This window comes from Epargyreus clarus, unplaced genomic scaffold (genome assembly GCF_041222505.1).
Source record: "Epargyreus clarus isolate Ecla_fem2 unplaced genomic scaffold, WU_Ecla_fem_2.2 ptg000033l, whole genome shotgun sequence".
Classification (NCBI taxonomy): domain Eukaryota; kingdom Metazoa; phylum Arthropoda; class Insecta; order Lepidoptera; family Hesperiidae; genus Epargyreus; species Epargyreus clarus.
Window position 1 is genome coordinate 3,762,365 of NW_027332238.1, and position 72,089 is coordinate 3,834,453.

The following is a 72,089-nucleotide window of genomic DNA, read 5'->3' on the forward strand; positions in this document are numbered from 1 at the left end:
AAAAATGTTTGTTTTGTCAAGGATTCAAAAAAATAACTTACAAATAAGCCGTTTGTGGCTTCCTTCAATTTCAAGGCGGCGAGGTATTTTTACTAATCTATGACTGTGCCACAACTTTCATACAAACATATGATTTGGAGGGAAATTCAAAGTTCCACTTCCGTACGACGACGACGACGACGACTATATCGATACTAGTTGCTGCCCGCGGCTTCGCCCGCATTTTAAAGAAAATAATATAACATACTAACGTACATAAAACTGTGAATTCGTACCTTCAACTTTGCTAAAGATCATCACTTGATCAAATGCATAGTTTACGATTCAATCCTTACTAATATCGATTAAAATAATCGATGTTTTGGGTCCAAAAGATCGATTCTCTGATTAATCGATCTTAGATCGCCATCTCTAGTTCCCGTGGGATTTCCGGGATAAAAACTATCCTATGTCCTTTCTCGGGTCTCACACTATCTTTGTACAAAATTTCATGAAAATCGGTTCAGTGGTTTAGGCGTGAAGAAGAGACAACCAGACAGACAGACAGAGTTACTTTCGGATTTATAATATTAAGTAAGGATTACACTTTATTCCGTTCTAATATGGAAGTCACTTCAGCTTTTTAATAACTTGCCATACAAGTAAATCTTGCTACATTTTTTAAATGAGATTTTGATATATTACGTATTGGCAACAACAAAGTGTAAACATATTGCACCTAATAAAGTTATTAGTATCGTAATTAATTTCATAAATTCCACTTACCGGAATTCCGTTAAAAGGAATATACTTAAATACTTATTTATGACATTTGCTTCATTGTTTTATCACTTATCATTATAGAATATTGACCATAGTCTGACGTTTATACGTAACATATCGCCGTATTTAGGTTTCTTAAATTTATATAATATAGTTTTCTTTATATAATATAGAAGTAGCAGACTAGCATGCCAATGGTAAGTGGCTACTGCCGCCCATGGACATCTATAATCAACCCCAGATAGAATTATATTCCTACCCGAGGTCGGCCACAGATGCACCGCTACCCCTGAAGACTAAGCTGGAACGCCTCGGACAAAATGGGAGACATTAACACTATAACACAGCAGCACTACACTGCTGTTATAAGACAGAAATAGGGGTGGCGGTGCTGCCCGGAGTCGAACCAAAAAGAGTTTTGCCACCTTAAATAAGAATAAGTACGGTATGTTTAGTATAATCAATGATATTTTAAACTTAATTATAAACAAAATAAGAGCTTGTTTTCAAATTTAATAAACTCATAACGATTTCTCGAACTGTTTTTGGCGGATTAAATAAAGAAATATCGATATTATTTCGTAAATGTTAAGTGCACATGAAACAAACAACCATATGATTTAACTTTGAATTGTTTAGGTGCGTGGTGTACCAACTTTTTTGATGAAATAACTGATTTTCAACTTTATTCTTACAATGTAAAGCACACTTTGATAGTGTCCAAGTGTAAGTGGAAACAGGATTTCATTCCCATATGATTTTTGTGTGACATTCCTTTTGAAGATACGATAAGTAATTTCAGTTTTATTTCGAAGGAATAAAGGTGATTTTTGTTTACATATGGTAGATCCAGTTAGGCTCCGGCGGGTTGCCCGGCGTGGCCAGTGTATAAATTCAAAAAGTTACCAAATTTTTCGAAAATAAGTTTATTAACTTAATTGTGGCCTTATCTAATGTCTCGAAACAACGCGATAACAGTATATAAAATATTGCATACTCCTAAAATTTATTGCAATATTGAGCAAAATTTCAGGGAAACGAAGAAAGTTTTGAATTTTATCAAAATTTTTGGTAAAAATTTCAGTTTAACTATTAAAGGATTAGTTCGTGTAAGATTTTATATTATCATAAATTACCGTTTAAAAACTAAAAACCACGCTAAAAGGGCTTAGTAAAAATCGTTAATTCTGATTAGGATAACAGGACAAAATTATTAAAATCATGTATTGTCATCGGTTCTTGATAATTGTTCAAAATTTTAAATTAATCGGACCTTTCAAAGTGGGTAAAAATCGAGTTCAAAGATTCCGTTACATATATACATACAGGTCAAGAAAAGCGTAGTAAAATATAATTTAGATTTAAGTTTATTCTGTTCAACAAATACTTTAAACGACTATAATTAATATGTCTAGACTTCGAATATAGAAAATTTTAGGCTTAAAACAGAATTTTGCGTTCTAAAAAACAAAAAAAAAATGTTATAATGGTTGTATTATTCGTGTTTTACTTCTGCCATCTCTTAACATAAATTAGTAAAGATTACTCACTCCTAACAAGAAAGTGTACCCAGTTTTGACAATTGAAATAGTTGCGTAAAAAAGTTTTGCCACCTCTCCGTGCTAAAATGTCCCTAAAACATTTGAAATAATTATTTATTTATTATCTAAATTATGCAGTATTAGTTATTTATTCGTAAATTTTCTCTAAATATGTTTTTATTTTTCAAGAATTAAAAAAAAAGAACTTACTAATAAGCCGTTTGTGGCTTCATTCAATTTCAAGGCGGCGAAGTATCTTTACTAATCTATGTCTGTTAACTTATAAAATAGCTAATATAGTCGGGTTGTGTCAAATAAACCTTACCGCGTAAGAAACAAAACAATATAATTAACCGTACTAATCTTGTTGAATAACATTTCACTTACTTTTGAGTCAAAAACACGTTATATGAATCTTATCGCTAAAGAAATAAAACATATTTCGTTTTAACGCCATAAAACGCAATGCAAACGCCATCTGTATGAAACAAAAGAGTAAAAACAGTAGAATTTCAATGTTTAGTTTCATTGTTTCGTGGATTAAGTAATATTTATGATGTGTCTGGGTGAAATGGGTGCAAAATCCGTATTTTTTAAAAGCTGGCCAACTAGAGTTAGGAATTGTTGAATTTTATTTGCTTTTCTTGGGATGCTGTTTTGTTTGAAACGGGTATAGCTTTGTTTGATCGCATGGCGTCTTATCATTGTTTTGAAAGGTAAACATCTGTGTATCAGGTACGCTACCTTATATATGCCGTTAGTTTCTAACTAATACTAGATAATAATGTCCAGATGCACAGATTAGTAAAGATACTTCGCCGCCTTGAAATCGAATGAAGCCACAAACGGCTTATTAGTAAGTTCTTTTTTTGAATTCTTGACAAATAAAAACATTTTTAGTGAAAATTTACGAATAAATAACTAATACTGCGTAATTTACATAATAAATAAAACGTGGCAAAACTTTATTACGCAACTATTTTAATTATCAAAACTGGGTACATTTTCTTGTTAGGAGTGAGTAATTTTTACTAATCTAATATTAAAAATTGCTGAACGGAATATGACGGAGTATCCACTCCGATATAGAATTATGTTCATAATCAAGTTTACATTTCAAAAACACTTTTGTGTTGTATTGTTTAAGTAGGTTCTTCATAAAGATTACTCACTCCTAACAAGAAATGTAACCAGTTTAGTCTATTTAAGTGTTTGAAAAATATTAAAAAAATGTAGTTTTTAGACCATTTACGAATGAAACCATATTTCTCACCACTTAACTGTACATGTCGGCATTGTTCCGCGTAAATTACGCCATGATAGCCATTAAACGGCTGACACATTGTCAGCCATTTAAGGCATTTATTGGCTTCCTTCAATTACAAGGCGGTGAGATATGTATACATATCTATGGTAAATATTCAACTTTAGAGTAGCAATAGATCAGAAATGCAGAAAAAGAAAAAAATAATCGAAATGTTAGTAGGCAGAAATTTCGATTTTTAGCACAACATTAGTTTATCACAGAATACAAGTACGCACTTCACAATGTTGTCACAATTTTATTAATATTACTTTTTTCATAAACCATTTCATTTTTTTCATTTTATTGTTCTAAATATAAAGTTAATGCAATTAATAACACATACATATTTTTTTACATTTTTGTAGCATAATATTAATTTTAAATAACATCTAGTATAACACTTAGGTGTTTTGGCAGACTGTTGTAACTTCTAAGCGATCTGTAACCTATGAAATGTGGTATTTTTCAACCAAAATTAATCATAATGCTAGAAAAAATAAAATTACCAATTTAGTAGAAAGTTTCTACGTTTGCAACCCTAACTCACCCCGCCCTCCTTCGGGCGAGGGAAGTAGGATACGGGGGGATCTATCATCATTCAGAATTCAGTCAGTGTCGTACTCCCGTCCGAGAGAGACGGTTTGCACGGACAAACTTAACGTAAATAAAATTATTATAATAAAAAACAGCTGTGTAAGACTGGAAATAAATAAAATGGACTTGTTTTAGTATTATTTGTGTTAAAGAGTTAGTGTTTTGATTTAACATGTGGGGCGAAAGCAGCCAAGACTGTGAAGTGAACTGCCAATGCTCGGGGTAAGTTTTTTTTAATTCGTAAATTGAATAATGTTTTTTATTACGTTATGCCAATGTTTACGAAATAAAAAAATGTATGCCAAAATGCTGGCATTTTACTCCTAAAATGTGTTAAAACTTGTTTAAATACCAGAGGAAAAATATTTTAAAAATTATTTGAAAATAGAAAACAAATGAATGAAATATTTAACCGACAAAATTCTGTTAAAATATATTTTTTAAATATGACCGTTGCGTAGTGATGTCATTCATAGATTTTTATGTGTTGCAATTTTACGGAATTCTATTTCCCAAATTCCTAATACTTAAATATTTTTCTTATACCTTTTGTTATAAATATTTATTATTGAAAATACATATTTATTTAATCATTCAAAGTATTGTCAAATTTAAATTATAGTAACCGTTGCTATGTGCTTTAACTACTAAATACTTTTTCGAAAATATTTCGTATTTCTTGTACATACGTTTTAAATTGGTGATTAACTTTGTTTAATTCTTGTGTTTGTATTAAAATCATAAATCTTAATAGAAGTTATAACACTTCACATGCTATCGATCGATAACTATATAACGTATTTATTACTAATTTCTTATTAATTAATTAATTCAATTATTACTTTAGGTGTGGCTTCCAGTTATTTTTCAACAAATGTCTTCAAACGTCTCTAAAATCAAAATTAAATATATCCCATGTGCAGCACACGTTTTTGTGATTTATGGTTATTTTAAACCTTTGTTTCAATTCTAAGTAAGAGCAAACGTTAAAGAATTAAGTGTGAATTAAATTTAAACGCCGGAAAACCAAAAGTACGGAAATATGGCAAATGTAGATATATATAACCATAAATATAAGCTCCACCACTGCGAAAACTCTTATCAATTTTTGCTTAAACTATTCATGTTCAAAAATTATTCAATTCCCAGATTAATTTAAGTTAATTTTAAATCTAGGCACTTCTGTTCTTTAATTCTAATTTGCAGGTTTTGACGTTATTATTTTTTACTTAACATAGACCTGCCTACTTGCCTGAAAACGATTAAATCTACATATAAATCAAATGGAAAATCATGGAATTTCAACCTCTTAAAGGTACAAAAGTCATCATTTTCTGTGTTAAACTTTAAAAGGTACAGAATTCACCATTTTTCTGTTTTAAAATAACCTATAATTTTTAAATTTGGTACACATGGGTCTGGTATCAATAACCTACAAAACCTCGTTAAAATGCCATAAATTAATGTCACACGGCACCTAATGTGAATTCTTTCGCTAGCAAGTCCCTTACTCTAATAATAAGTTTAACAAAAAAACTCTTTCTTATACGCATTACGTCATGTAACCTTGAAGTGGTGTAGTCTGTTCACCTCAGGCTTAGCTATGGATAAGTAGGAAATTAAAATTAACTTTAAAACTTAACACTAAAGTGGAAGCTACCTCCTTGCCAGTCGTACGATAGGTTCTTTCGGTAACTCCTTCAAAATAACTTTTAATCATGATTTCCCCTTTTTTAGAGCCTAAAATATGTTAAGCAATGTTAAATCTTCTTAAGTTATGAAAATAGCAGTGTTAAGCGCTACGATCGTAAGTTTAAAGGCAGATACTGCAACACGAGGCCTTCCAACTTAGTCCTTGATATAAAGTACTCATTGAAGTACCTAATGTCAATATAAAATCCTAGTATTGACTATTAAAGATGTTCATACAACTGACTGACCACCAGACGGGTTACACACTAGTCAACGCCTGCAAATTCCTACAAACCTACTTCAGGTTTATGAAGAGATTAAGATTAAATATCAGCATAGTGTGCAATCATCCTAAGACGTTTTGCGCGCGAAAGTTTTCTATTTCGTTGAATGAAAGTGAGAGGCGACGGTTGGATATTTAAATGCTTCATTCGTAGTTCGTGGTATTACTAGCTGTGTTTCTTTAATAAGATGGCGCCTCTTCTAACACACACATTGCTAGTGATTTACTAAGATGATAAATATGTTAAAAATGTCGTAATCTGGGCGATCTTAGCACATAAAAACCATATGTATCCTTGCACGCTGATTCCCGAAACTGCTTAACAGATTTCAATGAAATATTGTCTATGTATTGTTCGTTCTAGCTTACTTCTAGGATACTTTTGAAACCGATAGGTGGCGCTGTTTAGATATAAAACCGTTTTGTGGTAGGATAACCTGTACCCGAGGCTAATGAGGTACATAGTACCACATACAGTACATAGACGTTAAGTCACATTCTCTTAAATATATCCATCCTGGCATAGTATTGCAGCGAAACAAATGTATATTTTCTACAGTACATCCCATTTATAACAAATTTTATGCATGTTTAAGATAATTTGAACACGCTTATCAATGAAAGAACGTTATGACGTAGACGAGTGGTTGAGGAACCGGAGCCATGTTTATATATCTAACCCCCTCACTCCTACGCGCTGTGACAGAGATAGACGATCGTCCGGCGGGAAACGTAGTGATGTCAGCATCTATAATAATTTGGAGCACGTTTCAGGCAACGGGTTAAAAAGCCGTTGACGTTTACTAAGAAGGCTTTAAAATAACGATTTCTTGTATGCGATATATGGATACGAGAGCGCAAAGATAATAATTGTCATTGTTCTTGATAATTGTTCAAAAATTTTAATTAATCTGATCGTTCAAAGTGGGTGAACATCGAGTTCAAAGATTCCGTTACATACCTAAAGCATACAGGTAAAGCCATAGATTAGTAAAGATACTTCGCCGCCTTGAAATTGAATGATGCCACAAACGGCTTATTATAGTAAGTTCTGTTTTTGAATTCTTGACAAGTAAAAGTCATTTTATGAGAAAATTTACGAATAAATAACTAATACTGCGTAATTTATATAATAAATAAATAAATAAATAATTATTTCAAATATTTTAGGGACATTTTAGCACGGAGACGTGGCAAAACTTTTTTACGCAACAATTTCAATTCTCAAAACTGGGTACATTTTCTTGTTAGGAGTGAGTAATCTTTACTAATCTATGGGTTAAGCTAATAAAAGCATAGTAGAAATTACCCCACCCAGATTTAGAGGAAAGTAAGGCGGTCATTACATATGTGACTAACTTAGTCCTTACGTGGCAACATGTGATCGGCTTCAGGTAGAACCTGTTCTATAGTTAGTTACAGGTGTGATTTGTAGTGACCACTTAGCTTCAGATGGACTGCATACGTCTGCTTCCTCAATCCTTTAAAAATGTCTAATAAATGTATATCTGACCGGGAATTGAACTCGTAACTTGCGTGACGGATAAGTATGTTAATTAGAATATGCAAAAGCGATATAGCCACTGTAGGTATCTTAAAAACATATTAGTATAACGGTAATGAAATAACAAAGAAATTTCAATAGATTTCAAATTACAACTTAGCGATGACTATAAAATTATAATTTATATCTATATATTTTGAAAATATTTTTTGTGTAAAACAAAGTGTTATACTTGATTTATTTGGCCTTACTAGCCTTTAACCACAGCTTCCTTTTATTAAACCACAAGATCTTTTCGAATTAGTAATAATATGGAGTTATTTTTAGACCTTCAATATGCCTCAATTTCACTTGAGCTTAAATTGAGATTGAATAAAATAAATATAACCCAACACAACACAAAGATAACCCAAATCATAAAAAAAAATAGTTTTAATCCCCTTGAAATAGTGCAAATTTAACGAAACTAGCAACACAGTACGAATTGGATATAATTTTATGAATGAAATTTGCAATTCTATGCCACAGACGCATAAATAACGACAATATCAATAAACATGCAAAGCAAACTGAATCTTATGTAATCTTATTCATATGTAATACTGTTCATATTCCCTTGTATCGATTTTACGTTGTGACAATTCATTCTAAATTTACATTTTATTATGTTGTTTCTTTATGAATCATTCTAGAATTCGATATTTGAAAATAATAAAATATTCTATTACGTAGAAGTTTATTTTCAGCTGCATTTTTTATAAAACTATTCGGCTAGTATCCGAAATGATGCAAATTTACACAATTATGGAATTTCTTTAGCCGCTTCTCCATTGCGAAACACCTTCCGAAGCGGTGGTAGATTGTTGACGTTCAAAAAGCGTTCTATATGAATCAATTTTGAATAGTTGATATCTTATATATAAAATTCTCGTGTCACAATGTTAGTTACCGTACTCCTCCGAAACGGCTTTACCGATTTTCACCAAATGTTATATGCCTATTCAGTAGGTCTGAGAATCGGCTGCTATCTATTTTCATACCCCTATTTGATAAGAGTTGTTCACCCTTAACATTTTTTTATTTATATGGCAACACAACGTTTGCCGGGTCAGCTAGTAATCTATGAAATGATATTTGAATTTGGAGACACCTTTCTGCCGTATAAGTAGTGTAGCGCTGCTGTGTTCTGGTTTGAAAATAGTTTTAAACTAACATTTTATTGCAAACTTTATCAGAATGCTCGTTATAAATTAATTTGGACAAAGATAAGTGGGTCATTGTGATAAGAGTGTGCTTTTAATTATTTTAAATCGATTTGGGTCAAAACGTATTTTAATCTGCCGGCCGCACCATCGTCACACCTATTTCTGTTATAACAGCAGTGTAGCGCTGCTGTGTTCTGGTTTGAAGTGTGGTAAGAGACATACTTATCCGAGACGTTCCAACTTAGGATTAGCAACGTATCTGTGGCTGACTTTAGGTAGGATTGTAATCTTATCGGAGGTTGATTACAGATGTCTATGGGCGGCATTAGCCACTTACCATCAGATGGACTGCAATATCTTTTACATTTAGCCAAGTCAGACCAAAATCTCTTTATACATTTTTAAAATATTTATTTTCTGTTAAATTCTCTCTTATTTGCCTATTTTCAGCTAAAACACCAGCATCCACATCAGCATATTCTAATTGTCAATAAAAAAGCAAAGCCATTAACCACGTGAAATATAAAAAAGATAAAAGATCATAGACAATATCACTGCGGTTGTCTATACCACTGACAATGGACCCCTATCACTTAACACAGCTAATATTAAAATGTACACTACAGATGTATTATTATGTAATAAAACTTACGGAGATATTCTAAATACGTTATTTATTTTCAACTAGCTGACCCGGCAAACTTTGTACCGCCTCTAAATCCATTTATCAAATATATTTCAAATAAAATATAGCCTATGTTACTCGTGGATAACGTAGCTTACGAATGGTGAAAGAATTTTTAAAATCGGTCCAGTAGTTTTTGAGCCTATTCATTACAATCAAACAAACAAAGTTTTCCTCTTTATAATATTAGTGTAGGTATTCATTATGCTCGTAACTTTTTTTTATCATCCAGGAGTAGCAGACGAGCATACAATCCACCTGATGGTAGGCTACTGCCGCACATGGACATTTGTAATCAACCCCAGATATTAGATATTCCTAATTTCCTACCTGAGGTCGGCCACAGATGCGCTGCTACCCCTGAGGACTAAGCTGGAACGCCTCTGAAAAGTCTGTCTCCCTTACACCCTACAAAACGGAACACAGCGGCGCCTAACACTGCTGTAAATGCGTCGATTTCATAACTTGTTTAAATCTGCTAAATACATAGATAATTAACTTATTATTTTATATTGCGCAGCATCTGAATAAAACGACATAAAATATAAGCTCTAAAAATGCGTGAAATAATGATTTTTTGACGAATTTAAACATATGAGGTGTCGTTGGATTCGCATAGATTAGTGAAGATTACTCACTCCTAACAAGAAAATGTACCCAGTTTTGAGAATTGAAATATTGCGTAAAAAAGTTTTGCCACGTCTCCGTGCTAAAATGTCCCTAAAATATTTGAAATAATTATTTATTTATTATGTAATTTATGCAGTACTAGTTATTTATTCGTAAAATTTCTCTAAAAATGTTTTTGTCAAGAATTCAAAAAAAGAACTTACTAATAAGCCGTTTGTGGCTTCATTCAATTTCAAGGCGGCGAAGTATCTTTACTAATCTGTGTGTTTAATCTATGAAACAGCTTTTATTTTCCTGTTAGCTGCTATAAAACCGACAAAAATTAAAAAAAATCACAAAATTACGTAAAATTTTCGCGTCTTCGACAATAACAACGTAAATTGATCTTAACAATGGAATTCTGATTCTTCACAATTCTCATAGTACTAAAACTTTCTTTATGGTATTTTTACAGTAGTGTTTAGTGAGGAGACGTTACACGTTGACGTTACATTGACGTTATGTAAATAACGCCATATGCGTTATCCCGTTAACGTACGTTATTTACGTTAACGGCGCGTCACGGTTGATGCTTGACCGAGGTATAGGCGGCAGCGGCAAATGATTTAATTTCTAGGATCGTAGATAAAATACAAATTATAATTTTCTATGACTTATTTTTCTGTGACTGGTTTTGTTTAGTTGCAAGTTTAATTGGTACATTATGTAGTTTTTTGAAAAAGAAATGAGACCAGGAATTACATTACTAAAATACGTAATGAGAATTCTAAAATATATTTTAAGTTCTGATCAGGAATTACATTCGTAAAATATAAAATGAGAATTCGTTAAAAATATTTTATATAAACACGATTTTTATTTGCATTAAAAATAAATATCTAAATTTAAATGTCTAAGTAAATGGAAATCTAAAGTCGACATAAATGTCTATCGAGATAGAATGCTATTTAAAAAATATTTTGTAACCTTTCCGAAATCTTTGAAAATTACAATAACAATTTTTCTATTCGGCAAAAGTTATTTAGAATTTATTATTTTTAATTACTATTAATATTTTGGTTCAATAAATTCTAATGCTATTTACATGCCTCTTTGCATCAGGAATATTGCGTAATAAATTATATTATAATTCACATTGTTTTATCATTTTTTTTAATCATCCTTAAAATATTTTTATTGCAACTTCCCGCCAATTCTTACATCATGGGTCTGTTTTAAAACGATACGGTCACGGCACATTGCATATTTAGCATTGACCTTTCAGATTTGTGGCCGTTTATACGTTATTATAAGCAACAATGGACCTTATGATATTAAAATAAAACAAAAAAATATTACGTATTTTTTAACATAAGAAACGAGCAATCTACTTGATGGTAAGTAAAGTCCGCGTAAAACTGTTAGTCCGCTCTGAATATAGAAATAAATTGCGTCGCCATAGCAATTGTATGACTACGCCTCGCAACAACTTCAGAGCGGACTAGCAGTTTGGCGCAGACTATCCCAATAAATCGTTAATTATCATTAACGATAAGAGTTTCCGTAACGTCTAAGCTTTTTTAGAAAATCATTCGAGTCATTTATACGGACTGACTTACACATCGGCGGCCATCGTAGATGATCGGCTTCAGGTAGAAGCTGCTCTATATGGAGTACAGATGTCCATACAGTGACTTACCATCAGGTGGACTGCATTCTCGTTTGCTAATCTTATAAAATCAGCAGCATATACTTTTTTATATAATATAGGAGTAGCAGACGAGCATGCAGTCCACCTGATGGTAAGTGGCTACTGCCGCCCATGGACATCTCTGTGACATGGACCCCAGATAGGATTAGATGTTCCTTCCTGAGGTCGGCCACAGATGCGCCCCTACCCCTGAGGACTAAGCTGGAACGCCTCGGAAAAGTCTGTCTCCCTTACCCTCCAAACAAGAACACAGCAGCGCCTAACACTGCTGTTATTAGGTAGAAATAGATGTGGCGGTGGTGCCGCCGGAGTCGAACCACAAAGGGTTCTACCACCTTCAAAGCAGCAGTTTACGCGGACTATACAATATACCAGTTTGTTCAGTAATTTCTAACTAACAGTTTAGTTAGTTAGTTTTTTGTAACAACTGCCCGTCACATATCAGTAGCTACCCCTACCCACACATCTGTTGAGTTCAATGTACTATCGATCGTACACGAGGGTTCATTGTTATTTCGGGGGTGACTGTATCAAAACTTGGATTAATAGAAACTACTTTTAATTTAGGCTGAGTTAGTTAAATAACTTTAAATTATAGTTACTTAAAATATTGAAGTGGAAAAATGAGTGACCTAAATAGAGTGCATATAAAAATAACAAATTTAAAACAATTATACATTTTATTGTAAACTTAAGGAACGCATTTAAAATAAATAACTTATTTTATTATTAGGATTATTATTTACATGTTTTATTAATATAAATAGTCAGTTTATTGTAAATTTAAATAATGCATTTCTAAATGCCTTTATTTTGTTAACTTAAATAAAACTGAAATGAAAAAAAACAGTATAAAATAGCGACGGTCTAATTTGCTCACTATTAGAAATGTCTAGTATTTTCGACTTCAAAAAAGGAGGAGGTTACTCAATTCGACCGTATATATGTTTTTTTTATGTTTGTTCAGCGATTTTCAACTCTAATAGACATCGAATCCAGAGGTGGGACAATAATTTGGTTACTGTAGCTCGGATATCCTCGTCTATTAGAAAGAGAGATCCGATAGTCTGTCTCATTCACACTGCATTCCATTTTAATTGTATCTCTATGTATGAGAGGCTTATAAGGTCTCTTCTATTTGAGATTCCATACTTTTTTCTATTATAACTAAGGAGTTAATAGTGCAGTTAGAATATATAAATGTTGATAACTCCTTTTTAGGTAATAGGAAGCTGGTTTAGTTCTTTAGTTTTTAGTTTAAATAAATAAAAACGTGTGTTGCGTCAGAAATTTATTTAAGTCACTTTTTATTAAATAAAAGTCGCAAATCAGTATGTTCACCTAATGGTAAGTCGTCATTGGACATCTATAATCAACCTCAGATAGGATTGGAGTTCTATCTGAGGTCAGTGATAGTTTAGCTATCCCTGAGGACTTAAACGTAACTTTAGTTCAATAGTTTTAGTGAAGGTGGTAGAACTTTCGTGGTCTTACTCCGAAGGCACCGTTGTCACATCTATTACTGTTATAACAGCAATGTAGCGCTGCTGTACTCTGGTTTGAAGGGAGAGACATTAGCGTAGATGTTCCAACTTGGTCCTCAGAAATAGCAACGATGTGGCCGACCTTAGGCAGCCTATCTGGGTTTGATTACAGATGTCCATACGGTGACTCACCTTTAAGTTGACTGCATACTCGTTTGCTATTTCTAAACCTTATAACATAGATTAGTAAAGATACTTCGCCGCCTTGAAATTGAATGAAGCCACAAACGGCTTATTAGTAAGTTCTTTTTATTTATTTATTTTATTTAATAAGTTTTTGTACACAAAAAAAAAAGATAACAATACAGAAGAGAAAGAAATGATGTACAAAGGATTGCTTATTCCTAAATGGAATTTCTTCCAGCAACCCTGGGACAGGAATGTGCATGCGAAAAGCAAAATTAGTGTGCAAAAACAGAAAAAAAAAAACATACCAAATAATAATAATACTAATAATTACTAAATGATATATCTAATAAATATAATAATAAATATATAATATAAATAAGTATAATATATATAAATATACAATGTAAACAAATATAATATAAAAATAATAAATATAATAATATTCTTTATGAAAGTGATAGATAATGTTCTCTAACTCTTCTTTTAAATATAGAGATAGTCTTAGAGAGACGAATATTAGGCGGCAGTGAATTCCACAGTCTAACTGCATGAACAGAGAAGGAGTGGGAATAGAGAGAAGTTTTATGGGATGGGTAATTTAACAGAGATTTAAGATGTGACCTGCAGGGTGCCAAAGAAGGCCGTACATATGAAAAACGATGCTGCAGGTACGAAGGAGAGGATGGATTTTTCAAGATATTATAGAGGAGACAGAGAATTCGAGTATTCCTGCGAAATCGGATTGGGAGCCACTTGAGATCCTTGCGGAAATGAGAGACATGATCAAATTTTCGTAGACCAAAAATGAATCTAATACAAAGATTTTGCAAGCGCTCAAGTTTATTTAATGACTCCTCTGTAGCATCCAAATAGCACGCGTCCGCGTAATCTAAAATCGGCTGAATGAGAGTTTGAGATAGAGAAATTTTAGTTCTAAAGGGCAAAAAACCTTGAAGGCATTTAAGCGAGTGCAAAGTATAGTGGACTTTACGGCTCACCTCCCGCACATAAGCATCCCATGATAAGTTTGAGTCCAGAATAATGCCAAGATTCTTCACTGTATTAGAATACGGAATGTGAGTGCCATCAACGACTAATTTTGGTAGTGTTGTTAGATCCAGTTGTTTGCGATAATATTTGCTACCAATAATGATGGCTTGTGTTTTACTTGGATTAATCAAAATTCCAAATTCCTTAGCCCATTCACTAATTCGGAGAAGATCGTCATTCAGTTTACTAATTTCACTAAAGGCGTTGGGCACCGCAAAGTGACGGTATAACTGCAGATCATCTGCATAGAGATGGAAGTTTGAGGATATAATTTTTGTAATGGAGTTAATAAAAATAGAGAAAAGCAACGGAGAGAGAACGCCACCTTGAGGAACGCCCGCAGAGAGATCACACCAGTCCGAGAAATGCCCCCCCTGATGGACCCGCTGCGACCGTCCTCGAAGATAGGAATTAAACCATGTGACGGCAGAAGGTGAGACGTTAATTGAACTGAGAATTCCGGTAAGGATATCGAAGTCCACGGAAGTAAAAGCACTGCTAAAGTCTAACAGAATTAATACAGTTATAGATTTCCTTTCAATCGCCCAGCGAATATCATCTGTGACATTTAGCAGCGCAGTTACGGTGCTATGACCGGGCCGGAAACCAGACTGATAAGGGCTAAGGAGAGAGTTATCAGATAGAAAGGATGAAAGTTGTTTATGGACAATGTGCTCAAGTACTTTAGAAAGAAAAGGCAATATTGAGATGGGACGAAAATCCGACAATGAGTCAGGGTTTGCTATTTTCGGCACAGAGGTGATGTTAGCCAGTTTCCAGGCTGAAGGGAATGTACAGGACGATAAGGAAAAATTCAAAATATGAGAAATCACAGGAAGGATATTTTCAAGGATTAACGAGATCATTTTTGAGCACAAATTGTCATTTCCAACCGCGGCCGAAGTAATCGACTTAATCGATGTTTTAACGTCTTCTTCCGTAGCTACCGTGAGGTTAAATGGCGGACAAGCTGGCTTGGGAGAATTTAATAGAGAGATTAACGTGTTGCTCTTAGTGGCTGGATCCAAACAAGACGGCGATAAAGAGAAATGTTTGTTTAAGCGGTTTAGATCCATGTCACTATCAACAACAGGCGAGCTTTTGCGAATTCCTACTGATTTAAGGAATTTCCAAACCTCAGCGGAACTACGGTTGACAAGTGAGTCGTGGAAGTAGCGTCTCTTAGCATCTCTATCTTTTTTTTTAATTCTTGACAAATAAAATCATTTTTAGAGAAAATTTACGAAAAAATAAGTAATACTGCGTAATTTACATAATAAATAAATAATTATTTCAAATATTTTAGGGACATTTTAACACGGAGACGTGGCAAAACTTTTTTACGCAACTCTCGAAACAATTCAATTCTCAAAACTGGGTACATTTTCTTGTTAGGAGTGAGTAATCTTTACTAATATATGACCGCAATGGCTCTATCATAATCTAAATAAAACTAACTTCGAAAGTTCATTTTCACGCCATTGTGATAATTGATCGATATAAAATCAATAAAATATACTATTCGGCAATATATTCCTTATTTCTGATAGAATTAGTACAATTTTTGATTGAACATATTTCGCAATAAATTTCCCCCCAAACGCAGGTGACGTCACCCTAATGGCGTCCCCGCCTTTTTATTGCAAACAATAGACTTTATTGCCACAGATAAAACAAAATCGGCAATAAATTTTGTTTTATCTGTGAAAATTCTATAGCTAAATTAGAGTTGATACAATTTTAATCTGTAATTGGTTTTGTTATCGAATGTTGTATCGATTTTTGGTTATATTTGCTTTTAATTGTTTTTTGTTTGTTTGGAAAAAGGTTGATTTCGATTTTTTTTATTTATGAGAATTGAATTTTAATCATTTTTTTAATGTAAATGAGTATGCAGCTGAGATGAAATTTTTGATAAGGAACATACATTACATAAGGTGTTCCAAATTAGACCTTAGTTTTTACCCCAACTTAGTTCAAAAATGACAACTTTGAACTCTTTGTAGTACTAACTTAGTCCTTACCTAACTTAGTTAAAGATAAATCTTAGTTAGTATTCCAACTTAGTTAAAAAGTGAACCCTTAGTTCATTACACCAAAACGCATTCAAAATAACAGACCAATTAGCATTCTGAAAAGGTATTGAAGGCAGCCATTTTGTACCGCCTTTTTTAAACACAAAAGCTTTGGCGCCTTTGTGGTAGTGTTACCAGAAAATTATAGAAATTTACTCCAAAAATCTTTTTCAATTGCATCAAAGCCAAAATTACAAGTATTGAAAGCCAATTTGGCTTTCAATACTTGTAATTTTGGCTTTTAAATATTCAAGAAAGTAAGGTAGTTATAGGGTTCCGTAGGCCCTCTTTGGGTAACAAGTCAAAAAAAATATGTAAAATATTATTTTTATTCCGAAATTAGAAGCAATGATAGCCTAGTCGGAACGGGGTATCACAATCGAGGGGTCCGAGGTTCAAATCCCATGCACCTCTGATTTTTCAAAATTATTTGCGTATTTTAACTATCACTTGTTCTAACGGTGAAGGAAAACATCGTGAGGAAACCTGCATACATGAGAGATCTTAAAACGTTCTCAAAGGTATATGAAGTCTACCAATACGCACTTGTCCAGCGCGGTGGACTAGGCCTTCTCATTCTGAGAGGAGACCCGTGCCCAGCAGTAGAACAGTATAAGATTAATATTGATTTTAAAGCAAGCTTTTTCGTATATTGCACAAGAAATGTTTTGGATTCCGGTTGTGTTACCATTATCACATTTTAATTTTCTACCATAAACTTTGTTTTTTATTATTATTACTGTATGTAACGAAATTAGGTGATATAAATATTAGAAAATGTGAATTAATCTTAATTTATTTAGATTACAATTTTATTATTGTTGTATTATTTTAATATTGTCAAAAATAAGAAACTACCATTTGAAACATATTTTCTTGATAGGTCAACACCTTTGTTTACATTTTGGACACCTAATTATGAATCAGACTATACATAGATACGTTCTAACAACCTTCCACAGTGGATGACAATAACCTCTTTTGAAAGTCGGTTAAAAAGCATAATAGTTTACTTTCGTTTTCATTTAAATTACGTTACTACTTTTACTCTCCATACCGTAACAGTTACGGCAGATTAACTTTTTGTTACGCTTTTCTTAAAACCTTAAAAAAACTAAACTAAAGTAAGAGTCTTCTTCGACCTCATTTATAAACATATTTATATAATACTAGCTGACCCGGCAAACGTTGTTGCCATATAAATAAAGAAATGTTAAGGGTGAACAATCCATATCATTTAGGGGTATGAAAAATAGATAGCCGATTCTGAGACCTACTGAATATGCATATAAAATTTGGTGAAAACCGGTAAAGCCGTTTCGGAGGAGTACGGTAACTAACATTGTGACACGAGAATTTTATATAAGATAGGAGTAGCAGACGAGCATGCTTCACCTCATGGTAAGCTACTGCCGTATGGACATCTGTAATCAATCCCAGATAGAATTAGTTAGAACTGAAAGAGAGGGTAGTTAGAAGAGAACCCTTTTTGGTTCGACTCCGGCGGCACCAGCGCCACACCTACGCCTCACAACATAACTTTAAATTCAATAGAAAATCAACAACTGTTTATATGTAACTGTCTATGTTACACGTGTTTGTGTGTGTTACATGTATGTGTGAGTGTAAGTACACCCAAACCTTATCTCAGCCAGCATCCTAACGCATTGTAAAACTCGTTTTAAGCTTCGAAATATGACCGTTAAGAAATTCGTGCTTAGATGCTTTGAATAGAGACACTAGCGGTAACCCGACGTTCCTCGCTTACTTCGACTATCCCTCGGGAATAGCATTTTTTTCGGGATGAAAAGTGTACTATGTCCTTTTTTATAATATAGGAGTAGCAGACGAACATGCTCCACCTGATGGTAAGCTACTGCTGTATGGACTTCTGTAATCAACCCCAGATAGGAGCAGATATTCCTACCGGAGGTCGGCCACACATGCGCCGCTACCTCAGGAACTAAGCTGGAACGCCTCGGATAAGTATGTCTCTTACCACACTTCAAACCAGAACACAGCAGCGCTACACTGCTGTTATAACAGAAAGGTGTGGCGGTGCCGCCGGAGAGTTCTATCACCATTATGTGTGCGTAGGTATTTGTGTTTAGACAAAGCCTCCATACTAGTTCCCCGTCTTATTATTACGTGTAATAGACTGCATCATAAAACCTGCTGCACCACAAAGTATGGGGTAAAAAACGGGGCTATTGACACCATGGGGTAGAGAAAGGTGGGATACGATTGTATTGGTCCGACTCCGCACCACCACCACACCTAGTTATAACAGCAGTGTAGCGCTGCTCTGTTCTGGTTTGAAGTGTGGTAAAAGACATACTTATCCGAGGCGTTGCAGCTTTTTAAAGATAAAGATAATTTATTTGCTTTGAACAGTGAGAAAAGTTGTTACATACAATATTATTAGTCTCTTATTCAGCCTTTTCAAGCATGCAGCTTAGTCCTCAGCAGTAGATTCCTACCTCATGTCGGCTACAGATGCGACGCTTGACTTGAAAGTATGTTTTCTACCACACCCTTTATAAGTAAAATACACACCCTTTATAAAAAAAAAAGGTCAAGTCGAACAATGGGGGGTTCTGCCACCTTTTTTAGGGTTCCATACCCACAGGATAACAACGAAACCCTATTACTAAGCCTCCGCTGTCTGTCTGTCAGTCTGTCTGTCTCTCCGTCCGTCCATCTGACACAGAGCTCTACCTCTTATACCGTAATAGATATACAATTGATTTTTTTACAGAATATGTATAAAGGTGACCGCTTTAACAATACATACTAAAAATAAAAAGGTGGTTTACATGCTCGTTTGCTACTCTTATAAATAACATAAGTATAGTGGTGGTTCCGCTGGACTCGAACCCAAAACTTTTATAAATAGATCATCAGGAATATCCCAACCAAAACCATAAAGTATAGACACCACACCCGTACGAAATCACGTCTATATTACTCGAAAAAAAAGAAAAATCCTGTGACGATCCATTCAGCAGCTATCCTCTTCACTCGCATAGCTCTATCTCTCTCTTATCCTAGCATACTAAATTGCTCTGGGTAATATCATTGTACAGTGGTTTTTTGTGAAGCGGTACAGGGCCGGACTTGAGGTGGAGGCCCTTACAAACCCTTCGGTTATACCTTGGTAGAAACCTCTTTGGTTCGACTCCAGCGGCGGCACCATACCTATTTTTGTTATAACAGTGTTAAGCGCTGCTGTGTTGGTAAGTGTGGTAAGAGACATACTTTTCCGAAGTGTTTCAACTTAGTCTTCAAGGGTAGTGGCACTCTGATCGACCTCAGGTAGGACTTATTTGTTGTGATTGAGCATTTACTACTTCTATATTGACGACCCGCGTGGCGGAGCGGTCACCGCGGTACCAGTCTGACGCGCAGAGGGTCCCGGGTTCGATTCCCGGTCAGACAGATATCTAAATGATGAATTTAGGTTTCTGTTTCTGGATCTGGGTATTTGTGTATTTTTCAATGTGTGCGTCCATGGCACCAACGACACATGGAATTCTATGTGGGGATGTGAGTGTAGAAAGCGTTTTTTCTACACTAATATTACAAAGAGGAAAACTTTGTTTGTTTGGTTGTAATGAATAGGCTCAAAAACTACTGGACCGATTTTAAAAATTCTTTCACCATTCGAAAGCTACATTATCCACGAGTAACATAGGCTATATTTTACATGAAATGTATTTGATAAATAGATTTTGAGGCGGTACAAAGTTTGCCGGGTCAGCTAGTATATTATAAAACTGGTTATTACAAAATTATTTTTATTTCTTACTAAAATTACTATCTTTTACTCTATGGCGAGATTTCGACATACCAAGATCTCTTGAATGTATTGTCGTAAACTTTCTATTTGACGAAGGAAATGAAAACCGGTTAAGTAAAGTTTAAATTTTAACGGACGGTTAACGCTTCGGGATTAGTTGCCTAACAGTTAAAGTATTGGAGGTTAAAGATTCGATTTTTAATGCATTTCTGATTTGAATTTGATCTGAAGTCGAACCACAAAACGTGCTTCCATATAAGATATTATGTGTTATTATTTTACTTTTTTTCTTATATCGTGTCACAATGTTAGTTACCGTACTCCTCCAAAACGGCTTTACCGATTTTCACCAAATTTTATATGCATATTCAGTAGGTCTGAGAATCGGCTACTATCTATTTTTCATACCCCTAAGTGTTAAGGGTTGTTCACCCTTAACATTTTTTTATTTATATGGCAACACAACGATTGCCGGGTCAGCTAGTTTTTTATAATATAAGAGAAGCAGACGAGCATGCTCCACCTGATGGTAAGCTACTGCTGTACGGACATCTGTAATCAACCCCAGATAGGATTATATATTCCTACCTGAGGTCGACCACAGATCGCTGATCTTGAGGACTAAGCTGGAACGCCTCGGATAAGTGTCTGCCTTGTTTTTGTAACAATTAGGTCTTTTTCATTATTTTTTTCGAGTGAAATCTATCTAGTACATTGAGATTGCATGTGAATTCAGTCTGTTCTAAGTACTAAGCTAAGATTGTCTGTAATTTACCTAGTAGTCGGTGGTTAGATCTAGAATCGTGAGTAGCAACCAGCAATCTTCGTACAGAAATAGCTAACGTGTATTTCTTTGATTTTTTCTCCTTCATAGACACTGAGAATTCTGTTTGATCCATAGACAAATATTAGATTTTTATTGTATTATATCATAGGCAAATGGTTTTCGATCTTTTGTGTTTTTTTTTCATGTACATAAATCCATAGACAAATGAAACGAATTGATTTTTTTTTCTATTCATTTTCAATAATTCAGCCTTAGATTCTTGCATTTCAGCGTAAATAATAAAAATGTTTTTTATGCTTGTGTTATTTTGTTTCACTTATTTTTTAATGTTTTTTTTTATGTGCGATTTTTTTTAATGAACTATTTCCCGGATAAAACGTATATTGAATTTTTATAAAATCCGTCGTATTTGTAAATAGAAATTTTTGAAACAAATCTCGTTTTAAAAGTTCTCTAAACGTAACAGACGTAACTTGTAACACAGATAAAAAACTAAAACATGGCACTCAACCACAGATAAAACATTCCTACTTAATTCTTTAAAACCTCGTTATAAATTCAACTCTTGTGCGGCAAGCGGCAACTGTCAACATGGATTATTATGTTATTACAAACATCCTGTGATAAACGCACTGACAAACAGACTTTACTGTTTTATATAGATAACTAGCAGTATAGTCCACGCCAAACTGCTAGTCCGCTCTGAAGTTGCGAGCAGGTGTAGTCATACAATTTGCTATGGTGACGCGATTCATTTCTATATTCAGAGCGGACTAGCAGTTTGGCGCAAACTATACAAACATCCTGTCTTGATAAACGCACTGACACTGACTTTACTGTTTTATATAGATAATATATGAAGTGATATCCTAGTGTGTTGGAATTCGGCCTCACGACGGGAGTCCGGGTCAAATCACGCTCCATTTCAAAGATCGTCGACAACCCATTACTGTCCCACTGCTGGGCACGGGTCTCTCAGAATGAGGATTAGGCCATAGTCCACCGTGCTGGATAAGTGCGTATTGGTGCCTTCATATACCTTTGAGAACTTTTTTAATGATCTCTCAGGTACGCAGGTTTCCTCACGATGTTTTCCTTCACCGTTTAGCAAGTGATAATTAATTTCTATTACGCACATAACTGAAAAATCACAGGTGCGTGGATTCAATCGATCGAGAGGCAAGTTTCAACCACTACGTTTTTATTGCAACGACGGCGTTTCGAGGTTCGATTCGCTTGTTTCAAAGTTATGTGCGTATTAGAAATTAATTATCACTTGCTAAACGGTGAAGGAAAACATCATGAGGAAACCTGCATACCTGAGAGATTTATTAAACAAAAAAATCTCAAAGGTATGTGAAGTCTACCAATACGCACTTGTCCAGCGCGGTGGACTATGGCCTAAATTCTTCTCATTCTAAGAGGAGACCCGTGCTCAGCAGTGCGACAGTAACGGATTAAATTTACGACTTGCATCAGAATATTTGATCACAAAGTGTAACATCTTACAAACATCCCATAGATGTTTTAAATAAAATAAATATGTCACGAAATCGGAAGAAACATCTGCATCTAAATTCGGTGGAACATCTTGCAAATCGTGAGAATTGGAAATATCGGCCATTTGCAATAACCTTAAACAACAATGGCGTCATTCTATTTTCGCGCAATTGATACACTTACAGTTATTTCGGTCAAGAATATCTGTGGGAATAGATGACCCTACACCCTAAAGGTAACGGAAGCTGCGAAACATAACAATAGGATGCAAATATAATAAAAAAATGGCGGGAAGGCGCGAATTGACAGGTCATGACCCCGCGCCGTGTTTGACAATAAAATGGTTATTTAAGTAGATTAAAAACAATATTGTTTTGTTGAAACATAGATTAGTAAAGATACTTCGCCGCCTTGAAATTGAATGAAGCTACAAAAGTTCTTTTTTTAATTCTTTTACAAATAAAAATGTTTTTTAGAAAATTTACGAATAAATAACTAATACTGTGTAATTTACATAATAAATAAATAATTACTTCAAATATTTTAGAGACATTTTAGCACGGAGACGTGGCAAAACTTTTTACGCAACTATTTCGTTTCTTAAAACTGGGTACATTTTCTTGTTAGGAGTAATCTTTACTAATCTATGATTACAATAGACAAATTTTCACACACTTTGATTCTCCAAAAACCTACAACGGGAAATACAGACGAATATTCGTAACAATTACCGAATTATTTAATATTTTATTTAATTTTTACCTTATGTTCTTAGTCGAGGTTTTAACCAAACAGGCTTCCAGTAGCATTTAAACAGGTGGACGTCCCTTCGAACTGACATGAGAGAACTCCCGTTCTAACCTTTCTCAAGACCTCACCACCCTAAATTATTACGAAATAAATTTCGCTATTTGTGCTAACAAGAAGGCAGAATGTGTAACGGTGAAAAAAAATCACAATAGAATACGGATGATACAGATTCGCACGGGAAATAATGTGTATTGTGAAGAGGTCACGACCTGCGCCATCTTGCATTTTAGTATTAGGAAATGTCAGCTGCAGTTTTATGCACGTCTTAAAAAAAGTTTGTGGGTTTATTATTTATTATTTAATTAATTATAGGATCAACAACAATTGCAACGAATTACACTAATTAATAATTATTAACAGAAGTTTGAAGTGTGGTAAGAAACATAATTATCCGGCATTCCAGCTTAGTCCTCAGGTGTAGCGACGCATCTGTGGCCGACCTCTGGTAGGAATCTACTCCTATCTGGGGTTGATTACACGTCCATTCGGCAGTAGCCAGTTACCATCATATGATGCTCATTTGTTATTTCTATAGTAGAAATCTTGAGCCGCAAAAAAAATCATTCAAAAAGAACAAACTGTTTTTATTTGAAAGTGGTCTTATCAGTGTTTTTGAACATAAAGAGAAAAACGGTTACATTATCACAAGGTCACTAATACTGATATAACATTGTTTATAACGAATACAGATAGCGTAACGGAAAATGCATATTTATTTAATGTCCGTTAGTTTATCTGTGACGCACAAAACATAAGCTTTGAAAGTATTACTACTTGAATTTACTTAGTAACAGTTGTATAATATAGGAGTAGCAGACGAGCATGCAGTCCACCTGATGGTAAGCTACTGCCACCCCTGGACGTCTGTAATCGACTCCAGACAGGATTAGATATTCCTACCTGAGTTCGGCTACAGATGCGCCGCTACCCCTGAGGACTAAGCTGGAACGCCTCGGAAAAGTCTGTCTCCCTTACCATACCCTTCTAAATGGAACACAGCAGCGCTACACTGCTGTTATAACAGAAATAGGTGTGGCGGTGGTGCCGCCGGAGTCGAACCACAGAAGGTTCTACCACCTTCAAAGTCCGTGTGGAAGGGGTTCTACCTAAAGCCGATCAAAAATTGCCACTCCTGAGCTGACATCTTCAACACAGAAAACTCAAATAAAATTTATTAGTATAGAACCCTCTATGTGCGAATTTGTCTTTTCCAATTATTTATCTGTGAAAAAAGGGCGCGTAAACAAAAAATGTAGATTCGCAAACAAGTTATGAGTTATATTCCTCGATATATCACCGTGAAATTACCGGATATCATTCTAATAAAAATAATCATATTAAAATTCTGTTTTTTATTTTAATTTATTCGTCTAATGAGTGGTGTCTTCGAACCATAGATTCCCACGTTTTTTTTCAATAGGGATGTACCCGCGTTTTTTGCATAATTACTCTGTAGGTCCTTGCCTTTCTATTGTTGTTCTTTGTTTAAATTGAAATAGTTTTTGCGTATTGTCTAACGAAACCTGTTTATTTGTGTCTGAGATAGGTGTTATTTCTAAGCTTTATTGTCACAAACAATGTACCAGTTATATATCTATGAAAAAAGCCATTCCAGATAATTTAATTAAAGTATTTATTAAAAGCATAGATTAGTAAAGATTACTCACTCCTAACAAGAAAATGTACCCAGTTTTGAGAATTGAAATAGTTGCGTAAAAAAGTTTTGCCACGTTTCCGTGCTAAAATGTCCCTAAAATATTTGAAATAATTATTTATTTATTATGTAAATTACGCAGTATTAGTTATTTATTCGTAAATTTTCTCTAAAAATGTTTTTATTTGTCAAGAATTCAAAAAAAGAACTTACTAATAAGCCGTTTGTGGCTTCATTCAATTTCAAGGCGGCGAAGTATCTTTACTAATCTATGATTAAAAGATGATAGACGGTAAGATAGGCATACGAGTAGTTTGCCTATAAACTGGTTAAAACTGAATAAAACCGGTAAAAATAACGACTTTCCTCAATTCGTACAGATTAATTGCGCAATTTGCTTTTATGTGAACTTACGAGCTTTGTCCCGCGGCTTCGCTCGCGTTACGAAGTAATATTTTCATCCCCTATTTTATCCCCTTGGGGGTAGAATTGATCAAAATCCTTTCTTAACGGATGCCTACGTCATAACATCTACCTGCATGCCAAATTTCAGCCCGATCCGTCCAGTGGTTTCGGTTGTGCGTTGATAGATCACTACGTCAGTCAGACACCTTTGAGTTATATATATTTAGATATGAACTTCTTAACAGACGGTTAAATGGGTATATTTTACCTACAAACTGATCAAAACTTATTAAAGTATTGTAAACAAAAATATAGACACGTCTTATAGTAGACATTATTATGTTTTAAAAAAATCTTTTCAAAATTTCTCCGTCAATACATTGTACAAAAGAATAGATTTTTCTACAACACTAATAAACTAAATTACTTTTAAAGTCAACGTGGCGCCATCCATTTAACTAAAAGAAACGCCATATTGTTCGTGACGTCATAACGGTTTCGCGCGCTAAGTCGACACCCTACGACATCCTGCAGAGAATAATAAACTCTATTGTTTAAAAATAAGGAATGGTTTAGAGTGAAAACATTTTATTGCCCATGCCTAATTGTTTGAGAGGAAGTTATAATAAATGCCTTTATTTTAAGAAATACAGCTGTCTTAACTATTTAAAATTTAAACGTGTTAAATAAGATCATGTACGTACTGCAAATTTACTAAAGTAAAGCAAGTAAGATCATCTACCTACTACGCAATATTTGTATTGTTTGTGCATACCTACTTCGTGTATTGTATACTAATCATATCAGCACCTAGATTTGTCTTTTTTGGACTAAAATTAAACTCAAAAGGTTCGTTATTTTGCAATTAGAGAAAAAAATATGGAATTTAAAATGTAGCATCTTCGATTTTTATTTGGGATATTTAATTTCAAAGGAAAAACGTTTTATAACTTAAATTCCATAGACAACAAAACAGACAAATAGTTTTTAAAGACAAAAGCTCTTTGTTTCAAGCAAAGATAATGTTGCCAAACATCCAGTGGGAATGAACTGATGTCATAAGTCACAAGTGGCCCAACACCACTGTTCCAAATTCAAATGTTTGATTGGTGTCAAGGCTCAATTAACCGTCAACGCATGTGATATATTGATCAAGTAGACCATAGAATAAAAATAGAAGTTGTTTACAAAATGTATAGATTAGTAAAGATACTTCGCCGCCTTGAAATTGAATGAAGCCACTAACGGCTTATTTGTAAGTTCTTTTTTTTAATTCTTGAGAAATAAAAACATTTTTAGAGAAAATTTACGAATAAATACTGCGTAATTTACATAATAAATAAATAATTATTTCAAATATTTTAGGGACATTTTAGCACGGACACGTGGCAAAACTTTTTTACGCAACTATTTCAATTGTCAAAACTGGGTACATTTTCTTGTTAGGAGTGAGTAATATTTACTAATCTATGACAAAATGTATATACATTTTTTATTAAAGAACTTTGAATTAGAAGATATGTAACTACACTTATATTCTCGAACAATTAGTATTCTATACATAATGAAAACAATTGTGTGGACTTGACTTTATCTTAAAATTTGGTTATGATTACACTGCTGTAATTCCAGAATTTCTTGCATATTACTTGAAGGTGGTAGAACCCTTTGTGAACAGTGTTAGGCGCTGCTGTGTTCCGGTTTGAAGGGTGTGGTAAGAGAGACTTTTCCAATGTTCCAGCCTAGTCCTCAGGGGTAGCGGCGTATCTGTGACCGACCTAGGTACGAATATCTAATCCTATCTGAGGTTGATTACAGATGTCCATGGGCGGCAGTAGCTTACCATCAGGTGGACTGCATGCTCGTCTGCTACTCCTATATTATAAAAAAATACTTTAATTGTTTATAGATCGTCAGGGGTCACTATAAGAACTGAATTATAATTCCTCGAGCAATTTGCGAAAGTTTTCAGAACAAAGCAGCTTCGCACAAAACAGGAATAGATGTGTTGATGCTTCCGGAGTCGAAAAACGAAAAGTTAATTCAATGTTTTCCGCAATTTTAAATAAAGTTTTCGTTATTATTATAAAAATAAGTATTTCTATAATTATGAAGTGCGTTCTAAACTTTAGCATGACCCACTTAAACCAAATAGAAGATAATGGCCGCACATAATATTTTCTAACAAGTCGACCTAGTTAGATATTAAGCATGATCTCATTTGTACTAAATCTTAATAAAAATAACTCAATTACGTATTGAGTGAGTGATATTTATTCTTGTATTTTTGCTATCATAGTAGAACCACAGTATAAGGTATAGATATTTGTACCGTGGTAGAACTTTTCGCGCTGACAATTATTTCTGCCTAATAACAGCAGTGTTAAGCGCTGCTGTGTTCTGGTTTGAAGGGTGTGGTAAGGGAGACATACTTATCCGAGGAAACCTGCCCGCAACAACTTCAGAGCGGATTGGCGGTTTGGCGCGGACTATAACTGACTACTAGTAACTAATTAAAACTAATTTTAACTTAGTTCTTAGAGTTGCCGCTGTGGCAGACCTCAGGTAGGACTACAATCCTATCTGGGGTTAATTATAGATGTCCAAAGGAGTGAACTACCATCAAATATACTGCATACTTGCTTACGTTTATTGAAATATACCGGTTGCTATAGTTTGAAGGTGGCTTAAAACCTTCTAGGCATATCTAGTGCTAAGAGGCGACTAAAAGGGGGCTTCCGGGGTTGCGGGCGGCAAGAGTGGGAGCTCGGACCGCCCAGTATGCTACCCCGGGAAGGACGGCGGTATGTGCGGTCGCATACCGTCGTCACCAGATGTTGTGGGAGGAGCGAACGCTCCCCCAGGGCAGAGCCCGATCCGGGCATCGCGCTTGGAGGACTTCGTTTGTGTTCTGTCGAAGATCCCGGAGTTCTCCAACAAGCGTTGAGGACGGCCACCGGGGGGGTTTTAGTGCGGTAAAAATCCCACATAATCCGGCGTCGCTCCTACGTCGTCGGGTACCCTTTGAAGGTTTCCCCCTCGAAAAGAAGAAAAAGGCATATCTAGTGCTCATAACATAAGGTGAGCCGTATGGTGCTTAATTCCTAAAATATAAACTAAATAACGGAAAACTCAGAAGCCAAATGTAAATTAATATTTCATTACACACCGTACTTGAGTGCGCGCGCCTACCATATGTTCTCTACGCGGGAGACCGTGCCCGGTGGCCATTTTGGAATTTGACAACTAATATAATTTGAGTTGACTTTTAACACCCCCTGCTTAGTTGCGTATTTAGAATACGAAAAAGATTTTTTTTATTTTCCATCGCGTTGGTAGAAAGTTTTAAAGTATTTTTGTGTGGTCGTGCATAATTATTATATATAAAATTCTCGTGTCACAATGTTAGTTACCGTACTCCTCCGAAACGGCTTTACTGATTTTCACCAAATTGTATACGCATATTCAGTAGGTCTGAGAATCAGCTTCTATCTACACTCATAGCTCAACACTAGGATTCCTTGTATCGTGGGTGATATAGACACAGAGACACACACAGACACCCAGACCCAGAAACAGAAGCCTAAATTCAAATTTGATATCTGTCTGGCCGGGGATCGAACCCGGGACCCTCTGCGCGTCAGATCAGTATGGTGACCGCTCCCCCACGCGGATCGTCGTTAATTATTTAATATACAATTGAAATTACAATTAAAATAGTATATTTTATATTCATATTTATATATATGGAATCAGGTGGATTGCATTTATTTTTAAATAACATTTATAATTACATTACTTATGACCGCACAGAGTCACAGACAGAAGCCACTCTTCATAGATTAGTAAAGATACTTCGCCGCCTTGAAATTGAATGAAGCCACAAACGGCTGATCTGTAAGTTCTTTTTTTGGATTCTTGACAAATAAAAACATTTTTAGAGAAAATTTACGAATAAATAACTAATACTGCGTAATTTACATAATAAATATATAATTATTTCAAATATTTTAGGGACATTTTAGCACGGAGACGTGGCAAATCTTTTTTACGCTACTATTTCAATTCTCAAAACTGGTTACATTTTCTTGTTAGGAGTGAGTAATCTTTACTAATCTATGCAAATAACATAGTATTTTTTATATTTGTAATTTTATTTAAACAATCTGGTGGACTGCGTGCTTTGCTCCTACATTTATTTTTAATTTAAATTAAATCTATAATTACGTTACTTATAACACAGTCACAGGCAGAGCTAGTCTTAAAAAATCGTTACCAAAAAGCCCACTTCACGGATAAATCACGAAATTACCGCGAAAGTGAACAAAAACGGCGGCCATTAAGTTTTTTCGCGGCTTTCCGAGCACAGAGTATAAAAACTATGTCTAATCTGTGTCCTTGAGTTCGAACAAGTGCACGTGTTCGTAGTAAGCGGTTTTTGAACGCAACGAATAGGATGACTTAGAGTGAAGTTCAAATAGATGTAATTGATCCGTATGAGTGTTCAGATTTTTGTCAAATTTTTGTTTTTATTTTTATGTTTCCACATTAAATAAGTTTCTGTCTTGTTGACTTTTTTTATTTAATATATCGATTATAGATATTTTAACTTTAAGTATATGACAAACTATTAAGTCTCTATACAGTAAACTAAATAATAATTAAGCACATATCAAATGTAAAACTAAATATGTAATTAAAAAGATAAAAAGTAAAGTATCTTTTTTGGTTAATATTTTTACTGGCTTCTTTAAAATGTTTCAATTTTTTGCTGGTACTTTTTACAGACTTCGAAAATTACTACTGTAAATAATATTAGTACATACTGTACTGTAATAATATTAGAACATAGTAGCGTCATTGAAATACTTTAGCGGTACCCTGTTTTCTATTGTACTTCAAAATTAATAAAGTTATTTATTTCTTTCTAAAATGGCAAGTATAGTACCTATTCTTATATACATATACATTCTTATAGTATCTATGACCTCATATTCGCTCTAGTGACGTGCTACTTCGGATTCGAGCACCGTATCCGGTGTCAATAGCGGTGACCGCACAGGATGCAAGCTTCGGTTGCCTTGTTTACAATTTTCTTTGTTTTATACTTCAAGTGCAAGTTTATCTTGCGATATCCGCACTTACACCACATGTTTTATATCTCTACAAGCTTTTTAAGTCTTAAGTATAGGTATAAGTTTTATACGCACTTGGTCAGCGCGGTGGACTATGGCCTAATCCTCATTCTGAGAAACCCGTGCCCAGCAGTGACACTGAAAGGATGATGATGAAAATGAGATCGGAATTGATAATTCGCAGTTCTAAGTTCGAAAAAACGGTATTAACTTCTGAGCTATCCTGAAAACTGTATAAGGCTTATTAGTTATTATATTATAACATTTTAATCTTAATTGCAAATAATTGTAATTCTTAATAATTCTAATGACATATAACTAGCTAATTTAATATAAAAAAGCTTAAGTAATCTGTTACTAACACATATTATATGGGTCTTTAGTTGCCTGAAATAAAGGAATTTTATTTATTTTTATTTTATTTCTTATTTATTAATCCTAATGACTGTCATTAGTCCTCTTTAGGAAAAAGGTCATAGTCTTTATCCGCCACTCTGGTTTGACTCATCAAGGTAGGTACTACTTACTGTCCCACTGCTGGGCTTTACTCCTTTATAAACAAGCTTTAGACAAACTTCGTCTTGCTAAATGTGCAAATTTGTACGTGAATTACGTCTCCTCACGATTATTCTCATAGATTAGTATAGATATCTCACCGCCTTGTAATTGAAGGAAGCCACAAATGGCTTACACATACGTAAAATGGCCGACTGTTTTCCCATTACGTCTCCTACTGTCATGGTGTAATTTACACGGAACAATGCCGACATGTGCCAAAAACAACACGAAATCGAAGAAAAGTTGCAGAGAAATATCGTTTCAGACTGCTCTAAAAACTACATTTTTTTAATATTTTTCAAACACGAAAATAGACGACAGTGACCATTTCGATTGTCAAAACTGCATTTTATTGTTAGGAGTGAGTAATTTACTAATCTATGTTTTTACTAAATAAATAAAAAAATACATTTCTCATACGCACATAACATTCAAACCAATATGACTTAAAAAGAAGAGATTCGAATCCAAACCAGCGAAGGGGGAAATTGAGCCACTGAGCGTATATTAGCGTTTCCTCCAAGGATGTGACCACTTAAGTTTCCTGTCGGTGTGGTCGGTGACCACAGGATTTAAGGTCCAGTAGCCCAGTCCCTAAGCTTACGAAATGGTACCACCATTAGGGTCATGCGAGAAGAGATATAAAATTGTAGATACAAAAATATATTATTTCTGTTGGAAAAAACTTTAAGTTGTGTATTTGATAAGCTTTACTTGCATTTCAGATTTTATATAAGTTTTAAAAAGCATAATCATGATCTTTATTAAGTCAATTTTGTTATGAAAATAAATATATATATTGGTAAATAACTCGGTAAACAATGTTTCTTAGTCACAAATCATTTCAATTAATTTGATTTGATTCTTTTTATTTTCGATCTTGTAACGTATCAGTCTCACAGACTCATCACTATTAGCCATTCGGTCATAGACAATAGTATAGTCCGCGTAAAACTGTTAGTCCTCTCTGAATATAGAAATGAATCGCGTCGCCATAGCAAATTGTATGACTGCACCTGCTCGCAACAACCTCAGAGCGGACTTGCAGTTTGGCGCTGACTATACACCAAGTACTTTAGGACGTTGCGTAGCTCAGGAAATAGCGAGTTTAAAATTGGACACATGTCGCCATACATAACTAGATTTGGACAATTTTTATTATGATAACGACATTTTCTAGATTAATTTTGTAGACGAAAACCAACACCAGCGAAGAATCGTGTGGGCTGACGAAAATTTAAGCGGATTAAAGGGAAATAGATAAGAATATAAAGAAACTGACGAATAATAAAGCATTCCGACGAATATTACAGTAGATCGACGAAAAATTGCGTAGGCAGACGGTCACAGTTATTAATTCAAAAATCAACTGACAAAATTTGTTGTAAAAAGTTAGTTTAATCATAAAAGCTTCCTTGAAGGTTCTGCTTTGAACCGCCACACCTATTTCTGTTATAACAGCAGTGTAGCGCTGCTGTGTTCTGGTTTGAAGTGTGGTAAGAGACATACTTATCCGAGGCACTCCCGCTTCGTCCTCAGGTAGCGGCGCGTCTCTGGCCTCAGGTAGGAATCTAATCTTATCTAGGGTTGGTTGATTATAGGGCGGCAGTACTTAACATAGTAAACTGCATGCTCGTCTGCTACTTCTATATTATACACTAGCTGACCCGGCAAACTTTGTACCGCCTCAAAATCTATTTATCAAATATATTTCATATAAAATATAGCCTATGTTACTCGTGGATAATGTAGCTTTCGAATGGTGAAAGACTTTAAAATCGGTCCAGTAGTTTTTGAGCCTATTCATTACAATCAAACAAACAAAGTTTTCCTCTTTATAATATTAGTATAGATAAAAAGCTGAAGGAAAAACCGTTGAAAAATCGATTTTCTAACGGATGGCAGCCGTTAGGGTGGTGCAGCCGTTATGGATCGATATCCATAGTGGTGCATTGTGCTTCCCTTAGGGGTTGGGGTTGATTGGACATTTTATGGCTTTAATCGTTTTTTGTTTATACGAATCACAGTTTTGGACTGCGTAGAAACTAAACGATACGATGACTACGATCCATAGATTAGTAAAGATACTTCGCCGCCTTGAAATTGAATGAAGCCACAAACGGCTTATTAGTAAGTTCTTTTTTTGAATTCTTGACAAATAAAAACATTTTTAGAGAAAATTTACGAATAAATAACTAATACTGCGTAATTTACATAATGAATAAATAATTATTTCAAATATTTTAGGGACATTTTAGCACGGAGACGTGGCAAAACTTTTTTACGCAACTATTTCAATTCTCAAAATTGGGTACATTTTCTTGTTAGGAGTGAGTAATCTTTACTAATCTATGCCCCTAAGTGATAAGCGTTGTTCACCCTTAACATTTTTTTATTGATATGGCATCACAACGTTTGCCAAGTCAGCTCATAATATGATACGAATGGCAAATTGACAAATATTTATATACATTTTTGTACGGTCTATTTTTATTACTCTGATTTCTCATTTCTGTCAATTTCAATAGGTTTTCAATATATTATCTGTGACGATCTATGTATAAATTATCTGTGTTAAGTAAGTAAAAAGGCGGAAAAGTAATGTCAAGCCAAAAGGAGATTCCAAGGCCATTTAATTAAAACATTGCAATGTTCATTCATAACAATGAATGAATGAAAGTGAATGGGATGTCTCTGATCGGCGCACGTGCTTCCGTTTCCGGATTTTTTATTGCTCAATACGTTTTTAAGTACCACAGACAATAAAGTTTTATGAACAGATTAAAAATAAAGACAAGTGTAGTGTAGGTACTGAAAATGATTTGGGTGGTCTTTTCTCTTTGATAATATTGTTTTTGTTTATAATAAATTATGTTTGATTACGAATTGATATGAAATTTCGATAACTTTTTATGATGTAATACTTAATTACTAAAATACAAAGCTCAAAGATAACTTCTGCGACTGGGCTTGCTTGCAAATTAAGTTTATTTTTAAAAATATTTTTGCATTTTATTCTGGGACTGATTGTGTTTTAGTCATAGTCAGTCACACTTTATTTGTCTAATACGCAGAGCATCCTAGGTTCGTTCCCCGGCTAGGCAAACTAAATATTTTTTTATTTATCTGTCCTATCTTAAGAAATTCTAAAATAAAGTCTTAATCAATAAATTATAATTATTATTATACCAGGTGGACAATATTTATAACTTATTTAACAAATAATGTTGCTACACGAATATACTACATATAACCCAAGGACATGGGATATTAAAATAATTTATTTCTCTTATCTGTAACTAATCTTATCTATGCATCTGCCTATTGAAGGTCAACGTACCGCGAAATGGGGAGCTGTTGCCAATTTGCACCGCTAGAGGCGCCACTAGTCATAGATAAAAGGACAATTTGGATATTATATAAAACATTGTTTCATGTTTTTATTTAAATGATTTTTGTTTATTTATGACCTGTATTGTTAATATTTTCGGAGCTAAATTAAATGCAATTTTTGGCCTTCGGATAGCGCCTCTCACGAGCTATTTGTAATCTGTATAGAAAAATACCTATAAAAAGTGTTAGGTATTTAAGTCCTATACTTCTGTCATAACAATTTTGTAGTTTTTAATAAAATGTGAACCAATAAAATCTATTAGATACCTTGATCGTAAATTTTGAATGTTTAAAAAAATACCCTTATGGCGACATCTAGATGAGAATTAAGCTTTTTATTGCCTATTTTAAAACACCTATCCTTTATAGAAATTTAGTATTTATGCAGTTATCCAAATGTATTTATTTTTTATTAAGTACTATTGCTTTTATTGGGAATAAAATTATTTCGCTTTTAACTTTAGAAAGTGTAGGATGAATATTATAATCCTAATCTTAAAGCTCTTCAGACATTACAAAAAAACAACTTCCCGCGCATCTTCGCTATTTAATCTGTAGTATTTTTTCTTATCACACCACCCCCATACATTATCTAGTGAACGGTAGTTTCCGTTATCGTAACAATAGGTCGAATGTATTGTTAAATTACCGATGTCTTCAGGTCAGAGGTAATCTTGGCGCGTGCTAAGACATCTGCGCATTTCTTACAACAATTCGACACAATAAGCAAGTAACAAGTGAAATTGAACAGCTGTGCGCGAGCCGCCATATTGGCAGCTGAGATTGGCTCACACCTTGATAGTGTTGCCAGTAACGTCTTGCTCTTGAGAAGGGAGATTTTTTGTAAATTGATTTCCGGAGAAATGATTAATTTTAGTTGCAGTAGCGTTTGGGATAACGGCGATTTTTTTTTGTTTGTATACAAGACGGATTAGTGGTCAGTAAATATAAAGGTGTTTATTAGTTCTGGCTATTATAAAAATCAACCGGTAACATATATTTATGTGTTAAAAGATACTATTTTCCTTCATAGCTCTAATTTTAATTTATTCATTAAATAAATTTGGTATTGTTTTTAAAATAAAAATATGCTTTAATATGTACATTCGCGGATAATTTGAAATAATTTCTAAGCTGAAAATAGAATTTGAATATTTTTAATTACTCTTAACAAAAAATTATCACAATTTGCGACAATCTATTTGACTACATTTATACATTTATAACACACTATAATAATAATAACTGAAACATATTATTCCATTCTTCGTTAATCAAATCATGATCAAATTAATCCACTTTTCTCCTTTATAAATCAAAAGCCATTATGAAATCAGACCACTTTTTTCCTAAATCAATTTTATGACACCAAAACTGTGTCACGCGCCAAAACCGTTACCGAGACCGATCGATATTTTTTATTATCACTATAGGTACTCACTTTATCAAAACATATTCAGCATTTGAACCCAATTGTACTCCCCCACCCTCCAAAGCACGTGCCGATGTATTGTGTGTACAACTTATAAAGGAAGTTTTATAGGATTTTTTCAAATCGAATGATATGGGCACGTGCTATGGAAGTGACAGTTTTTATACGACTTATGTGCTTTTGGGCATAATACAGCGTTATTTCGGTTTTACTATGATTAGCATGTAATTTAAATATTTTTTTTTTACTAGAATGTCATCTGAACTTGTAATATTAAACCAGGAAGTATTAACCACATTTTGTCTGAAATATTTTTGCTAGGGTATTATAATTAATAAGTTATTACTGATAACAGTGTTTAATTATCCGGATGGCCACTAAGAGGTAATTATTTTACCTCTTTGTGGGGTGTTCACCCGGCGTATTTTAAAATTGTTTAATACAAGTTAAAAACGAGATTATTTTATATTAATTGAAATGGAATTGTCCTTCTGAAATGAAAGGCTAGGTATTTTATGTTAATAGCATCTATTACTACAGGACAACAAAAAATAACATTTTCCCGTAACTTGTATTTACCATCATCATTTAACAAAAACTCACTTTTACTTTTTCATCCTTAGAATATTCAAAATTATCACAAAAAATGAAACAACTGTTCACAGATGATACTACACTTAAATTAAAAAAAAAACCCTTATAACATTTATTAAAGTCAATTAAAACTAACTTCAGAAGGCTAGACACTGATTATTAATCTAAATATAAAATATTAAGAATTGTCACAAAACACGTATACACGCAACTTTCGTGGATGAAGCTACACATTCTTATATAAGAAATCCTTAGTAACATATTTAACCCAATTACGCCCACAAAAACTAACCCGTAACTACAGAAGGCTAGAAATGGCTTCATACATTACTCATACACTCATATATAGAGCAGCTGATTATTAATCTCAATATAAAAGTATAACGCTCGCGTTAATTGTAACAGATGGAGTTGTTCCGTTTATGAGCCCTTTCATCCCACTAATATCGTGTAATGAGCGGTAATTACACGGTTAAATAATGTTGAATGAGAGGAAGTCATACGACTGCTTTTTGGGGACTAAGCGAGATGTAAGAAAGTTTAGAAAATAATGAGTGTTTTAGGAACTAAGAGAGACGGAATTAAAATTAAAACAAACAAAAAATAAGTTTGTAATTTTACTGTAAACTACTGGAATTTGAATTTAAAAAATACTGAAAGTCTTGTACTTTTGTTGTGAGAAATCCAAAATATGTATATGCAAAAAAATATGAATCTTGAAAACTACTTCAGCTACCTTTATGCGTGGCTAAGAATAATCTAGAACTCAGTAGAAGGCAAAATTATCAAATACGGTTAAAGTTAACAAGGAAAAGTGGGGACTTAATTAAACAACAATTAATATCAGAGATTATTTATATTCGTAAATATTTAATTAGTCAAACTTTACAAGGAAAACCGGAGACTTTAATAAAATAAATACATAATAAAATTGATATTTTTTTACTTCAGAAAAGTTTATCATTTCAGACTGACAAGTTTTGTGATCTTTAGCCAAATCCGTAAAATATCTAAGTATAAAACTATTTTTTACTTCAGAAAACTATTTCAGACTAAAAGTTTGGAATCTTTAGCTAAAACCGTAAAAATCTTAGTATAAAACTTTATTTACTTCAGAAAACTTTATTATTTCAGACAGGCACAATTTTTGCGTATATTTATAGCCAAAGCCGTGGAAACCTAGGTATAAAACTGTTTTTACTTCACAAACTATCACTTCAAACAGGCGCAAGTTATACGAAATTTTGCAGCCAAAACCTAGGTTTAAAACAATCAGAACCAAGAATAAGATTGCACGCGTTGCACAAGAAAACCGTTAACGTTAATTGGCGTTAACAATAACGCAAACAGTTCCCCCGTGCGTTGCAGTGCGTTGACTTAACGGTTTTTGAGTGACGTTACTCGACAGATTGACGGTTTTTTTTTAGAGATTTTTTAACTATATTAGTATGTCGGTACATGGATTAGTAAAGATACTTCGCTGCCTTGAAATTGAATGAAGCCAAAAACAGCTTATTTTAGTAAGTTCTTTTTTTGAATTCTTGACAAATAAAAACATTTTTAGAGAAAATTTACGAATAAATAACTAATACTGCGTAATTTACGTAGTAAATAAATAATTATTTCAAATATTTTAGGGACATTTTAGGACGGAGACGTGGCAAAACTTTTTTACGCAACTATTTCAATTCTTAAAACTGGGTACATTTTCTTGTTAGAAGTGAGTAATCTTTACTAATCTATGATGTCGGTATTGAGATTTATATTGGAAAATGGTAATTTAAACGTATTAGTATGTCGGATTTGAGACTATTTATATTGATAAACAGTAATCTGTATATACTAACGCCCATTAGTTATAAACTATTAATAAACATTGCAACTTATTTATAAACGTAAATAATTTTAACCATTTTTTCTATACACATTCGAAATTTGATTATTTAAATAAGCACAAATTTTAAATTTGGATAAAATTGATTGCAAAAATTGGATAAAATTGATTATTTATTCGATGAATTAGATTAATAAATATAGGCTCGACATAACATATTTGTGTGTATAATATATTTTTGTAAGTGAACCCAGTAACATTTAAATTAAACCCAGTATTGTATACTGGGTTTAATTATTACTTTAATTATAAATTGCGTTGTCTAAAAGATAATACGTGTAAACCACATCTGAATAACAAGGAATAATTAAACAATCATTTTAATTAAATATATATTAAACCTGTTTATGTAATGGTAACATAATAACCGTTATTATAAATAGCACCGAATACTAATAATTACGTTATTGAAACTAATAAACAATATTATCAGGGCACAGTTTCCTGTTCGTAAAAAAAATAACGGATGGTGTTATTCCCGATATCCTTCCTATAACCTTGTGGTGTATGGTTACAGGGTTGCCAGTATTTCGAAATAACACATTTTTAAGGAGAACCTTAAAACTAGACAAAGTAATTTAATATTTTTTGACGACTTTCAAAGATAATTTTTTTTACATGATTATAAAAAATATTGAAGTATTGTTTTGTCTATATGAAAATACTGTATAATATGCATTACTGTATTAAATATTAAACAGTGAAAAAACTTGAAATCTAATCTTTAAATCTAAGAAAAATACAGTATCTTTGCGTATTTTACAATATTATGGTTGTAATATACGACTTATGCCACTGTATCTTCTACCAATGAAAGCAGTGTGAAGGAGTACACTGATCCCTTCTAGGCCTTCCACAGGTTTCTAGGTTATGACAGTAGGCCAATGCACAACAGTGGGACATAAGAAAAATAGTTCTTAAACATAAAATATGGTACAATACTGAAAATGTTAGCATTATTGACAACCCTGTTTAGTTTACCATGGTTTACCAGATGTGGTCTGGATTTTAACGGATTTCAGCCATTTTTTGCCAGTCTGAATGTCATTTATTTGTCGTATTTGCAGGTTGTCTGCAATATGGTTATACGGCATGTTTTAAATAGAAACATGTGTTCTCTGTTGTTCTTATTTGGTGCAGGTATGTTTAGGGATTATAGATCTTATCGTTTTTCGAAAAAAATGTATATTGTCTACTTTTTAATTAAGTATACTAATCCTGTAATATCGGACCGAGTCTAAATAAGTAAATCTACTTCTACTACTACATGTTTATACATGCTTTACTTTTTTGAATTATATATATTATACTGTAACATAGGAGAATAAATATAAACGATAAATTTCCTTATACAAAACTACATTAGGATCTTATTAGTAGATTATTAATTCTTAGTATTTTATAATTCAATGGTATTATTGTGTTATATGTCACCAGATATTAGGTTTTCCTGTTTGAAATATTTCAAATTTTACAGGTGTTGGAATAGGGAAATAAAAAATTGTATGATTCTCAAATAAAATCGTTGAAATTTAATATGCATTCGACATTTAGCTCAAGAAATTGTATCAAAATGCGATGAGAACTCAATATACATAAAGATAATACATTGTTTTTATCAAATTCGCACACTGCATAGCGAAAACAAGCGAATTGTCGCAACAATAAGCTTAAATTGAATGCATTAACATACATACTAACCGTCATACTTTTAAAAATCTACAATATCTTAATCCATTGCTTGAAGGTTGAAAATCCCTAAAGTATAACTGGAAGAACGTTTACTTGTGAGATATTTTATTCAAATCACTGTTCGTTATCTTCTTTTGTGATATTTCGGTTGTGGAATCAAGTGGTGCATCACTATTGTTCGGTAATAGTGCAGGGACGGTTTTTTTTTTGGATTTTTTTGGGGGCTAAAGGGCTTGTTCCATAGGGACATTGTCTTGAGGATGTATTCCGGCTAATATACTCGTACGTTTATATTGGCAGATTTAGTTCAAATGTATATAAAACTTGTGAAATATAGGTAAATAAACGTTTCTTTATGTTTTCGTAAATCTTTTACGTTAGATAAATTGATTTTATGAGATACAAAGACATAAAATTACTCAAAAAAAGAATAAGATATTAAGATATGATCATAATTTAACTTATTATTTACTTTAAATTAGTAGAAAAAACTTTAGAGAAGTTCTTAAAATGTTAAATTTCTTTTTTGTTTTTTAAGCAATGTATACGTAGAAAAATTAAATTAAAATGATAAAAAATGCTGTATCTATATTAATAAAAAAATCTGAACTATTACAAAAAAAACTAAAAATACGGTATAAATATAAATCCAAATCACAGATATATAGATCTATATATAAAGTCCCCCCTGTCTGTCGGTCATTACCGTTATACCGGCAAAAAACCCCAAGACGTCGGGTGCAACATGCAAGCATTGTTCGTGTAAGGGTAGCCGTGAATGGAGCCCAAGACCGTTGATAGGTATATAACTGGTAAACTGGTTGAAAATTCATTAAATAAAACTGGATTTTAGGTAACTTGTATAACTGTAACGGATAAATTGTCAAAAATGATCAAGAAATACCGTCAAAATTGTCTTGATGTCTTAGCATTAAATAAACAACAAATACCCTTAAGTTGCATATGTCTTAATAATGTCATAAGTTAAAAATAATCATTATATTTGATCATTTATAAAAGGAAATTTTGGGTAGTTAAAACATGGACGCTAGCAACATTAAATCCCATAAACTAAAACTATGACGTTCGAAAATTAGAACGAATTTGAAAACGCAAACAATTGAAATAAAGTGAATCAGTAAAAATCATTGATATTAATTAATATTTAAGTCCCAAGAAAACAATTAATAGAGCTATCAAATTCTGTGTTACTTCATTATCATTCATATACTTAAATCAAAATCGTGTATTGTCTATTTCCGCTATAGAAAAGGTGTAAAATAATTACTTTTCTTTGAAGGGCGTGATTAGGCCTTATTTATGGCGTTGCATAGTCCGTAGGGTACGCATCTGTAACATTATGTAACTAAGTAACATTTTTCTCCTTACAGAAGTTATAATATTACTTAGTTTTGATTAGCCATTTATTACTTGCATAACATAAAAAAACTTAAATAGGAAACTTTTGACAAAGCATCGTCGTCTTGTAAGAGTTGTGATCTACCTTAAGTTAATATAAACAAAATTACCATCTATCTTTGTATAATAAAAGATTTTCCGTTATAAGTATAACGGAAAGTTGATATTTATTTATTATTCATGAAATCTATTTCACCCCTTCGATGAAACATTTATATTCAGAGGGAATATTGATTATCCTAACCGATTTACGGTTGAATTAGAAATTGTAATCTTGGTAATTATATTATGAGAGTACAATAAAATTTACATAACTAGGGACTTATGTAAATATAAATTAATATATATTTACTTTAATACTTTGAAATGAACGCGTTCGAGGACTTATTTGCTGATTATAGACATAAATTACACCAAAATATGATTCTACGAATCTTTTATTGCCTTTTATTATCGATATACTGTGATGAACAGAATGATTTAATTAAATAAATACTTGATAGTTTGCGTAATAAATGTACATTTAACGTAACACCATGATTATTTAGACTACATGTTAATTTTATTAAAATTAATTATTATTTTAAATGCATATAATATTAATATTTTAATGCTATTAAAGAAATTAAAATGGAATAACATTAAGTATAATGAAATACTTATTTCCGAACGCAACCTAACTTGACGTGCCGTCGAAACAAAAGCGCGCGAACACAAACGTCAATTCGCCATATGATTACCAATCACATCTACCTGTTTTAAAAATGTTATTTAGTAAATCAAGCTCGGATTCGATTTTGCACGTGACTTAAAGCAGTAACTGCGTTACAGTTTTTATTTCTCATAACCTTTAGTTCAAACCTTTTCGTTCGGGTGAAGTTGAAAAAAATTGTTGTTGAAAAATAGTTAATATTGTTCGTGTGTTGTCTTGAACGATGGGTTCCGGCCTGGGAACGTGATCGAAGGTACGTGGAACCCGTTTTAGGGATATTTACGACTGTGATGGTCGATATTGATTCGATGGGACCCTACGGCTATTGTTATGGCCCCTTTTCGAAACTATTGTGTCTGTCTCAAGGGTCTGTCTTGGGGTCTCAGTCAGTCTTGTGCTACCACGCCGCGAGGATGGTCGTTCCTTTGCGTGGGAATTGTAGGTTAGTAAAATACTTACGAAATATGTAATATATATTATTTATTCTACACCTAGATCTTTATGTATTTACATATTAATTTTGGCTTATTGAGCCATCGTCCTGTGCATTATTAAAGGGATTTTTTGCTTTACTTTTATAACTTAAAACTTTTATAACTTACTTTTTAACCTATAAGTAATGTTAAATCCTAAATATCATAAATTCTAGAAAAACAATTGATTTAATGTGAGTTTTTAAAAAAGCTTGCAATAGAAATTTAAATTTATTTATACAATCTGTAACTAAAACTTAAATTAGAACTCTTATAACTAAAATGTTAACCTATAAAAACTGTGTATTTTAGATATTAAATCTTACATATCCAACAGACAATCAAAAATATGTATAACAAACCAGTGTTTTTGCTGCAATATTGTATTTTTATATTCTACAGTCTCTCTACATTTGTATATTTATACAGTCAAGATTTAGTTCTTAAATATGTTAGCAAAACCTTTATTTATCTGTTAGGTAGTACTATATAACAGTAGTACAGTTATTATTTAAGACACAGTTCTTAATATCAAAAACAATTGCAAACAGCCCATGCGTATATGACTAAGCCATGTATTCTGATCTTTCCACTGGGTAAGGTTCTCCTCTCAGGGTGAGAAGAAAGGAGACATTATATAGTTTTGAACATAAAGTTATGGGTCCCACATATACTCTATTTCATATTAGCATTTGTTAACCTCAAGTTTATTATAAGTTTATTATACTGTATAAAATATTTATTAATTTTCATATATATTTATTTTTTTATATTATAGATATGTCAAACCAGTATGCAGTCAATCTGGCAATATGCGGCCACTACCATTTATGGATATTTTACATGGAGTGTAGTCCTACCTGAGGTCAGCCACAGATGCTGTCTAAGGACTAAATTGACCTGGTATAAGTATCTTTTACCAGAACACAGCATGCCTTAACACTGGAGTTGCCCTCGGAATTCTGGTAGTATACTCACAGTCCCAAAGGGCATTCAGTAGAACACCATAGGGTTTTAGCCAGTAGGAGTCCGACAAATCCTCTCCACTGCCTCCTCAGCTGAGAGGAACCCTTGCAGGGTTTTCTCATGTAAAAAGTTCAATAGTCGAACCATGGAGCATTCTACCACCTTTAAGTAGATACATTAAAACTTATTATATTAATATATTGAACCATTTTGGTGTGGTAAGGGAGACATACTTTTCCAAGCTGTTCTGGTTTAGTCCTCAGGGGTAGCGACGCAACTGTGGCCAACCTTAAGTAGGAATCGAATCCTGTCTGGAGTTGAAAACACATGTACATGCAACACTTGCCATCAGGTGGTCTACATGCTCGTCTACTACTATATTATAAATAAATAAACTGGACAAATCCAAGTTAAAGTCGCATGGAGAGGTTTCTGTACTTATAAAAAATATTTTTTCACAATACTTAGTTATATGACACAAAAATAGATGGCGTTGGGGTGATGATGAATGATACGTAAGCAATGTATAATAAAATTAAAATAACTATATTAAATATGTTTTATGGTTCTTATTTGTATTATTTATTATAATACCAGTTAGTAGTAAACGGATTGTAAAAATTTCAACCGTAATCCTAGTACGGTTTAACAGTTAGATCGAAAAATGCCGAAAAATACCGGTTTGTTGTATGGAGACCCCCTTTAATATTCAACTTTATATTATTTTTAGTATTTGTTGTTATAGCGGCCACCGTTATGCATCTTTTATAAAAATTTCATGTATCTATCTTTTACGGTTTCGGAGATACAGCCCTGTGACAGACGGACAGACAGTGAAGTCTTAGTAATAGGGTTCCGTTTTTATCCCTTGGGTACAGAACCCTAAAAAAGTATGTTTGTTAGAAGAAATAAGCATTATTAACGAATTTTCTTTCTTCTTTCCAGGTTAATAACCGAGAGTTTCAGAATTAACTCCGGTAACAACTCAAAGAAGCGGAAACAGGACGAGGCGGCCACAACCAACTACAAATACAAGATGAACCCCCACTCCTTGGACTTCAACCGACGGTCACCCATCAGCTCACCGATCCACACACCATCAAAACGAAGAGTCTTAGGGGAGATACGTAACTCACTGTTCCCAATTGACAGAATGAATCCCAATCTGGCACAGTACGAGAAATCTCCGTTGCATGATAGATTGTCACCATTCAATCAAATAAAATCTCCGTTACATAATCAAATTGAACGGATTAAGACCCCGTTAACACAATCACCGATCTCGAAGTCTCCGTTACATAGTCAAATTGAACGCTTGAAGTCGCCTCTGATCGGTCAATCTTTGGACAAGTCACCGCTAACGAGTAGATCATTGAAACGGAGTTCGAAAATTTCAAAGATTTTTGAGGAAAGGACTAAATTTAAGATGTCTAATAAAGAGAACAGTCCGTTCATGAGTGAGACTTTTATGAAGTTGGATGTGGAGGAGGAAACAAGGGATTGTTCGTTCGGAGATGCTTTCCAAGCTCACAAGATGAATTGGTCTATGACGAAGGTAATATTTTATCTTTTTGCATTTATCTTTTACTAGATTTACATGAACATTAAATATTTGCTGTAATAGACATACTAAAATATATCCATTGAGTTTTTATATAAGATTGGTAGTAAGCTAGCATGTAGTCCACCTAATGGTAAGTCACTGTATGGACATCTGTACAACTCCATATAGAGCAGGTTCTACCTGAAGCCGACCACATGTTGCCACGTAAGCACTAAGATGATCGCCTCATACTATTTTGTTGTCTATCTGTTCCCTTGGGTTCTTGAACACAAATCTGGGCATAGTTCTCTCAATACGAATGGTGGAAGCCTTAACAATAAGGAATGAAATCTTAACCTTCATGAAATTCACCCTTTACAGGGAGATGATTCCTTCAGACCAGAATACAACAACTATAAATGTGAAAATCGAATGTTGTTCTGAGAAATTTAAAGGATTTTTATAAGAAACTTCGCTGCGAGAATATGTTTTAGATTCTCTGCATTAATTCTAGATCAATTAGTCTAAGCTAAGAACTGTTAAGTGTAATTTTACTAAGTAAATTTTGAAAAACATGCTTCAACTTTATTAACATTATGCTGTCTTTTTCAGCTCGACTTCATAGACGCTATACCCTCAAAATCCTTCGAGATGGAACCAACAACCCAGTCCGAAGACCTGTATGTACCCCAAAAGGAATTAACCGGAGACCAGGACCCTGAGTTCCAAACCTTACACGACTTGGAAGAAGCCTTCGATGCGGACTTCGATCAGTGTAATAAATATGAGATCATTTCAACAGACAGTCCAAATATTATATCCAGAGGTAGATCGACTTCTAGGAAGGTGACTGGTAACTTTGTTTTCGGAGCACCGTTATCTGATGCAGAACAGTCAACCTCCTTCAATAAACCGAATGGAACTAACCGTATGCTCAACTTTGAGGATGAGAGCTTCGAGTTCACCTCCCCAGCAACAAAACGACCAACAACAACAAATGTATCGGTCAAGAAGAGTCTTAAGTTCTCCGAGACTCCACCAAAAACGTTGAAACATGAGAAAAGTGACTCGAGCATCGGGTCGATGTGTTCTCCGGTCTCCGGTAAAATCAGGTTCCCGTCAGAATCAACGACGTCTATGGAAAGTGGGTTCATATCGGAGATGGAGGAAGCATTTTTGGACATCGAAGAGGTTTCGAACAGCCCAAAGATGGCTAACTTCAATGAGTTACTCTCGGGGCAGATTAAAGACAATTTTATCCCGGAAAAAGAGTTTTTGAGGCGTCCTCCGCTACACAGAAGCTTGAGTTTCAATCCGGAAGCTTCAAAAGCAAGAGTATCCCTATTTTCGATTAACGAAAGTCCCGCAGAGAAGAAATCTCAGAAGAGAAGTGTCGAGGATGATAGTATAGGGAGTAAACGAAGAAAGTCCAACTGCCAAAGTCCGGATGTGGAACTGAAAGCAAGGCCAGTGTTGCAGCGCGCTTTCTCTGAGAACAATGCCTCCATAATGTCTGCATTAGCTCGATGTAAGTTTTATTATTGTAACTAGATTAATGTTTTTTATAATATAGGAGTAGCAGACGAGCATGCAGTCCACCTGATGGTAAGTGGCTACTGCCGCCCGTGGATCTGTATCAATCCCAGATAGGATTAGATTCCTACCTGAGCTCAGCTACGCGCCCCGCTACCACTGAGGACTAAGCTGGAACGCCTTGGAAAAGTATGTCTCTCTTAACACACTTCAAACCAGAACGCAGCAGCGCTACACTGCTGTTATAACAGAAAGATGTGACGGTGGTGCCGCCGGAGTCGAACTACAAAGGGTCTACCACCTTCTGACCCAAGTACCCAAGACACTAGTATTACCTCGTTGTATTGCCAAACTTATTTGTTGACCGAGCGTGTTATATTTAGTTCTATATAAATTTTCTTGTCATTCCAGCCGCAGTAGACCCAGACCTGATAGGAGACTTCTCGCTACCCTTCGCGCTGCCACTGACTAGCGGTGACCACTCTGACCTCAAGTCAATATCGTGTGATACCCTAGCAAGTCTACTTAAGGGAGACTTTACCGACAGCATAAGTGATTTTCAGGTGAGTAAAGTAATCGATCATCTTATATATAAAATTCTTGTATCACAATGTTAGTTACCGAAACGGCTTTACCGATTTTCACCAAATTTTATTCAGTAGGTCTGAGAATCGGCTACTATCTACTTTTCATACCCCTAAGTGATAAGGGTTGTTCACCCTTAACATTTTTTTATTTATATGGCAACACAACGGGTCAGCTAGTATTACATAAAAATATATGCATTCTTTATTTCATTGTTTTGTTATTAATATTTTGTTTGTTATTTGATTATTTATTACAATTTATTATTATTATAATCAACCCTCAGTATTCTAATCAACCCTTATTCACCAGGTGATAGATTGCCGCTACCCCTACGAATACGAGGGTGGTCACATCCTGGGCGCAGTCAACTTGTACACGCCTACCCAGATCCTGACTTTAGTGAACGAGCCGCTCCAGCCGAAGTCACCGCAGTCCAAGCGGAAGATACTGGTGTTCCACTGTGAATTCTCGCTTGAAAGAGGCCCTAAATTGTGAGTATTACAAGTTGTAAAAGTTTATTTATTTATTTGTGTACATAGAGTCGTAGAATTAATTGAATATAAAAAAAAATATATAGTATAAACAACTACCTAAAAAATTAAAGTTTAATCTTACTGGTGTAAGATTTTTGTTAATAATAAATATAGAAATATTGGCAAGTTCTAATAAGAAATAATTGTTAAATGTCGATATTTGGTTAGCAAAATTTGCAAAGTTTAAAAATTTTAAAATTTGGAATGTTGCTATCGTCGCCCATTGACATCTGTGTTAATAGTAATTGACCACTGCTTTCTAAGGACATCTGTAATCAACCCCAGATAAGATAAGATTCGTACCTGGGGTCGCCTGGGGTGGGTCCATAGATGCGCCACTACTCTTGAGGACTAAGTTGGAATGTCTCAGATAAGTATGTCTCTTACCACACTTCAAACCAGAGCACAGCAGCGCTACACTGCTGTTATAACAGAAATAGGTGTACCAATGTCGTCGGAGTCAACCCACAACACGTTCAATCAAATTGTAATAAAATCAACCACCTTCAAATTTATTACAAGATTACTAATAAAAACATTTTCTTCCAGATCCCGTTTCCTCCGTTCATCGGACCGTGCTAAGAATAAAGAGAACTACCCTTCTCTCCACTACCCCGAGGTCTACTTACTCCACGAGGGGTACCGTGCCTTCTATCAACAGTACCCAGAGTTGTGCTCCCCCACGGGGTACACAGCGATGTTAGACCCACAGCATCGACATCTGTTAAGACGACACAGATCTGTGCAACCGACTACTAGTCGGCGGAATCGGCTGTTATTGTGAAGTGCAGACTTCGGTGAACTTCAGTGAACTTCAACGAGTAGACAGTGATAGTAGGTTGTTACTGAGAAGTGAAGTGAAGGCTTCAGTGAACTTCAAGGAATAGACAGTGATAGTTGGTTGGTAAAGTGAAGTGACTTTAGAACTTCAGCAAATAGGGTGAAGTGTACATTGGTGTGAATTGTAAACGGATTGAGTTGGGACTTCGTAGCAGAATTTTAAGTGAATTTGAAGTTGAAAGACTTCAGTCGACTTCAAATAGTTAGACAATAGTCGGTGGAAGTTTAAATCGTAAACGCATTGAGGTGAGACGTCGTAGGATTGAAAGTGGATTTGAAGTTTGAAGTTGGAAGACTTCAGTTGACTTCAAATAGTTAGCCAGTAGTTGGTGGAAGTTTAAATTGTAAACGGATTGAGGTGAGACTTCGTAGCAGAATTTTAAGTGAATTTGAAGTTTGAAGTTGGAAGACTTCAGTTGACTTCAATAATATACGAATTTGACGTTGAGACCGTGTCTAAAGTTAAAGTGAAAATAGTTAGGCTATAGTTGGTGGTGTAAATCTGTGTGAATTGTAGACGGATTTATTATTGAGACTTCGTAGCAGAATTTTAAGGCAATTTGAAGTTGGAAGAAAGACTTCAGTCAACTTCAAATAGACTATATTTTTGGAAGTTTAAATTAGTCTGAATTATAAACGAATTTTAAGGGAATTTGAAGTTGAAAGACTTCAGTCAACTTCATTGAATAGACTGACTTTAATAATGATTTAATTTGAAGACTTCATACTTCTGTCGAAATCATTGAATAGTTACAATTTCATAGTGTTTGGTGAATTGGATTTGAAGTCTTCATACTTCAGTCGACTTCATACTTCAGTCAACTTCATGGAATGGACTGACTTTGAATAGTGAGTATAATAAAAATTATTATTGTAGAATTCTATATAAACCAATTCAAAGATTTTGTTAGACTTCATACTTCATAGAGTAATTTTGAAATATTGAAGTGGTATGTTTGCCAAACATTGATCTAAATGTTCCTCTTCCCATAATTGCAGTATGTGGTACTACAGTGCCTGCATTGGCCAATATTGGGGTTATTAAAGCGTAGCCAGAGTATGTCCAATGTTTGAACAACATTGGCCAATGATTGGCCAATAGGGTGATAGTTACTTCAGCTATTGTCATTTGTCAAACATTGGACCTTGGGTTGTGGAATATAGGACACTTCAGTTATGTTTGCCAAATATTGGAAAAAGAAAACAATTTTTGTTGTAGGAATTGTAATTATAGTGTTGGGTACTCAAGCTCAACGTTTGCCAAACATTGGGCGTACAAAAAGCCTAAAAGAAATTATATGTACCCCAGTAGGGCAACGGTTGTAAAAATGCACGAGTTATTATATGGTCTACTCTGAAAAGACCATTTGAAATACCATATTTAATAAGACTTGTAATACAAAATCGACAAATTGACTTAAGGAGATAATAATAACTAATGGTCTACTGGAAAAACCATTTAAAAGACTTGAAATACTAAGAAGGATTAAAAATTATTGAAAATTCATAAAAATAACTTAAAAATTGATTAAAATTACTTAAAAAATATGTTTAGTATTTTCTAAATTTATATGACATATATTAAGATTTATAAAGACTATGCGCTATATAAGCTTACGGTCTACTCAAAAGACCGTTCTATTGAGAACTCGCGAAAAGACCGAACATTAAAAAGACCAAGCCAAATTCTAGTGCCAGTGACTAAATTAAGGCGAAAACGCCTAAAATAAGACACAAATACGACTGAAATAAGACAATCTTTCGGTCTATCGATAAGACTTTGCCAAATTATAATCGTGCCAGTTAGGAGTAGAATTATAATTAATTAAATTAAATTAATTGTAAATATAATTAAAATAATTCAATCTCAAATGCCATAACATGTTTTGTCTCTCTCTAACATAGTGAGGTAGAAAAGGACAAAACATAGAGTACTTTAATCTGGTATAAGTTACAAATAAGAGTAGATTTTACGTAGATTCAATTTTAATTAGATTAACTGTTATAGTTAATTAACATAATATTAACATTTGGAAGTTAAATTTAACTATGTATGTTAATTAAATAGCAATAACTATAGTAAAAGACCGGTCTACTCAAAAGACCGTGATATGAAGACGATTGTAACTAAAATTACTAGTAGAATACGCGTGGTTTGCATGTGTATGGACCCTTAGTTCAGGGTCCCTAGAGAGAATTGGTCTACTGGAAAGACCATGATAATAAAAAAAAATTGGACATAAATTTACTTGAAATAAACTGTTTGCGGTTTGTGTGTATGTGTCTGTGTGGACCCATAGCTTAGGGTCCATAGATTGAAAAGACCGGTCTACTGAAAATATCGTGACATTTTAGTGACAAATTTTTACATAATTAACTTTATTCTACTCGCGGTTTGTATGTGTGCGTGGATCCATAGTTAAGGGTTCATTAAGTGAAAGATTTGGTCTACTGGAAAGACCTTGATCATAAAAAAATACATAAATTAAGTTGAAATCGTCTATTCGTGGCTTGCGTGTATGTGTGTGTGTGTGTGTGTGTGTGTGTGTGTGTGTGTGTGCACATATAGTTAAAGATCCGTAAAGTGAAAGAAGACCGGTCTACTGGAAAGACCATGATATCAAAGACAGTTTTTGACTTTAATTAACTTTAATAGACCATGATCTACTATTACATTTGTGTGTATGTGTGCGTAGACCCATAGTTAAGGGTCCATAGTATGAAAAGACCATGACATTTCAAGAATTTTTGGACATAAATTAACTTTAGATCGTCTATTCGCGATTAGCGCGTGTGTGTGTGTGTGTGTGTGTGGACCCATAAATAAGGGTCCATATTATTATATATATAATAGACCGGTCTACTGAAAAGACCGCGACAATTCAAGGATAAGTTTTCGTCATAAATTAATTATAATAGATCATTTATTCTCTTTTTCCTTGTGTGTGTGGACCCATAGCTTAGGGTCCATAAAATAAAAAGACCGGTCTACTGAAAAGACCATAATAATTAAAAAAAATGACAAATAGGCCGTGGTCTACTAGAAGTGTAGGAAATGTAGCTACGATTGGAAAATAACTAAAAATGTATTAAACGCATTTATTTTAGTAAATAATAAAACATTTTAAATAAATGTAAATATACTATATGCCATACTAAAGTTAAATAAGTATAGACCGCGCCAAACTGCTAGTCCGCTCTGAGTGCGAGCAGGTGTAGTCATACAATTTGCTATGGCGACGCGATTCATTTCTATATTCAGAGCGAACTAGCATTTTTACGCGGACTATAGTAAGTACAAAATTAGTTAGTAAATACGATCCCACCTTTATTTTAGTTATTATATAAGATTTATTGCAATATCCTAAATATAAATGCGAATTTGTTGTGCTTTTAAGTCAACTACATAATTACCGATTCTCATGAACTTTTGTACACACGTTGTCAGGTTCAGAAAAGGATATAGGGTACCTATTTTTTTATATAATATAGGAGTAGCAGACGAGTATACAGTCCACCTGATGGTAAGTGGCTACTGCCGCCCATGGACATCTGTAATCAACGGATAAGATTAGATATGCCTACCTGAGGTCGGCCACAGATGCGCCGCTATCCCTGAGGACTAAGCTGGAACACCTCGGAAAAATCTGTCTCCCTTACCACACCCTTCAGACCGGAACACAGCAGCGCCTAACACTGCTGTTATTAGGTAGAAATAGGTGTGGCGGTGGTACTGCCGGAGTCGAACCACAAAGGCTTCTACCACCTTCAAACTTATTATTCCGAAAATGTAATTCCCTAAGGATAGACAGACCACTAACAGCGAGGCTGTAGGTAAATGCTAGTATGAAAATATGCAGAAAAGTGTGGTAAGGAAGATAATAAGAGGTCGGCGATGCATTGGCGACTCTGTTGTTGCAAATGTTCATAGGCGACGATGACTTTCCATCAGGTCTGCTAATATTATGTTCATATGCGACGTTGACTTTCCATTAGGTAGAACTTCTGTTAATATTAGGCTCAAATAAAATCAGGTAGCACGTCTACTAATATTAGGCTCAAATAAAAAAGGCGTTCCTTAGACCTCGGTAGCAACGCTGTGGCCGACCTCAGATAGGTAATCCTATCTGGGGTTGATTATAGGCGTCCATACGGCAGACTTACAAGTGGACTGCATGATTGTCTGATATTTCTATAAAAGGAAATTTCAAATTTAAAAGGTTCTAACCTTAATTAGGGCTTAAATAGGGCTAAGGGTATGTAAGGGTCTAGTTGTAAAAACCCTTTGTCGTATTTCTGATGATTAGGGCATTTAGGGTCTATATAAGAACCCTATTGGACCCATTACTCTCTTCCTATTTTCAAAAAAATAATTCTTACCTTAATATTTTTTTACAATTTTTCAACCCTTTACGACTAACCCCTCTAACTAAAACACTAACGTCGGTTATTAATATTCAATCTATCTCTTGTTTTGCTTAACAAAGATCGACATTTGATTTATCTTCATACTAGGTAATGTCAAATCTATCTTTGGTAGGTAAAACTGGATAGATTGGTTATTAATAACTAGTTTAAACTACGGTTTGGATTATTCTGCTTAAATACAATTGGAATCAAGGAATTCTCTATTACATGACTTCTTTTATTTTTTAGAAAAAATCGTGGTTCAGACAATTTAAAAAAGTCAAAAATTCTAATTTTGGACTTTTCAGTCATTTTCTACTTTTCGTTTGATTTTTCAGTAACTTAAAAAAATGTAAATATTAAATAGTTTAAAATAATTTCATTATGAATACAAGATTGTGTAAAAATGTACAGAGAATAACTATCTTTATATATATATTTCTTATGTGCGTGTGTATATCACTGAACTCCTCCTAAACGACTGGACTGATTTTGATAAAATTTGTTGTGTGTGTTCAAGGGGACTTGAGAATGGTTTAGATTCACAATTTAGTCCGTGGGAAAAGGTTCTTATATGTAAAATTCTCGTGTCACAATGTTAGTAACCGTACTCCTTCGAAACGTCTTTACCGATTTTCACCAAATTTTATATGCATATTCAGTAGGTCTGAGAATCGGCTACTACCTATTTTTCATACCCCTAAGCGATAAGGGTTGTTCACTATTAACATTTTTTTTAATTTATATGGCAACACAACGTTTGCCGGGTCAGCTAGTAATATTAAATGTGAATGTGAGTTTGTTACATCACGCCTTAACTAAATAACCGATTGTCATGAAATTTTGTACACACGTCAGGGGTTCTGAAAAGGACATAGGGTATAGTCCGCGCCAAACTGCTAGTCCGCTCTGAAGTTGCGAGCAGGTGTAGTCATACAATTTGCTATGGCGACGCGATTCATTTCTATATTCAGAGCGGACTAGCAGTTTTACGCAGACTATACCTTTTATCTCGAAAAAGGGTTCCCGAGGGATAAATAAAACTTTTGACCGCGAGCGAAGCCATAGGTAATAATTTATTAAAAAGCCATAGCTAGTAATTCAATTTGTTGACTTTATAGACATCGGGTGTAATGTTAAATTCACGGAAAAATGTCTAATGGGAACATGTTATAACAATTTAAACATTTTTATTTGAAACCTGTTAATAAAAACTATTCAGAGCATTGTATGTAATGCAACGTGTAGGTATTCACCGAATTATGACGAACATGTAAATACCGCGCACGAATACAGGCGCGTGATCTTGTGATTCGCGCTTAACACTACAACCCGTGTAAATTGAACGAATATCTTGGCGAATACCAAATACACGAGTTAGTTTATATACATACTCGCATCTATTTGTCTGTGCTTGCCGAGTATCTAAAGGTTGCATTAAAATTATGTACGATGTCTTTTCACATTTGTAACATATTTTTTGTATTTTATTGTACCAAATTGTGTATACGTCTTGTCTGTTGCTCGGACGAGTGACGACTGACGCTCGATTGTAGCACTTTGAGCTTTTTGTAGTACTTTTATTTCGGACATTTTAATTAGACACATTCTTAGGTAATTCAAAATGGCTGTCATTATTGCTCGCGGAAAATGATCGAGGAGTGACGACGTCATCATGAATTAAAATGTTTATTAAAACATGCTCTATTATGACATAATTCGCACCTTTAAAATGACAACGTAAGTGCAAAAATACTTTAATAAGTGCCAAACTATCCAATGCAATGACTCTCGTGTGATCACCGTACCCGCTAGATGGCGGTAGTGTCGATGTCGGGTTGAGAGCCAGTTGAAGGCGACACGACAGATTTTAATGCACTTTTCTCAAATGGTATTTGCACTTTGCAATTTTAAAGTGGGAATTATGTATACTTGTATTTATAGTTTGAAAAACTTTTCTGTGCCTGTGACGGTTTAAAAAAACCAGTCATGTTTTGTTGTCAGCTTCATGTGGGATTTTTCAATTTCCAAAAATAAAAAGTTTTTAATTTTTACGTTCATTTGATGATTGTGATCGTAAAAACTAAAATTTATGTTATTTGTCAATAATTAATAATTTTGAACATTATTATTAGAGATTCGTAATATGTCCGCGCCAAACTGCTAGTACGCTCTGAAGTTGTTGCAGGTAGTCATACAATTTGCTATGGCGACGCGACTCATCTCTATATTCAGAGCGGACTAGCACTTTTACGCGGACTATAAATATTAATAAAATACTTAATATCCCATCTCTCGGGCAGTTTTTGTCAACCTAGCAACATTATTATCACCAGTTACACACACAGAGAAAAGTTTATCGAACTATATGAAAAAAATATATTTCGGATTGAGACATGCAAATTTTAATTTTCGACTGGCAATACAAAATTTATGCGTCTATTTCGTTAAATGTTGCCATCCGGTGGCAAAATTGTTTATGGCAATATTATTAATACGCTTTTAAATATTTTTATTGATGAAAGAGTAATTATTTTTTTTATTTAATAAAAGATTATGATTTGTTTAGTTTAAGTATAGATTTATTTTATTGAATAAGTTGATATGTTACTGTTTGAGCATATTTTATTGAAATTATAATTTTTCGAAAATACCTTCAAATTTAATAACTTGTTTTTGACTACTTTATATATTTCAACAAAATTATATGTTAAATGTTCGACTCCGGCGTCACCGCCACACCTATTTCTGTTATAACAGCAGTGTAGCGCTGCTGTGTTCTGGCTTGAAGTGTGGTGTAGTACGCTCCAAACTGCTAGTCCGCTCTGAAGTTGTTGCGAGCAGGTGTAGTCATACAATTTGCTATGGCGACGCGATTCATTTCTATATTCAGAGCGGACTAACAGCTTTACGCGGACTATAAGATTTATATGAGGCTTTTATAGTCCTCAGTATGTCGACCTCAGATAAGTTCAATCCTACCTGGGGTTGATTATTGATGTCCATACAGTGTCTACCATCAGGTGGACTGCTTACTACTTCAATTTTATAACAAAAACACACATTTATAATGTCTATGCGTGGGTATTGAATATTTTTTGAAAATTTCCGTCTACAATGCTCAAATGGTAGAGATTTTGGGAGACAACTCCTATTTTACGCTTACTAGTATTATCTTTTGTAAATAATTTACGTTTAGCATAGTCGAAAATTTTCGAAAAGCTGTTAAAATTATATTTTTTTATAAAAATAGCCAAGTATACATTTTGTTTTTTACTTGTTTTATTTTTGAAGGATCGCAAAAAAATATTGTCAATTTGACAATAATGACAGTTATTTTGAAAAAACAAAACGTAAAAATTGAAAATACGACCGAAAATTTGACAAGTAAAAACATTTTGCATACTTTTGGCTACTAGATGTCGCTATTCGTAAAAAGATTGCATACTTAAAATGCATCTTATTCTGTAATGGTACTAAAATTTATTATGAATAATTTAGTTAATAAAATAAGGTTACAAATTTTAAATTATATTACAGCGCCGTTTATAACAATATTTAACTAATATATCATGTAACTGAATATTATTTGTAGTTAAGAATAGAATTTTAGGAATAAGTTGAAATAAATTATGAAAGTATAAATATGTTGTCTTATTTATGTCATCAACCCATTACTGTCCCACTGCTGGGCACGGGTCTCCTCTCAGAATGAGGATTAGGCCATAGTCCACCGCGCTGGACAAGTGCGTATTGGTAGACTTCACATACCTTTGAGAATTCTTTTAAAGATCCCTCAGGTATGCAGGTTTCCTCACGATGTTTTCCATTGTTAAAGTATGTGGTAATATTTAAATTTTCTTTTCACACACATTTTAAAACAAGAATTTCACACTAATACATCTAAGAATACATCCAAATACATGTATAATATCATACAATAAAATAAAACGGCAGTTTTTGTTTCACATTTATTATTTTACGTCAAAAATATACATTTACAAATATAATTTTTTTCTTGGAATATACTCTTACACGAAGAATAGAATAAATGGAATATATTTACACGATAATATTTAATACAATATGGGACATATTGTGATGAATAGGGATTATAATTATTCACTTAAATAAATGACTAGAGAATAAGCCTCCTATAAAATTATTCACTTAATTATTTGCTTTTTACCACGCTTTTATTAGCTTGACCTGTATGTATGCATGTAACGAAATCTTCGAATTCGGAAATCCACTTTGAACGGTCCGATTAATTTAAAATTTTGAACAATCATCAAGAACCAATGTCAATACACGATTTTAATAATTTTATCCCATTTTCGTCATCAGGATCGTCAGGAATCAGGATTAAAGATTTACCTTGTGCGAATTTAGCGTGGTTTTTAGTTTTTAAAATATAATTATTTGTATTCTTCGACATTTCATAATACAATGTTATTAAAAACGTAACATATTTGAGCTTTTGATCTTGAAAATACATAGTTATTTATTGGCTAAGCAAAATAAATATAAAATACTTAATCTACTAGATTTCAAAGAGAAAAATATAAAGATCAACAAAATAGAGAAACATTACTTGAAAGTTAACTGTAAATTTTATTTACAAATTGCATTCCGTGATAAATGCCGATCATTTGAACTTAAGTTCCATTGACAACTTCTTTTAATTCTTCTTTCACTTCTTTTGTTTCTTTAACTTCTTTTTTCTCTTTATCTTTCTCTGGATCTACCTTTTCTATCTTCTCTGGCACTTCCAAACTAGTTTTTGATAATTGCCTAAGAATTTTCTCGAAAATCTTTGGCGCACTTTTAGTGTTTGGTAAAGAAATGTCCGTTTGGGTCATAACTGTCTCCCATTTCTTTTCTTCTTTAACTTCGACGGGTAACACTGTGTCTTTGAGGTCTAAGGACATAGATTTCTTTTTAATTTCTTTCTCTGGATCGATTTCGTGTATTTTTTCGGGAACATCGTCTTTGGTTCGTCTTTCAATGGCTTTGGTGAGGACATTGCCCAGAATATGCGCACATTTTATTATATTTTGAGTCTCTCTAGCTGTTAAATGTAATCCTTCGTTACGTATTATATTGTTTATTGTGTTTATGTTTTCTGGAGATCGTTTTCTAGAGCCATCAGTTGAAAATTCTGTGGAAAAATTAAAAACAAACTAGTTATCTGACAGTTACTACTCAGTTACCCCTTACCGCTTACGCATACCCTTACCGCTAGATGGCATTGTATCTCATTACTTTAAATTATTTTGAAATTAATGACTAGTTTGATTATTTTCAAGTATTTTCTTCTTATGTAAGCAATTAAAGTGACAAATATTACATATTTGACAATAAATCCATTACGAAATCAAATTTTAAACAGTCAATTATTTATTGAAAAAGGTGCCATCTATTATAGAGTAGATACACTAAAATTATTATTACCCAAATCCGCCAAATCGAAGTCCTCAGTGCGGTAGGGCGTAGGGCACTGATCGTAATACCTGCTAACAGGCACTCGAGCTAAAGAGTTGTTATAGTTCGCCCAGAAGTGGCTCCATTCGCCGTCACGTGACCCCGGTTCGCTGCAGTCTTGCCAACTAACACAGAAACTGAAAAATGAATTGTACGTGTAGCGGTGTGCCGCTATCCGACGACAGATGGCACTACTTGTTATGTGCTTTTAAACCGTAGACAAAGTGAAACCTTATTTATTTATATTTCCATAAAGATAGATAATGAGAACTTAACTTAGATAGATAATAAGGAATTTTATGCAATTTGCTATATGTTAAAATATTGTGTTTTAGGTTATTTTGTAAATTATTTTAGAGATAGTTTATAATTAAGAACTTTTTGTTACGTATTCTAATGGAAGTATATAAAATCAGTTTGGTTTCATCAAATTTTTGAATGAAGGAATGCAGTAAAACTTGCCTTGCTTAAATAAAGTACTATTTTTTAACACGCTTTCATTAGCTTCACCTATGTATGTTCGTGAGTTTGTGGGTTTGTGTGTAACTCTCATTTGGGCTAAGAGCACGTGGCTTATTACTATTATAATATTATAAATATACACGAATTTAAGTAAAACATTAATAAACTAATTTTTTTAATAGTCCTTTAATATTACCTAGAGTCCAAAAAGTCCTGACTCCGTGGTGAAACGAGGTTATCAGGGGGAGCTTCGGGGGCGCTCTCCCCTGAGGACGGCGCTGAATACTCCGGAGATACTGAGGAATAGTCCAGCTCTGCACTTGCACCTGTACCTGGTCTGAAATCGAAGGATGAAACAAGCATTCTGTTCACATCTGTGCTTGAGGAGTTATAAAGTTAAAACTACTACGTTTTGGTCAAGTATTTTTTATGAAATAGAATCTGAAAAAGGGCTCTTTAAATCACATCAAATCCATTTATTTCTGATGCTCTCTCTCTCTCTGCTCTTTTATATTATGGCAATTTTTAATGAAAAATTAACAGAAAATGAGCACGCAGTTCACCAAGTCATACCACTGTTGTATGGACATCTGGAATTAACCGAGTAGTACCTGAGATCAGCCACAGATTCGTTGCTACCCCCTAGATTAAGGACTAAGTAAGACTAAGTTCTATCATATGCTCTAAACCAAACTGAAACCAAAGAAAAACCAAACACTGAAATATGGCACAAGTAAGTTACGGTGGTACCCTCACATTCTAACTATGAATGGTTCTACCACTTTCAGTTAAAAAATAATATACCGTCTTGTGCATTTGTTTAACAATAGGTAGGTACTCATAATTATGAAACTAAGTGAACAAAAGATGTAGCTATGTAGAGAAAAAATAATTAATTCTAATATTTTGTAGAATATGTTTGAGGTGCATCAATTATTTCAATTTTTACGCAAGAGTCAAATTTAACTACTAAAACATTAATATAAATATATATAAATATTTTCACGATATGTGACTTACCTATATGGACTAGACGATGTTTTATAACTGTCCCTACTAAAAGAAAAGGTGCTTTGTCGGCTTTTCGAACTATCTAAGGATCTCTGGCTCTTCTTAGCCTCTTTCTGCAGCACCTGGTTCTGTAAGGAACAGCTTCTTGGCTTTTGGCACGGTCGTTTCGGCGAAGATGTTGCGAGAGGTGCGAATTTATGCTGGATTCCGTATTTTGAATTTGTATCTTCGAAATCTGAGACCTGAAATAAGTGTTGTTGACTCATTATTCCTGTAAGACTATTTTATATAATAAAAGATTCAATAACAACTCCATTCTTTATTTTCTCTGACAATCCATTTTATGACAACTTATGCGCGGTTTTTGAAGTCTCGAGTTAACTGGTCAATAGCTACAGATTCAATAAAGTTATGGATTCGATAACTGCCGTTTATCTACTAGGGGGTTCTGATACACAATACACCGTTTGATAACTATGGAAACTAACAATACCATACTTACTCTCAACAATACAATATTCTTCTTTCTTTTTATATAGTTTCCCGCTAGTTTGCTATTCGCCAGCAATTAAACAGATTCTTATAAACATAAAATCATTAAAAAGTATTGTAATGAAAATATACCCTAACAGTGTATTGTAAAATACGATATAAAGGCAATGTAGGATCTCACAGCAACTTTAATAAAACGTCAGATCTTTCTTTTTATATTATATATTTTCAAAGAAGAGAAAAGCAAAATTATTTTCGTTAAAAACTTAATGTATTTAACGCCATCTAGTGTTAGATCGAAACATTAATCATCAGTGCCATCTATTGGTGAGTAGCTAAAACTACTTGAAGATTAAACTTTTGCATTTATTTATATATTTAAACATACCTGCGATAAATCTAAAGACATGTCGTCTTCTATTGATGCGTCGCGGCTTTTAGACGACTGTGTGGCTTTCTTTGGTAGTTCAAATCTTTTTGTTTTCAAAATGGAGTCCGCTGAAGGGCGACGATGGTAAGCTCCGGGCAAAGAATTTGTGCGATCTGATCTGCAAACAAAAATAATAATTCAAATTAAGCTTTCATTCCTTAGGCAAGTATATTTTTAAGTAATTTAGCTTTGTAAATAAACAAGACAATATTTTGTATAAAGCGCCATCTATGATCACTCTTTGAATGAATAATAGGAAAAGTGGAAATTGGTACGTGCTACTCGTCGGTAGATGGCGCGAACTATAGTGTAATAAAAGTTCTATGAATAAGCAGTGGAAATTAGTACTAACTAGTCGACGCTAGATGGCGCGTCATACCTGTAAGAATAAACTATCGTAACGAAAAATCTAAGTCTAGTTATTAGGATATTTTTGTACTGATATTATTGTATAAACGTAAAAAGCATTAAATAGTCACATACAGCAGAGTTTCAGATCTTTTCAGCTTATTACTTACGCTGAAAGAAATGTATTTTCTTTATGTATTAATATTAAAACGTATTATAGTATTCATGCTTATATTTTGGTATAGCCCGCGCCAAACTGCTAGTCCGCTCTGAAGTTGTTGCGAGCGGGTGTAGTCATACAATTATTAGCTATGGCGACGCGATTCATTTCTATATTCAAAGCGGACTAGCGGTTTTACGCGGACCATATGTGTATACCTATACCGATCCCTTAGATATTACTTTTATTACTTTTATTAAGTACATCTAAATTACAATTATTTATTTTACAAAACTTAACAATATCAATCAATCAAAAAAATATTTTATATCACTGCGTGCGTAAATGGACGTTTTACGCACGCTTCGCGTGCGCAAAACCCCCATTTCCGACCCCGTAATATAAAATTTTATACAACACGCGGACGAAAAATGTTTTTCTGACTCGTGTGATTGCAGTCCTCGCCTGCGGCTCGGCCTGCAAACTCACACTTGTCAGAAAAAAATTTTTCGTCCTCGTATTGTAATGTACTATTTTATTCTAAATAGTTTCTTTGCAGAGCACTTTTTGAATGTCATTACATCTACCACCTCTTCACAAGGTCTTTCGTTTTAGAGAAGAAACGGCAAAAAAACCTCCATTACACACACATTTTTAAAAATATGTTTTTTTACAATGACAAACTTAACCTATGTAGAGTTGGAGCTATTTCTACCTACATGTAATGAAAAAATATTTACAAATTATATATAAATCGCACAAGAAAAATCGTTAATCCCGATTCCTGATGATCCCGATGAGGAGAATGGGATAAAATTATTAAAATCGTGTATTGTCATCTGTTCTTGATAATTGTTCAAAATTTTTTAATAATCGGACCGTTCGAAATGGGTAAAAATCGAGTTCAAAGATTCCGTTACATACATACATACAGGTCAAGCTAATAAAAGCGTGGTAATAATAAAAGCGTGTTAAAAATGAATAAGATTTTTACCTTTTTGCAATCTGTTTTCCAGTGACAACAAAGTCCAAATTGGGTGGTTTGGGTACCCTCTTCGGCGTAGAAGTAGCTGAACTGGACGTCTTCTTAACTTCTGGCTCCTTCTTCACGCTGCCTCTTCTGGACAGTGACCCAGAGTTCCTTCTAGAAGATGGCCGACTACGTATCTCTTCCTCTGACTCGTCTAACCAACGGTCTGATCTTTGCATGGTTTTCTAAAAAAACCTTTCCAAAAATAGTTAAAAATCCTTGTTGTATATCAAACTGTTTTAGTAAATTTGTCGATAAAAAGTCCTATTAAACCGTCAGTTAATTTTGTAAGTAATTATCAGATTGCGCGCCTGTCATCATCATCATCATCAACCCATTATTGTCCCACTGCTGGGCACGGGTCTCCTCTCAGAGTGAGAAGGATTAAAAAAAAAAAAAAACGCTTTCTACACTCACAGCCCCACACTAGGATTCCCTGTATCGTGGGTGCTATGGACACACACAGAGACAAATACACAAACACCCAGACCCAGAAATCTAAATTCATCATTTAGAAATCTGTCTGGCCGGGGATCGAACCCGGGACCCTCTGCGCGTCAGACCGGCATGGTGACCGCTCCGCCACGCGGGTTGTCGATTAGGTCGTACTCTACCGCGCTGGCTGAGTGCGTATTGGTAGACTTCACATACATTAGAAAACTTTTTTTTAACGATGTTTTCCTTCACCGTTGAAGCAAGTGATAATTAATTTCTAATGCGCATATCTTTGAAAAATCAGAGGCAAGTGCCTGGGATTTGAACCTCGGACCCCTCGATCAAGAGGTTGAGTTTCTTAACCACTAGGCTATCATATAGTAGCGACTGTACGTTGAAGTAATTTCAGTTATTAAAACCAAACGCAGCCAAGTTAATACTATACAAACGTTTCAGCGTATTTTCCCCCTATAAACTCCATTATTTTCGCTATAGCGTAAAGTGGAAATTTATGCATTTTATTGTGCATTGCATTTTATGTGGTCGCATATAGCTGTAATCACTAGGGGATGTGAGAGCGTAAAGTACTTTGCTCCCCCAGGGCAGAGCCCGATAGGGGGGCATCGCGTTAGGAGGACTCCGGTTGTGTTCCATTGGAGATCCCGGAGTTCTCCACCAAGCGCTGAGGACGGCCACCGGGGGGGTTTTAGTGCGGTAAAAGTCCCACATAACCCGACGTCGCTCTCACGGCCTCGGGTACCTTTTGAAGGTACCCTCGTCAAAAAAAAAAGATTGAGCTAAGTATCAGCTTGTTAAAGCTCTGTATTAATTATTTTCTCTCACGGGTCACTGGTTAAGTTATTTATATCTAGATTCTGTGCTGACCTATTTTATAGGTCAGATTATGTAGAACTTTATATCGTTAGAATAATAAGTTTTGCTTTGAAGAACCTTTACCTAAATTTACCGAAGGGTACAATTTTTTTGTAAATATTGAACTATATCTAATAAATATGGATACTCGATAATATATTAAAGGTGGTAGAACCCTCTGTGGTTCGACTCCGGCGCCACCGCCACACCTATTTCTGTTATAACAGCAGTGTAGCGCTGCTGTGTTCTGGTTTGAAGGGTGTGGTAAGGGAGACATACATACTTATCCGACATATTCCAGCTTATTCAGGGCTTAGGCGGCAATCTCAGATGAGAATCTTATCCTGTCTGGGTTTGATTACAGATGTCCATGAGCGGCAGAAGCCACTTACCACCAGGAGGACTGCATGCTCGTCTGCTACCACTATATTATAAAAAATGTATAATCAACCCCAGAAGGAGTCCTACCTGAGATCAGCCACAGATGTTTTACCCCTGAGGACTAAAAAACGCCTCGGATAAGCATGTCTCTTACCACACGTCAAACCAGAACACAGCAGCGCTACACTGCTGTTATAACAGAAATAGATGTGGCGGTGGTATCGCTGAGTCGATCCACTAAGTTCTGTCTTAGAAATAAGTAAATATAATACATTACCTGTATTAATTAGCCACAGTAACTGTTTAAAACTTAACTAAAATCTAAACTACATATTATTTGAATGTTTTCGACCTGATACACAATAACAGACTGAGCGAAGGGCTATGAGCCCTGGGTACGCTTGAATAGACCACACTGGGTTTATGCTCATGAGCGGAGCGGTAGCGGGTAGAGGTAGCGGGTAGCGGTAGTGGGTAGAGGGTAGCGGTAGCAGGTAGTGGTAGCGGTAGTGAACAGAGGTAGCGGTAGTGGGTAGAGGGTAGCGGTAGCAGGTAGTGGTAGCGGTACTGAACAGAGGTAGCGGTAGTGGGTAGTGGTTTAAGATTACATAATTGGCCAAGTGCGTCAAACTTGAACACGGAGGATTCCGTAGTACTGATTTCATTTTTTTATTTTTAGTATGTGTTGTAATAGTAGCTATAAAAATAAATGCTTTGTGAAAAACGGTCTAGCTTTTAGGGTTCAATAGATAAAACAAAAAACATCGAAAAATACCGATTTCTTGTATGGCGACCCCATTTTTTTAAGTATGTTTATATTTAATACTAGCTGACCCGGCAAACTTTGTACCGCCTCAAAATCTATTTATCAAACATATTTCATATAAAATATAGCCTATGTTACTTGTGGATAATGTAGCTTTCGAATGGTGAAAGAATTTTTAAAATCGGTCCAATAGTTTTTGAGCCTATTCATTACAATCAAACAAACAAACAAAGTTTTCCTCTTTATAATATTAGTATAGATTTGTTGTTATAGCGGCCACCTCGTTGTTATAGTTGCCGACTTCAGGTAGAAATCTAATCCTATCTAGGGTTGATTACAGATGTTCATGGGCGGCAGTAGCCACTTACCATCATGACTGCATGCTCGTCTGCTACTCCTATATCATAAAAAAAATCGCTTTCCGCTTACAATGTATTCATAGGGTTAATTAAGGGTTGGAGCAGGGTCACCCGTCTGTGACGGCCAGGTAATGCTCCATTAACGATGTAGGTACCATACCTATCTTCAAATAAAGTTATAGCATACAGTACAGAATTGGCTACAGTCATAGATTAGTAAAGATCACTCACTCCTAACAAGAAAATGTACCCAGTTTTGAGAATTGAAATAGTTGCGTAAAAAAAGTTTTGCCATGTCTCCGTGCTAAAATGTCCCTAAAATATTTGAAATAATCATTTATTTATTATGTAAATTACGCAGTATTAGTTATTTATTCGTAAATTTTCTCTAAAAATGTTTATATTTGTCAAGAATTCAAAAAAAGAACTTACTAATAAGCCGTTTTTGGCTTCATTCAATTTCAAGGCGGCGAAGTATCTTTACTAATCTATGACTACAGTTTAAAATGTAAACAAAATACACGTTTCTTATATACCCCCTTCTTATTAAACGTTTTAGGGTTTCGTACTCAAAGGGTAAAAACGGAACCCTATTACTAAGCCTTCGCTGTCTGTCCGTCTGTCACAGGGCTATATCTCTAGAATCGTAATAGTTATACAAACTCTGTAAAAAATTAAAGTCTCTATCTATTACGGTTCAGGAGATAGAGCCCTGTGACAGACGGACATACAGCGGTGGCTTAGTACTTAATAGGGTTCCGTTTTTACCCTTTGGGTTATGGAAATAGTGCAGGTGGTGCCGCCAGAGTTGAACCACAAAGGGTTCTACCACCTTTTAATAATAATAATAATAATAATATTCTTTATTGTACCCAAAAGAAGAACACAAAACAAAATCATACAATTTTGGACGATACAAAAGGCGGTCTTATCGCTAAAACAGCGATCTCTTCCAGACAACCTTAGGATGAGGAGTTAAAGAAGAGATGACTTAAAATAATAGGGAGGGTGCAATTAAATGATAGATGCAGGACTAATATATAAAATTAAGTGTAAATTTAGAGATAGCATACAATAGAACAAATAATAAATAAAGGGGGAAAGAAGCTATGAATTTAAAATTACTAAAAGAAAGTTAACACAGTTTTATAAGAGAATAGCAAGAGCACAAATTTTGGGAGGAAAAACAGAGAGTTGAAGGTAGTGAGATTTGACAAGATTTTTGAAGGAGTATAAGGATTGGGAGTAACGAATAGATACAGGGAGGGAGTTCCAAAGACGGATAGCACCTTTTATACACGACAACTTCAATATCAGCATTAAAAATCAGCATCTTTTGGTGCTGATATTTACAACAACCCTAAATACTATGAATTTATGTAAACAAGTATATTAGAAATATTTATTCAAATGTGGGCGTCAACTTTAAAGAATGTCAAACCACTTTCGACTATCAAAAGCAGTGCCATTAAGGAGAAATCCTTGTTTATACATATTTATTTAATAGCTAATGTTTGACCATTCACTATACATGAGCATGCAGTCCACCTGATGGTCTACTGGTGCCCATGGACATCTGTTATGAACCGCAGAGTCTAGCGGACTAAGGGGGGAGCGGAAGGGGCGGTGCGCCCCGGGCCTCCGGTCCTGGGGGCCTACCACCATTTTTTAAAAACCATCATAGTTCAGGAAAGTTTTATTTCCTCCTTAAAACAGTAAAATATTCCGTCATACGTTTTCATCATCGGACATCTAGACGAACCGCGGGATACCATCAATATTTGGTTGATATTCCTTTTGTGCGGACTAAGCGTTTTAGCAACTCATTCCTGCTGCGAACCGCCAAAGAATGGAACACACCCCCGCCTTCGTTATTTCCCGATACATATGACCATGATACATAAGACAAGGGTGAATAGGCTACTTCTAGGCAAGCGTGTTTTATCCAAGGCTGCATCTCACTTAACATCAGGTAACTAGATATTTTCCTTTACCGTTTAAGCAAATGATAATTAATATCTAATACGCACACAACTTTGAAAAATCAGAGGTGCGTGCCCGGGATTTGAACCTCGGACCCCTTGTTCAAGAGGCAGAGTTTCTTCACCACCAGGCTAACACTGTTTAACACTGCTAGTATAACAGAAAAAGGTGGTAGAACCCTTTGTGGTTCGACTCCAGCGGCACCACCGCCACACCTATTTCTGCCTAATAACAGCAGTGTTAGGCGCTGCTGTGTTCCGGTTTGAAGGGTGTGGTAAGGGAGACTTACTTTTCCGAGGCGTTCCAGCTTAGTCCTCAGGGGTAGCGGCGCATCTGTGGCCGACCTCAGGTAGGTATCTAATCCTATCTGGTGTTGATTACAGTTGTCCATGGGCGGCAGTAGCCACTTACCATCAGGTGGACTGCATGCTCGTCTGGTACTCCTATATTATAAAAAAAGGTGTGGCGGTGTTGCTTTTATATAATTAAATATAACTAAAAAGGTCAATGACGTCACATAGGATGTTGGCACATAACCCGTGTCATTATTAAGGTATTTTTAAATTGTGTTGTGTAATATGTAGTGACCATATTTCGTTTTTGACTCGGATTTTTTTAACTTCAAAAGGTTCTGTGTTCGACTGCTATGTATGTTTTTTTTATAATGGTTATTTTGGTTAACAACATGGTTATTTTATACAAATGAGTAAAATATAATGAACGCTTGGTGGTACGGAAGCCTCCATGTGCGAGTTCAACTCGTACTTGGGGAATAATTGTCATTTGTTTCTCCCTCGATCAAGGTCCACGAATTCTTTTGTGCCTAGGGTCCGTGGAATTACTCTATAGTATTGAGCTAATCGCTCTTATATAAAATAGATATACTTTTAAAACTTTACTCGATTAAAGTCCTTTCACTAAACACGTCCTTTCGACGTTTACTGAATTATCATCCATCTATCATAGATTAGTAAAGATACTTCGCCGCCTTGAAATTGAATGAAGCCACAAACGGCTTATTAGTAAGTTCTTTTTTTGAATTCTTGACAAATAAAAACATTTTTAGAGAAAATTTACGAATAAACAACTAATACTGCGTAATTTACATAATAAATAGATAATTATTTCAAATATTTTAGGGACATCTTAGCACGGAGACGTGGCAAAACTTTTTTACGCAACTATTTCAATTCTCAAAACTGGGTACATTTTCTTGTTAGGAGTGAGTAATCTTTACTAATCTATGCCATCTATATATTGTTTTAAACATAAATACGTACATACAAAGCATTTAAAATCAAACATATTCATACAAGTCTCACTATGTGATGTTAACATGGTGTTTGTATGGGAGAAAGTGGCCCTACGGCCTTGAGTGAAAGCTGAGGTCAACGGTTATTATATGAAATGGCATCTTGTATGGAATCCGTAGATTCGGACGAAGGTTCGAAGTTTGTGTACCTTATCCGAAGTTTCAGAGTATATATATGATTTATAATACAGAAATAGCAGTCGAGCATGCAGTCCACCTGATGGTAAGTGGCTACTGCCGCCCATGGACATCAGTAATCAAATACGAGAATTGTATATAAAATATTTCGACAACTAATAATTTAGTTTCGATTGAAGTCTGTATGGAAACAATCGAGGGGTCCGAGGTTCAAATCCCAGGCATGCACCTCTGATTTTTCAAAGTTATGTGCGTATTAGAAATTAATTATCACTTGCTTAAACTGTGAAGGAAAACATCGTGAGGAAACCTGCATACCTCAGAAAAAATAAAAGTTCTCAAAGGTATGTGAAGTCTATCAATACGCACTTGTCCAGCGCGGTGGACTATGGCCTAATCCTCATTCTGAGAGACCCGTGCCCAGCAGAGGACTTAAGGCTTAATATCTATGACACATACTGCTTACAGCTCGAGTTCCGGATAAGGCCGATGACACACGTAACGCATTAGATAAAGTAGGTCGCACATGTTGCATAATGACAAAAATTTCTGTAGAAAATGACTTTCCAATATTGACCTCGTAATACTAGGGCTGTGCTAAAATATTGTTCATATTTACAGCTTTATTATATTTTTCTTTCTTTTTTATAATATAGGAATAGTAGACCATGTAGCCCACCTGATGGTAAGCTACTGCCGTATGGACATCTGTAATCAAACCCAGATAAGATAAATAAAAAAGTAATAATAATTATGCAAAAAAGACAAACCCACTGAGTTTCTTACCGAATCTTTTCAGTTGAGGTCGAGTTCCGATGTAGTAGTATAAGGAAAAAAATGCCTCCGCAGGCCGATACAAAATAAATATATTTCATTTCATTGCCTTACATTCCTATATGAGGACAAAACTGGAGTGAATTGGATAAGTATGTCTTTTTTTATAACATAGGAGTAGCAGACGAGCATGCAGTCCACCTGATGGTAAGCTGCTGCCGCCCATGGACATCTGTAATCAATCCCAGACAGGATTAGATATTCCTGTCTGAGGTCGGCCACAAATGCGCCGCTACCCCTGAGGACGAAGCTGGAACGCCTCGGAAAAGTATGTCTCCCTTACCACTCCCTTCAAACCATAACACAGCAGTGCTACACTGCTATTATAACAGAAATAGATGTGGCGGTGGTGCCGCCGAACTCGAATTACAGAGGGCTCTACTACCAACTCTATATAAAACTAGCTGACCCGGTAAACTTTGTACCGCCTCAAAATCTATTTATCAAATATATTTCATATTAAATATAGTCTATGTTACTCGTGGATAATGTGTCTTTCGAATGGTGAAAGAATTTTTAAAACCGACCCAGTAGTTTTTGAGCCTATTCATTACAACCAAACAAACAAACAAAGTTTTCTTTTTATAATATTAGTGTAGATTGAAGCTATACTTCTAGCCGATCTCAAATACGTTATTAAATCTGAGAATTAAGATGGTCGCCTTATAAATCAGCCGGCATCCTCAGGTAGGAATCTACTTATCTGGGGTTGATTACAGATATACGTTGGCGGCAGTAGCCACTTATAGTCTGCGCCAAACTGCTAGTCCGCTCTGAATTTGTTACGAGCAGGTGTAGTCACAGTTTGTTATGGCGACGCGATTCATTTCTATATTCAGAGCGGACTAGCAGTTTTACGTGGACTATACCATCGTGAAAAATATATGGTATATGTGTTACTTCAATCTTAATAAAAAAAAAACTTTAATTATTTTTGATGACGTCTTTATTTTATAAATATAATTTTATTATTACTTATTATCTAATTTTACTTACTTTACCTTACTTAGTATTAATTATTGTCTACAAATAAAATTTTTATTAAATATTTTCACCAACTAATAACTGGCAACCCTAAGTTACGCAAAGCGTGAGTAAACACTGCCATCTGGTGTGCATTACCGGAAGTATGTTTAGTCGTAATATCTTAAGAAGACGAATTCTTGTTTATTTTTAATTAATATCAATATTACATGGCATTTATTTCTAGTATACATCAACATCAACCCACTGTCCCATTGCTGGGCACGGGTCTCCTCTCAGAATGAGGATTAGGTCATAGTCCACCGCGCTGGACAAGTGCGTATTGGTAGACTTCACATACCTTTGTAAACTTTTTTAAGATTTCTGAGGTATGCGGGTTTCCGCACGATGATTTCTTTCATCGTTTAAGCAAGTGATAATTAACTTATAATACGCACATAACTTTGAAAAATCAGAGGTGCGTGCCTGGGATTTGAACCTCGGACCCCTCGATAGAGAGGCCACATTGCAACCAGTAACCACATTGCAGCCTTTTTTGTTTAAAAATATTACGAATTAATTCGTATTATTGACATATTACTGTCCCATTGCTGGGCACGGATCTCCTCCCAGAAAGGTTATAATAATAATAAACAAGGTATAGTCCGCGTAAAACTGCTAGTCTGCTTTGAATATAGAAATGAATCGCGTCTCCATAGCAAATTGTATGTCTAACACCTGCTCGCAACAACTTCAGAGCGGACTAGCAGTTTGGCGCTGACTATAAACTTATGTCGAAGAGCGTATTGGTAGACGTCACACTACGAAATTTATAAAGAAAGAAAACATAGTTTATATAGGTGTGTATTTAAATATTCACCATTCAACCATAGATTAGTAAATATACTTCGCCGCCTTGAAATTGAATGAAGCCACAAACGGCTTATTAGTAAGTTCTTTTATTGAATTCTTGACAAATAAAAACATTTTTAGACAAAATTTACAAATAAATAACTAATACTGCGTAATTTACATAATAAATAAATAATTATTTCTAATATTTTAGGGACATTTTAGCACGGAGACGTGGCAAAACTTTTTTACGTAACTATTTCAATTCTCAAAACTGGGTACATTTTCTTGTTAGGAGTGAGTAATCTTTACTGATCTATGTTATCAACACAGTCATCAATTATTTTGTCACATCACAAGGATAACTCTTTCAGGATCATAAAATATTTTCTAGGATTTTTTCTAGGATTTTTTCTGAG

At 34.4% G+C, this 72,089-nt stretch overlaps 2 protein-coding genes across 3 annotated transcripts; one reads left to right on the top strand and one right to left on the bottom strand.

Moving 5' to 3' along the window:
- Window positions 1-4,213: 4,213 nt before the first annotated feature.
- Cdc25 (cell division cycle 25) lies at window positions 4,214-51,754 on the top strand. Of its 2 annotated transcripts, none has more exons than XM_073090617.1 (6): window positions 4,214-4,425; window positions 44,859-45,468; window positions 46,069-46,984; window positions 47,401-47,552; window positions 47,887-48,068; window positions 48,660-51,754. In XM_073090617.1, exons 1-6 carry the CDS (start codon window positions 4,376-4,378, stop codon window positions 48,892-48,894), a joined length of 2,145 nt encoding a protein of 714 aa, XP_072946718.1. In that variant the 5' UTR covers window positions 4,214-4,375; the 3' UTR covers window positions 48,895-51,754. The 2 variants fall into 2 exon arrangements, with proteins under 2 accessions (XP_072946718.1, XP_072946719.1); XM_073090618.1 differs by lacking the exon at window positions 4,214-4,425 and adding an exon at window positions 42,487-42,727.
- A 6,197-nt stretch (window positions 51,755-57,951) lies between these two features.
- On the bottom strand, window positions 57,952-64,930 carry LOC140755519 (uncharacterized). Its single transcript, XM_073090806.1, has 7 exons — window positions 64,741-64,930; window positions 62,739-62,959; window positions 61,195-61,354; window positions 60,324-60,556; window positions 59,500-59,640; window positions 58,812-58,978; window positions 57,952-58,518 (listed from the first exon to the last, which is right to left on the bottom strand). The coding sequence occupies exons 2-7, from the start codon at window positions 62,951-62,953 to the stop codon at window positions 58,016-58,018; spliced, it is 1,419 nt and encodes a 472-aa protein (XP_072946907.1). The 5' UTR covers window positions 62,954-62,959; window positions 64,741-64,930; the 3' UTR covers window positions 57,952-58,015.
- Window positions 64,931-72,089: the final 7,159 nt, after the last annotated feature.

What these genes read in the sequence shown, in the direction of transcription:
- Cdc25 (XM_073090617.1), top strand. Translation starts at nt 4,376, where the DNA reads ATGTGGGGCGAAAGCAGCCAAGACTGTGAAGTGAACTGCCAATGCTCG. An exon ending in GTGAACTGCCAATGCTCGGG is followed by an intron (nt 4,426 to 44,858) that starts GTAAGTTTTTTT and finishes TCTTCTTTCCAG; the next exon opens with GTTAATAACCGAGAGTTTCA. An exon ending in TGAATTGGTCTATGACGAAG is followed by an intron (nt 45,469 to 46,068) that starts GTAATATTTTAT and finishes TGTCTTTTTCAG; the next exon opens with CTCGACTTCATAGACGCTAT.
- LOC140755519 (XM_073090806.1), bottom strand. Translation starts at nt 62,953, where the DNA reads ATGCAAAGATCAGACCGTTGGTTAGACGAGTCAGAGGAAGAGATACGT. An exon ending in TGTCTTTAGATTTATCGCAG is followed by an intron (nt 60,557 to 61,194) that starts GTATGTTTAAAT and finishes CACTTATTTCAG; the next exon opens with GTCTCAGATTTCGAAGATAC. An exon ending in CAGGACTTTTTGGACTCTAG is followed by an intron (nt 58,979 to 59,499) that starts GTAATATTAAAG and finishes TTCATTTTTCAG; the next exon opens with TTTCTGTGTTAGTTGGCAAG.